At 35.9% G+C, this 72,089-nt stretch overlaps 3 protein-coding genes across 5 annotated transcripts in view; 2 read left to right on the plus strand and 1 right to left on the minus strand.

The window, feature by feature from the left end:
- The first annotated feature begins 26,343 nt into the window (after positions 1-26,343).
- LOC107822412 (187-kDa microtubule-associated protein AIR9) lies at positions 26,344-54,990 on the plus strand. Of its 3 annotated transcripts, none has more exons than XR_012708003.1 (39): positions 26,344-26,670; positions 27,260-28,193; positions 29,813-29,884; positions 30,652-30,717; positions 30,952-31,023; positions 31,144-31,209; positions 31,367-31,429; positions 31,508-31,573; positions 32,359-32,458; positions 32,662-32,763; positions 34,231-34,463; positions 34,550-34,664; positions 36,291-36,411; positions 36,532-36,707; positions 37,139-37,274; positions 38,741-38,841; positions 38,914-38,961; positions 39,595-39,779; positions 39,899-40,016; positions 40,107-40,234; positions 41,157-41,325; positions 42,041-42,159; positions 42,367-42,535; positions 42,788-42,872; positions 42,962-43,035; positions 43,107-43,226; positions 43,551-43,746; positions 43,863-43,984; positions 45,271-45,478; positions 45,741-45,814; positions 48,052-48,190; positions 48,648-48,829; positions 49,969-50,124; positions 50,504-50,620; positions 51,047-51,178; positions 52,107-52,165; positions 53,526-53,558; positions 53,650-53,781; positions 54,516-54,990. XR_012708003.1 is itself a non-coding variant. In XM_016648951.2 (39 exons), exons 3-39 carry the CDS (start codon positions 27,288-27,290, stop codon positions 54,690-54,692), a joined length of 5,220 nt encoding a protein of 1,739 aa, XP_016504437.1. In that variant the 5' UTR covers positions 26,357-26,670; positions 26,879-26,993; positions 27,260-27,287; the 3' UTR covers positions 54,693-54,990. The 3 variants fall into 3 exon arrangements, 2 of the variants coding, with proteins under 2 accessions (XP_016504436.1, XP_016504437.1); XM_016648951.2 differs by lacking the exon at positions 50,504-50,620 and adding an exon at positions 26,879-26,993 and having other exon boundaries at positions 26,357-26,670; XM_016648950.2 differs by lacking the exon at positions 50,504-50,620.
- Positions 54,991-55,830: 840 nt separating this feature from the next.
- LOC107822414 (cationic amino acid transporter 1-like) lies at positions 55,831-58,714 on the plus strand. The gene is made up of 3 exons (XM_016648952.2): positions 55,831-56,128; positions 56,557-57,463; positions 57,623-58,714. Exons 2-3 carry the CDS (start codon positions 56,563-56,565, stop codon positions 58,522-58,524), a joined length of 1,803 nt encoding a protein of 600 aa, XP_016504438.2. The 5' UTR covers positions 55,831-56,128; positions 56,557-56,562; the 3' UTR covers positions 58,525-58,714.
- A 12,968-nt stretch (positions 58,715-71,682) lies between these two features.
- LOC107822411 (alcohol acyl transferase 1 allele RGa-like) overlaps positions 71,683-72,089 on the minus strand; it is a 4,924-nt gene continuing 4,517 nt past the window's right edge. Inside the window, exon 2 of the mRNA XM_016648949.2 lies at positions 71,683-72,089. This exon is cut by the window's right edge and continues 665 nt beyond it. Coding sequence (XP_016504435.2) covers positions 71,816-72,089 — 274 coding nt within the window. The 3' untranslated portion in view covers positions 71,683-71,815.

The raw sequence follows: 72,089 nt of genomic DNA on the forward strand, positions 1-72,089 counted from the left end.
TTACGTATTGACAAGAGTATACATATTTGAGTGCTAAAGATAAATTTTCATGGAAAGTATTTCTTTTGAAAATTGGTATGCAGAATAGCTCTTGTGGTGTCTTTTAAAGATTGATGTTAAATTGCTAAAGGCTTTAACATGTAAAAGGTTGTTTATTTAATTTTTGTTCAAATGATTTAGATTTTCTATAAATGCTATGATTTGATAAAAATAGATCCTTTGAAGCTACTATGCTACGAATCTATTTTTGAAGTATCAAATGTTTTTGGAGTTACTTGTGTTCACTAAGATTGAATTCGGATATATTGTGTTCGTTGTCATGAAACTACACGTGCCAGTGTAGGCGTAGATGGTCACTTTGTGGTATAAACTACGGCAGAGTGCTTTCCCTCAAGAGAGTACTATTTTGTGCTATTATTAGCATGGCTTAGTCGATTCATACGACACAACGATGAGACGACCTAAGCAAGTAGGGTACATGATACTTGCCGCTAGGTACATAATCTAGTTGACTTTCTTATGTCGGTGATGGTATAGTACTCCTAGTGAAAGGTAAGTATGATTTTTATGTTTAGGCCTAAGGAGCCGAAAGCGATTTCGATGACTTAAAGCATATGTAATAATTTTGTACGATTTATCCAAAATTTTGGATTGATGTAAATGTTTTAAAAGTTTACATTGTGGGTTATATTTTATTGCTTGTTATTTAAAATAACAAGGGTCATGAGTTGATAAAATTTCTTATCGTTTTATATTAAATACTGGTGCATTACTTTTTTTATAAAGTTTGTCCCAAGAACTTAAGTTAGCGAGAGTCGATGACACTTATTGAGTACCGCTATGGTGTACTCAGCCCTTAGGGGCCCTGCTTACTTTACATATTTCAGGATGATGTATGATACGTGGCATGCGGTCAGGCCAGTATGACTCTCTTTCTGAGGTCTTATGAAGCACCACCTTTATTTCGTGGTAGCTATCATATTCTTCCTTATTTTATTTTGTTAGAATTACTCCAACCGTTGGTTCTATTCTTTGGTATAGAGGCTCCATAGATAGTTGTGAAAGGCTGTAGTAACTGGGTTGTACATGACATTCATGAAAGTATATTTATTTTACTTAGTCTCATTGTTATTATCATGAAATGGCGTCATGTGTGATTTTGAATTGGAAAATATTTTATCATTTAACTTGAAAATGTATAAGATTTTCAAGGAGCTTCCGTAGTTAAATTAGTTTTCATGCATATGATTTGGGTGCATCACATGGTTTGGTTCGCTCGGATCGGGTAGTGTGCCAAGTGTCGGTCACGTGGTTTTGGGTCGTGACAGTCTTCTCTATCGATCATGAGCACTTTGCCTGTCGTAACTCTCTCCCGAGTAATTAAAACAATATACTAGACATATTCTCCCGAATTATGCTAGCTAGCTTTAATTACAGCTCGCTTAGATCGCACCCAAAATTTTGTTATCCCTAATCCCACCTTTAAACTCTTCGTATTGATCCCTCATATATGTTAGGAGTGATGATGTTCAACAACTACCTAAATATACACTTTCTCCCGAGTAATCCACACTAAATAGGAACGGCTAATTAATGGCCCTTCAATCAACAACAATAAGCATATAGTCGAACAAATAGAGATAATACTTTGGCAAATCTATATTAACATAACTGGAAAATCATCCTTCAACAGGTTTCATCAAAACCATAGATTAGGTATTTAGCTACTCATGCTCATAGTAACAATTTTCCAAATAATTTGCATAATTAAATTACAAAGTAAAGATGAAGGAATGAAGAGTTCGATGATAATCTCCTCCAGAAATGGCTCCAAACGTTTTCTCCCTTCCGAAATAGTCTCCCTAGGTCTCCGGTGTGTCAAAAGTCCTCAAAATAGCATTTTTACATGTATTTATACCAAGTAGGATCGGGCCCAGACGAAACACCCTTTCCTGCACGAAATAGGACTTGGCTCTGTAAAATTTGTACAGGCTGCGACGCACTGTGCGGCGTGGCAGTGGGGAAGTTGAGAGAGCTGTTTTTTTGCAGACTGTTGTAAACTTGTAAGATGCGGCACACGCTGCGGCGTAGCAGTGTAATTTTCTTAGAGTGAAATTATTTATCCTCTTTTGACATCTAGACTTGGTACACGACCTCCAAACACGATCCTGGCTTAATGCATTGGGCTTTTACTCAGATTTCAAAGCTCCAAATTGATCGATTTAGCTCCAAATTAACTTTTGAATTCGGGGTCACTTCCTGCAAGGCATAAAACACATACTAAGTGTAATTCACTATCATTTGAGCTTAAGCATACGTAAAAATGCAGTAATTGAAATGTAATACTACGGTTAAAACACGAGTTTCTAGCCTCACATCAGATCGATTTGAATAATTCAATTTTTTGGGTTTTAAGCCTATATATTGAGTTGCTTCTTCTTACAAAAATGAACATCCAAACAACATATTTATATCAAATTGTCTTAACTAGTTCATCATTTCCACCACATCATCCAAAATAAAATATTCTTGCAACTAAACAAGCGGTGAAACCATCGCCAAAGGAATACAATAGAATTATTAGCAAGGCCTACTAATTAACAAGTTCAACCTAATAAAATCATGCCAAATAATATATGTTGACAGTGATAACAAAAATTTATATTTATATTTATCAATATTATATTAAAAGCACGAAGGCCCTTAGCGGAATATCGTTCGCCTTTTTTACCCCTTAAAATCAGATTTTGTATTGGATAGAATTGTCATTTAATTATTTTTCCTAATTTTTAGGACTTTGAAATACATTAGAATTTTAATTATTAAGTGTTTCCTTATTTAAACTATGTAAAAAGTTCTAAAATTTAAATTTCAATATCAAATTATATTTTACCAAATCGAGAACCAATTACTATTTGATTTCCCCTGTAATTATCGTTCGTTTTTGTGCGTGTTTATGTGACTTTCTTTTTCTAATTTTTGCCGTAGGTTTTTTCTTGCATTATATTTTTCTTGATTCCAAGAATATTATTTTGTTGTGTCAAGAGTCAAGATGACTCATTAATTCATTAGTTTATATTTTATGACTTATTTATTTTCATTTTAGTCATGTCCTTGAATTTTTTTCTTATTTTAGTAGCCTATTACTAATTTCTTTATTTAAATTTAGTCCTATAGATCGTTACTTTTAATCCAATCAATTACGATACAGACTCAATAAATCAGGCAAAAATGAAGAAGAGTATTTTTGAGTAAGCTTATAAGTTATATAAGTTAATTTTACTCAACATTCAACTAATTAGTCAATATAATAAGCAAATCTTAGTACCCGCCTTATATATATATAAAATAAAAAAATTATTTTTAATAAGAGTTGTGTATATTCTTTGTCTCACTAATAGGAATAAGATATGATTGTATTATGTAATCATTTATGTGGATGAAATACTTTAGTAAAATATCACATATAGTAAGATACGATTGAGATATCATTTATCAGAATAGTTAGTATTTGACGAGTTGCGATGCCTAATATGATTATTAAGGCATGATTAGAATAAGGATACAAGTTTTAGCACTCTCATAAATTAAGAAAACGTGAATAAAACCTTTTTAATTGTCAGACTCAGATAATTATAAATTAATATGGCATAAACGCACGTTACCTAAATAGGTCTGATATCTGAAATCAAACTATATCCTTATTTTTCAATCAAATATTACTCCTACAATATTTTTATACAATAAAGCAACTAATGGAAACGAACTGGAAAAAGAACCACAAGACTAGATCCAAACCCTTAAACATAACGGTTAGTATTTGTCAAGTTGGGATGCTTAATGTGATTACTAACACATAATTAGAATAAGGATACAAGTTTTAGCACTCTCATAGATTAAGTAAAATATGATAAAACCTTTTCAATTATTGGTAATGCATAATATGGCATAAATACATGTATGCCTAGCTTGGCCCCATATGTATAAATGAAACGACATCTTTACCATTCAATCAAACATTACTTCTATAATTAACATATGATTATTTATTATTTTCAGAAACTTGTAATTTTTCTCATCTTTATTTTATAATAGAGATACATATTTATAGTATTATTTATGTTATTTTTTAAAAAATTTATCTCTTTTGATATGTGCTACACGCGCAAAGCGCGTTCACTAAAACTAGTACTATATTAAAAGCACGAAAGCCCTTAGCGAAATGTCGTTCGTCTTTTTTACCCTTTAAAATTAGATTTCACACGAGACAAAATAGTCATTTAAATTATTTTCCTAATATTTAGGACTTTGAAATCAACTAAATTTTAATTATTTTATCTTTCCTTATTGAATTAGATCCTAGTATTTAGAAGTTTAAATTCACTTGATAATTTACCTCAAATAAGGAAAGGATCTCCTTAGTTTTAAAACATATTATTCATATATGCTACGTTAGACTATGTATACAAGAACTTTCTTTTACGTAGTTACTATAAAATCTGGAACTAAGCATAAAAATAATATGCTTTATAATATTACAACACATATTATATTTATGATATCTGTCTTTATATTTAATATTATTACTGAATCATAATTAATTAATATATTTTTACCTATTTTGTCACTTAATCGTGATAAATTAGTATAGTTTAATATTTGTATATTGACAGATGAATTTTTCTTCTTTAAAATATTTACCGTGATTGAGAACTTCTTTGTCGAACTATTTGCCCTTATTGAGTTTAATATTCTTCATTTTCAGGACTTACACTTTAATTTTATAATTCAAACATAATTTTAAATAAAATATTTATAGATTTTTTATTTTTATTTTTACTTATTTAGACAAGGTACACGCACAACGCGCGTATTGTTTTTATGATTAACAATACTAGTCAACGTACTATTTTTATGTTTTTAAATAAATTATGCCCATACATAATTTTAAATAGACAACGTACTATTAACTAGTAAATCTTTAAAGTAGTCATCATGAACATTAACAAGTCCATACATATTGGACTTAATAATTAGTACTAAATGTATGGGCTAAGGTCCAATTGGAATGGTATATTGAACTTATTTATTATATTTTCCATAAAAAATATGGTAAAAATAGCACGGTATAGTAAGATTTTGGACTGATCATTCAAAAATAGCCAGCGTTTACGAAGTCAATCAAAAATAGCCACTATTTTACTGCAACAGAGACCGGTCCAGCATAATATACTGGAGTTCGGTGCACCTATGTATAAACTCCAGCATATTATGCTGGACCGATATACTTTGCTGACTCCAGTATAATATACTGGAGACTGGAGCACCGGTGCTCCAAACTCCAGTATATTATACTGGACAATTATACTTGTTGGAACTCCAGTATAATATGCTGGAGTTCAAGCATACTTATGCTGGAACTCCAATATAATATACTGGCGTATTTTTCGGGTTTTGAACAGTGTTTTCGCTCAAATTTATCTTTACATGAAAAGTGGCTAAATTTCGATTACTTTTGAAACTTGGCTATTTTTGAACGACCAGTTGTAAATCTGACTATTTTTGAATTTCTCCCAGAAATATGCTAATGTAATGTAGCCGGGTAGGGCTAACTATAATGTATAATACTTTCGGAGTTTTGAATATTCAAAATTTCGAAGTTTCAATTTCGAAATTCCAAATTTTTGTAAGTCAAATCTGAAATCCAATATATAACTATACATTTCAAACTAAAAATTCATTTGGTGCGAATTTCAATTTTACCTAAATTATGCACACCCCTAATCAATCTTTAATTGTGGTTTTAAAATTATCTTTAGGATTTGAGCTCCATTGGAGATTAAGGATAAAAATATATTACTTCCTGAATGCAAAATTAATATGGGACTAAAAGTTTAACAAAAAGGCAAAATTAAGCAATATCAAACAATAAATGCGGCGTTTAATTACGTTAATTTAACGAGATAGGTTGAATGAAAATAAAATCAAATTATGGTCATGGGGCAAAACTTGAAATTAAACATCACAAGCAGTATTTGCCCACACAGCTAAACTTGTGACTAATTCAATAGTACTTGTAGTTCGCAAAACTCTGAACAATTAAACAAACATAAATTTTAAATTCTTTGTCCGTCCATGTGATGACCCAAAATGTCATCACTTTTGTTGCAAGTGAATTCAGTGTTTCAAGGCCTAAAAACTTCCTTTTTACTCCATTTTGATTTACATGCGTGGTCCGGACCTATATCCGGAAAGCCTTCTATGTGAAAATATGAGAAATAAAAATTTTAGAGTTAAGATTTGATTATGGTTGACTTTGGTCAACATTTTGAGCAAACGGACCCGGATCCGTGTTCCGACGATCCCGGGAGGTCCGCAGTAAAATATGGGACTTGGGTGTATGCCCGAAAATGAATTCCGAGGTCTCAAGCCTTAGAAATCAATTTTTGAAAGAAATTATTTTACTGAAATATCTAAGAAATAAAGAAAAGAATTAATGTTTGAAACCATTGTTATCGGGCCCGTATTCTGGTTCCGGAGCCCGGTACAAACTTATTATAGTATTTGAAAGATAACTGTGAAATTTGGTAAAAAACGGAGTTTATTTGACATGAGTTGGACTTCCGGTTGAAGAGTTATGAACTTTGAGAGTTCTTGATGAAAATGTTGAGTTTTGAGGTTTAATTCATGATTTTACATGTTATTTTGATGATGTGAGCGCACGAGTAGGTCGATATGATGTCTTTGAGTTAGTATGCACACTTAGTTTGGAGTTTCGAGGGCTCGGGTGAGTTTCGGGTAGTTTCCGGGATGTCTTAGGCTTAAAATATGGATGTTGCAGATTCAGAGAAGTACAAATCTCTGAACCCGCCATAGTGTTGTCCGCGGTCGGGGCTGTGCGACCGCACTCGATTTTGTGTGGTCCGCACAAGTTCACTGGTCCGACTTCGGAAGCCTATATCTTTTGATCTACAAGCAATTTTGAGATGATTCAAAAACGAAAATCGTAGCCCTTCGAATTCTTCTTTTGGTACGATTCATTTTGAGATGATTCAAATTCTTCTCCAAAATATTGGTAAGTGATTTCTAACTCGTTTTCTTCAATCATTAACATCTTTTCACATGATTTCAACTCAAAATCAATGATTTTAATGGGAGAAATTGGGTGTTTTGAGTAGAATCTAGTTTTTTAAAAAAAAAATGGGATTTGGACCTCGATTTGAGGTCCGATTTCATAACAAATTATATACTTGGGTTCGCGAAAAATGGGTAATCGGGGTTTGGTTCGAACCTCGGGTTTTGTCATGTGGGCCCGGTGGCGATTTTTGATTTTTGGGTAAAACTTTGAAAAACTCATTTTCATGCATTGGAGTTGATTCATTTAGTGTTTATTGATGTAATTAAGTAAATTGTGGCTAGATACAAGCTAGTTGGAAGTGGAACCAAGGGGTAAAGCGGTAGTTGAAGCTTGATTGTGCTCGTGGCTTTGAGGTAAGTGTTTGGTCTAACCTTAGCTTGAGGGATTAGGAGTTGAGTCTTATTTGCTACATGTTAATTGTGGAGTACGACGTATAGTCATGGTGATGAGTATCTATATGTTGGTGTCAAGCATGCCCGTGAGTCTTGTATTATAATTGTTATGACTCCGTTGTGGTTTATTGCGCTTCATATGTTATTATCACCATTGTTCCCTTGCCGGGATGTTTGTTTGATATTAATGATCTCTTGCTGGGATGTTTGTTTTGATAGTATTATTCCCTTGCCGGGATATTGTTTAAATATCATTATTCCCTTGCCGGAAAGTTGTTATATTGCTCTTGTTCCCTTGCCGGGATTCCTTGTGATTATTGTTGGCTTGTAATTGGGAGCGGGTGGTACGATGTAACACCCCGTAAATTCGACTTAGGTGTGAATGTGTTAAATGAGTGGTAAGGTTATATCTTGAACATGTGAAGTCCCATCGGGATGATTATGGGTGAAAATAGTTACTTCAAAATCAAGATGGAAAGTGAGGTGCATAAAATTTGACAAAATCGACTAAGTTTGCAGAAGGTTCATATTCCATCAGGTTTTAGTGAACATTTATAAGGAATTTGGGAAAACTCAAAGCATTAAAGTTGTAGGACATTGAAATAGCTTTCCAACGATATATTATGGAGCCCGAACGGACCTCTGTGCAAAATGTTATGCGCATTTTATATAACAGTATGCGATATGCGCACCCGGTAGCGCGCCCATAAGCGCAACCGCGCTAATTTTGAGGCAGTGTTACTGCCGTTTAGCGCGGTCAGTAGCGCGGGCAGGCCTCCATGTGCGCGAGCGCGCTAGTGGGGGTCGTTTTAAAGCTATATTCCATCCGCCACAACCCCAAAACATAAAAACTTGCTCTAGAAAGAGAAACTCTCAAAAACCTAACTTCTTAAGGGTCCTTCCACCACCCAAGGTAAGTTCTAATGGTGGATCTAAGTTGATTTCAATTTCCTAACATCTTATTAACATGGTTAAACCCTCCATATCATTAGATATTCGATTGGGACATCATTGTTGAGAGAAGAAACCCTAGAACTCGAATTCAAGAAGATTGAACGTTAAATTGTAATGTCTTCACCCTCTAATTGATTCTAGCATTGGATTAATGATTATTGACTCAAGCTCATGAGATATGCGTTGATGGGTTTGATAGAAAAGCATGAACAATTATAGGTTTGACTTGTTGATTGTTAATTATTGGTTAAGGGTGTTGTTTACCTTATGGGTGATAAAGAATAATGTTGATTATAACCATTTGAGACTTTAGAATATATCTAGGAGCAAGAGAATGAGTTATTGGGTGTAGAAACACCATTAATAAAGAATATGAAGTTTTATGCCACCAAGTGTTTGAGAAAATGCCTAAGTAACTAAAACATGAGTATTATTGCTAATTTGGAATCCCTTTGACTTGTATTGGTATAGATTAAAGTTGAAAGGGTTGGCGAATGTTGTATTACGCATAAGAGAAGGAAGTTAAGGTATGTGAGGCTAACTCTCTATGTTTGGGAATTTTCATGATTCTCCATACACTACGTTTCTTTTACGACGTTACTGATTGCCTCAGAAATATAGTTAAGCCTAGTTCCTTAAATAGTTGTAGAACTTCTATTCTCTAGCTTCATAACTCGTTCACCACTTTCATTCTGAACGTTGTGAGCTCGGTGCGTATTCAATATAGACTTGGGTTTGATGCCCCCGAGTCTTAGTATAGATTACTTAGTATGCCATATACAGTTGAAATTTTAGTATTCATAATCAGTTCAAGAATACATGTCTCAGTCTAGTCCCATTTAGTATGTTAGTATTATGTAACCCAGTATGATCCAATATTCTAGTATCATGTAACTCAATGTGATTCAGTATTTCACTATCATGTATTGCAGTATGATTCTCCGTTTTTAATTTTAAATTCTTGAATGTTGAACACCTGTATTTGGGCCTAAGGCCGTAGTTTATATGCTTTATGCATACTTGGGCCTGAGGCCGTAGTTTATGTTTTATGCATGTTTGGGCCTGAGGCCGTAGTTTATGATTTATGTATGTTTGGGCCTGAGGCCGCAGTTATGCTTTATGCATTTTGGACCTGAGGTCACAGTTATGTATACGTATACTTGGGCCTAAGGTCGTAGCTTGTGCACATATATATTGGGTCTTAGGTCGTAGCTTATTCAGATAAACAGGTTGTTCATCATTCAGAAGAGGGAGTATTCATATCCTTACTTTCTTTATTCAGTTCAGTTATCAGTTATAAGTTATCTTTTCAGTCATCAGTTCAGTTATCAGTTATCAGTTATTATTTCAGTTATCAGTTATAAGTTATCTTTTCAGTTATCAGTTATAAGTTATCTTTTCAGTTATCAGTTATTATTTCAGTTACTAGTTATCACTTCAGTTTCAGTTTCAGCATTTATAATTCTTTGTTTCAGTTGCTTTACATACCAGTGCAATTCAAATGTACTGAAGTCCCTTTTTGCCCGGGGCCTGCATCTCGCGATGCAGGTAGTGATTTACAGGTTGATGATTCAAAGCGCTAGGATTCTCGTACCAGCTATTTGGTGATCCCCAATTCTTTCGGGGAATTATCATTACTTTACGGTCTTTCAATATTTATAGGCAGTCAGTGTTTTTAGTACTTCAATAGAGGCTTCATAGACTAGAGTAACAGTTAGCCAGAGTCTCAGACTTTTCATATTAAGCCATGTTGGCTACAAATATGTTTCAGAATTGTATTAGTATTTCCGCACTTTGATTTATATCATCCAGACTTTCAGCATATCAGCATATGTTAGTTTATATTCCGCATTTAGTATGTTATGATATCACATATTGATTCAGCCAGCCAGTTGGTTCGCTCGGTCGCATGTAGTCAGGTACCGAGTGTCGTGTTACGTCCAGGCCTAGGTTCGGGGCGTGACAAAGCTTGGTATCAGAGCACTAGGTTCAAGAGTCCTAGGAAGTCTATGAAGCCGTGTCCAGTAGAGTTTCCTTTATATGTGTGTGCTGGCCACTCATATAAACGGTTAATTACCAAGACATCTAGGATTGCTCATCTCTTTATACTCTAGATCGTGTCATGAAGCTTAGAGCAATAGTTAACCTTCTCTTCCTATTATGGGTGTTTAACGGGCTAACCGGGCCAGGCCGGGCCTCCCTTTTTTGGACCCGTACGGGTTACGATCCGGGCCGGGTCCGGGTTGGTTCTTAACGGGTTTAACGGGTTCGGGTTCAACCGGGTAAAAACTAAACCGTACGAGTTACGGGTTGAGAGGGTCAGGCCGGGCCGGGTTTAGTGTAATTTTATTTTATTTTTTTGAAATTTTGTATAAATATTGTAATAATAAGTGCATTACAAAGTTCTAACATAAAGAGTACAAGGAAGATGGGAAAAAAATGCACTTATTGCAAGTGCTACTTTTATTTCTTAATTCAAAATTTCAAAGTTCAAAGTTTCAAACTTACAAATTGAAAGGTTTACATTTTTTTCAACAAGTAAAATAGTAAATTCAAAGATTTTGCATTGCCTTATTAAGTTCATCATAATCAATATGAACCGATTGACCTTCTTCTGTAGTGTTAAATTCGGATGGGTTTCCATGTGTTAATATATCTCCAAGTTCCTCGTCTTCTGGGCTATCAACATCTTCACGTCCTTGATTTCTTCGTTTCGATCTAATCCAATCTCTGAAACATACTAAAACTTTCAAAGCATTGCTTCCCAATGAGTGGCGGGTGTCTCCAAGTTGTTGTCTTGCTTGGCTAAATGCACTCTCCGATGCAACAGTAGAAATTGGTACATTCAGCACGTCCCGAGCCATAGCGAAAAGAACAAGAAATTGCTTTCCATTCTCATGCCACCATCCCAACAGTGAAAATTCCTTTGTGTAAGGTTTTTTTTGCTTCTGCAAGTAGAATTGAAGTTCATCAATATTCCTGCTACTGGTTTGAGTGTTAGAAAATGTAGAAAAAATATTAAAACTATCAAGGCCTTCTTCATCATCCACAGTAGCAGAAGTGGTACAATGCATAGTTGGATTAACATTGTCTATATTAAGAGCAGCATCAACAATTACATTTGCATAATAATTATATAATTGTTGTAAATATTCATTTAGTTTGTTCATACAAGTATATAAATTTGGGGTTTCAGTTGGTCCAATCTCCATACAAGTATATAAAGCATTCATTAATTGGTGACAATCAGAAATCTTAATAGAAGGATTTAAAACAACACCAATTAAGTAAATCGGAGGAATTGGAAAGACATATTTTTTGAATTTTGCTTGCATTTTTTCAACAACATCCCTATATTTTTCTTTCTTCTTAAATTCAAAGAGTAGAAAAGAAATTTCAGCTATATGTACTAAAGCCATAGTAACAGTAGGGTAATATGCTCCAGAAAACTCAACAGTAGCTGTATAAAATTTATGTAAAAATTTAACAACATCATTAATGACCTCCCAAGTACCACTTGTTAGCATACGGTTTGGATCAGTACAATGTGCATTAGCAACTTCAGTTATTGGAAATCTATATTTGTAGCAACATTTTAAAAATATATATGTATAATTCCATCTAGTAACAATTTCGTCTGGCATGGATCTGGTTTAAGGTTATATTGGACACACTTATTCTTAAATTCCTTTATTCTAGATTGTCTATTATTTCCTTGAATAACACCAACTGCTCTTCTAACATGAGTAATCTCAGTCGAAAATAAATCAAGGCCACTTTTAATAATTAAATTATAAACATGACATGCACACCTAACATGAAAAGTTTCCTCAAGAGGCGGTTGCAAATGCAGTTTTAATATTGAAATTGCGGCATTATTGTTAGAAGCATTATCAAAAGACATACACAATACTTTTTGCTTGAGATTATAAAATTCAACAACTTCACAAATAGTACTACTTATAAACGTAACATTATGACTCTGATCTTCATCATATCTAAAAGCGATAATACGTTTTTGCATACAAGTAGTATCATCTATCCAATGATATGTAATTGTCAAATAATCATTTCCATTAACAGCATGGCCAATATCAGAAGTTAGAGAAACTCTACAAGGAAGGTGGCTAAACAAATAACGTATGTATGTTTGATATTGTCCATGAAGTCTAAATATATCAGCTCTACAAGTACTTCTAGGGATACCTTTAAATAAAGGATTGTAAATCCTTTGAATATACATAATAAGATATGATGAAGAAGCAAAAGAAAAAGGTAGACAACCCAAAGCAATTATTTTTGCTAACTCCTCACGATCCTTCATTTTATCATATTTCACTAGACCTCCAGTAGTAGGGTTAAGAGTTGTTTGATTTCCATCACCATCAGCACCCCATTCTATGGGATGCTCAGTTCTCATATGTCTACTAAGCGTCCCAGTCCCCCCTAAATTTCCTCCAGTCAAATGTTTAAAATCACCTTTACAAAGTTTGCATTTAACTATATCAGTACCTTCTATTATTTCAAAAAAATTCCAAACTTTACTTCTTTTTCTACGATTAGTAGTCGGAGCCACAGGTGGTCTACTTCTAGTGTCATGACCACCACCCCTTGTAGCAATCCCAATACTACCAACTCCAACACTAGTAGGTGTAGCTGATATCTCATCTTCCATTCCTATTTCATTATCTTTTATTCCAAAATCTTCTTGTAATTGTTCATAATCTATATCTAAATTATCATTAGGCGATGATTCGGAAACATGTGTAAATGATAATGGATTATTACTATTACTACCAGATGCTGAAGGACTATCTCTTTTTCTATTTCCCCTACCAGTAACTCTTTTACACGCTCTTTTAGCAACATTAAACATATTGTAAAAATTAAAGTATAAGCTAAAATTAAATATGCAATTAAAATAGTAAATAAGAGAAAGAGTTGGAGGGAGTACACCGAATTCGCCAATAATTTGAGCACTTGATTAGGCAATCCCGAGGTTACCACAAACAAATATCAAGCAAGTATTTCAATTTTGAACTTCAATTGTTCAAAGTTCAAACTTCAAATTCCGAATGACAAAACACGATAAATTAAATTCAAGAAAAAAGAGCCAAATAAAATTAGATTGAAAACTTGAATTCTTGCAAATTGGAGAATGAGAGAATGAGAGAAATTGAGATTGAGAAATGAGTAATGAGTGAAGAAATGAAGAAGAGGGGGGGGAGTATTTATAGTTTTAGAGAAGGTTAGCTTTGTAAATTGAAAAAAGGTTAAAAATTAAAAAAAAGGCTATTTGTTCAATTTTTCCGTTGGCCAACAGAACAAAACATGTTCTGACCGTTGCCAACGGTCTGTAGGGCCCACAAGTCAGAAAAATTAAAAAAAAAACTAGCCGTTTGAACCGGGCCGGTCCGGTTAACCCGGTAAGAGTTATTGTTCACTCTACCGGGTTCAACCGGTTCCGGTTACCCGTTTGGGCCAGATGAACCGTGCAAACCCCCTAACCAGCCCAGCCCCCTTATTACCGATCCGGGCCGATTCCGGGTTATACCGGTTTGGGCCGGTCCGAAACCGGTCCAACCTAGCCCGTTTAACACCCTTACTTCCTATCGAATTCCAAATGTATTGGATGCCCAAGCGATGCGCAGGAGAAACCTAAGGTCCTAAAGAGGATAATTGCCCATTGGGGTATAATTATGGAGTACATGTTGGTAAATATAAGACTTGAGAGGATGTTAAAAGCGGGATGCAATGGATAGTAGTGCAGATTAGAGCATAACCTTATCAGAAAGTACAAAAGCAGTTATCATGTCTTATGGTTATCAGTTTACCTCAGTTTCCAGTTATACAGTCTTTCAGTTAGCAAATTTATGGTTATTCAGTACGCCAGTATTCAGTTATATGGTTACCAAATATCCATTTTCAGTGTATCAAAATTTTTGGTGACTTGTGAGTATACAGTGATGCATATGGGTTCTCAAAGAAAATGTAAGTAACAACGATTATAGCAAAATCTTCACATGTTTTAGGGATTAAGACCCAAGACTCACCAGATAATGCATGAAGTGATTTATCAGATGTGTGAGGTAGTGTATCTGTATGTCAGACCCTAAAATGTAGCAGGTTAAGAATTTGACCGCAAATGGCCTAGAATTGGTCATTATAGTTTTGAAAAAAAAAAGAAGACTAAGGGGAAAATACCTAGGAGTTAGAAACGTTTGTTATTACCAAAGATGTGATTTCGTACAATTCATGCAAATGACAAGAAGATATGATGTATGAAATGAGAACCAAAAGCAGCCAATATTGAATTTCAGGGAATGATTTTAAGTTGTTTAGAATTATTCGAATCAGAACTAGAAATACCATGCTAGTAAGCTACTATAAGAAGCAGCTATTGACATAAGATAAAAGATATGGCAATTCCCCCTTAAGTTATGTGACTAAGTGATTACCGCGGATGTTTATAGTATGATATGATTTTGTATTATTTAGAAAGTTTGGGGTTAGATATTCTAATTTTGTTTAAGTTAGATGAATTTCCCCAAGTGTGATCCATGTACATAGTTCAAAAAAATGATTTGTGTGTGGCAAAAGAATATGGTCAGATGATGAGGGAAGTTAGGAGTAACCTTATGCTTCATTTTAGTTATTCAAAGCAGAAGAAGAAGAAGAAGAAGAAGAAGAAGAAGAAGAAGAAGAAGAAGAAGAAAATATGATGCTAGCAGGTGGTTAGTAAAAGGATATTAAGTAAGTTTTGAGTAGATACAGTGAATTAGCAATTTCAGCTGAGCTGGTAGAGGTGAGATTTGATCCACTTAGCTAGGTTATCTCTAGTGAGTGGATGGCAGTTTGAAAATACCGAACGTGTGTGTTAGAGCCGAAAGAGTTTAAGTTAAACCTGAAGTACAGTGGCAGTGGAAAAAAATCAGCTAGCAGTGAGAGAACAAACTATAGAAGAATAGCCTTTAGGAATTATCGAAATGTGATTTCTCCAGGATTGACAGTGTGGGCAAAGTTAAATCATTACGATTATGTAGGATAGTTATGAAGACATAAGTTTTCCGTTTATGTAAATAATTTAGCTTTTCCTAGTAAGAAAAATTTCTCAGAGGTAAGTTGGGAGATGAGTCGTCATTAACGTAAGAAGTGCTTAGAATAATAATCAAGTATGGAAAGTGTAGCTCATGATTGAGACAGACAAGAGAACTATGGTGAAATAAGTTCACCGCTTAGCCAAGCAAAGAGTCTGGCTTTCGGATTCTGAAGATGGTGGAATTATTGTCCAGAATAGAATTTGTTCTTCCTTAGTAGCCGAAGTGAAGAAGAAACGGTTTGATGATCCTTACGTGTTGCAGTTGAAAGAGTAGATTCACAAGTATAAAATGATGGCTTCTGAATAAGGGGGAGATGATGGTACTTTGAGGTACCAAAACAGATTGTGTGTTCCAGACATAGATGGACTTAAAGAGGGAAACTCATGTTAGAAGCCCATAATCCCAGATACTCTTTCCATCCAGGTTCCCAAAATATGCATAATGACCAAGGAAATTTATTGGTTGAACGACATGAAAAAAAACGTCGCAAACTTTGTGGCCAATTGTCTGAATTGCTAGCAAGTGAAAGTCAAGCAGTAGAAAGTCTAGTGTTTTCATCCCAGGATACATATACTTTTGAGTGGAGATGGTAAATATGGAAATTTATAACGGGATTATCTTGCTCATTTTAAAAGCATGATTTGATTGGAAGATCGTAAATCGACTTACCAAGTTAGCATGTTTCTTGCCAGTAAAAAACTACAGATTCAGTAGAAGATTATACTGAGTTGTACCTTTAGGAAATCGTCTGATGTATGGGACTCCATTGTCCGTCATTTCGGATTGTGGTGCTTAGTTTAAAATGAACTTTTAGAAGTCCTTTCAGAAAGGATTAGGCACAAGTTTTTCATCCTCATAAAGATGGCCAGGCAGAGCGCATTATTCAAACGATTGAGGATATGTCCTTGATGTTAAAGTAATTGGGATAATCACATACCTCTCATTGACCTTGCTAATAATAACACCTACCATTCTAGTATCAAGATAGCACCATGAGAGACTTTGTATGGGCGAAGGTGTAGATCGCCAATTGGTTGGTTCAAAGTTGGTGAAGAGGAGTTGTTGGGACCAAATTTAGTCTATCAAGCAATGGAGAAAGTTAAGTTGATTCAAGAGCGTTTGAAGAAAAATCAGAGCGCCAAAAGTCCTATCCGAGCGTGTGACATAGAGACCTAGAGTTTCAAGTTGATGATTGGGTGTTTCTGAAAGTTTCATTTATGAAAAGCGTTATGAGATTTGGGAAGAAGGGGAAGTATAGTCTCTGCTATATTGGGCCATATATATTCTTGCGAAGGATCGGTCAATCAGCTTATGAGTTGGAGTTGCCACCATAATTAGTGGTCGTACAGCCAGTATTTCACATGTCATGTTATAGCATTCAAGTTTCCAGTACTCAGATACTTATGTCAGTTCAGTACTCAAATATTCATGTCAGTTCAGTACTCGGATACTCATGTCAACTCAATCCTCAGCTACTCATGTTAGTCCAATACTTAGACATTCATGCCAGCTTAGTACTCAAATTACTAAAATATTCGTGCCAGTTCAATATTCATATATCCATGTTAGTTCAGTATTCACGTATCCATGGCAGACCAATATTCAGTCAATGCAGTAGTCATTCAGTTCAGTATTGCAACAGTTCAATAATCAGGTATTCATTCAGTTTAGTATACAAGTGTTAATGAAAGTTCATGTTTCCACCAGACCCGTTTAAGGTCCGGAGTTAGCAGAAGTTATAGTCAGGACAATCATTCGAGGACGAATGATTTCAAGGGGGAGATAATATAACACCCCGTAAATTCAGCTTAGGTGTGAATGTGTTAAATGAGTGATAAGGTTATATCTTGAACATGTGAAGTCCCATAGGGATGATTATGGGTGAAAATAGTTACTTCAATATCAAGATGGAAAGTGAGGTGCATAAGATTTGACAAAATCAACTAAGTTTGCAGAAGGTTCGTAATTCATCAGGTTTTAGTGAAAATATGTAAGGCATTTGGGAAAAATCAAAGCATTAAAATTGTAGGACTTTGAAATAGCTTTCCAACAATATATTATGGATCCCGAACGGACCTCTATGCAAAATGTTATGCGCATTTTATATAATAGTATGCGATATGCGCGCTCGGTAGCGCGCCCATAAGCGCGACCGCGCTAATTTTGAGGCAGTGTTACTACCGTTTAGCGCGGGCAGGCCTCCATGTGCACGAGCACGCTAGTGGGGGTCGTTTTAAAGCTATATTCCATCCCCCACAACCCCAAAATATAAAAACTTGCTCTAGAAAGAAAAACTCTCAAAAACCTAACTCCTTAAGGGTCCTTCCACCACCCAAGGTAAGTTCTAATGGTGGATCTAAGTTGATTTCAATTTTCTAACATCTTATTAACATGGTTAAACCCTCCATATCATTAGATATTCGATTGGGACATCATCGTTGAGAGAAGAAACCCTAGAACTCGAATTCAAAAAGATTGAACGTCAAAAAGGTAATGTCTTCACCCTCTAATTGATTCTAGCATTGGATTAACGATTATTTACTCAAGCTCATGAGATATGAGTTGATGGGTTTGATAAAAAAAGCATGAACAATTATAGGTTTGGCTTGTTGATTGTTGATTATTGGTTAAGGGTGTTGTTTACCTTATGGGTGATAAAGAATAATGTTGATTATAACCATTTGAGACTTTAGAATATATCTAGGAGCAAGAGAATGGGTTATTGGGTGTAGAGACACCATTAATAAGGAATATGAAGCTTTATGCCACCAAGTGTTTGAGAAAATGCCTAAGCAACCAAAACATGAGTATTATTGCTAATTTGGAATCCCTTTGACTTGTATTGCTATAGATTAAAGTTAAAAGGATTGGTGAATGTTGTATTACGCTCAAGAGAAGGAAGTTAAGATATGTGAGGCTAACTCTCTATGTTTGGGAATTTTCAGGATTCTCCATACACTACGTTTCTTTTACGACGTTACCGATTGCCTCAGAAATATAGTTAAGCCTAGTTCCTTAAATAGTTGTAGAACTTCTATTCTCTAACTTCATAACTCGTTAACCACTTTCATTTTGAACGTTGTGAGCTCAGTGCGTATTCAATATAGGCTTGGGTTTGATGCCCCTGAGTCTTAGTATAGATTACTCAGTATGCCATATACAGTTGAAATTTCAGTATTCATAATCAGTTCAAGAATACATGTCTCAGTCTAGTCCCATTCAGTATGTCAGTATTATGTAACCCAGAATGATCCAGTATTCCAGTATCATGTAACTCAATGTGATTCAGTATTTCACTATCATGTATTGCAGTATAATTCTCCATTTCTAATTTTAAATTCCTGAATGTTGAACACCTGTATTTGGGCCCGAGGCCGTAGTTTATATGCTTTATGCATACTTGGGCTTGAGGCCGTAGTTTATGATTTATGCAGGTTTGGGCTTGAGGCCGTAGTTTATGCTTTATGTATGTTTGGGCCTGAGGCCGCAATTATGCTTTATGCATTTTGGACCTGAGGTCGCAGTTATGTATACGTATACTTGGGCCTGAGGCCGTAGCTTGTGCACATATATATTGGGCCCGAGGCCGTAGCTTATTCAGATAAACAGGTTGTTCATCATTCAGAAGAGGGAGTATTCATATCCTTACTCCCTTTATTTAATTCAGTTATAAGTTATTTTTTCCGTTATCAGTTCAGTTGTCAGTTATCGGTTATTATTTCAGTTATCAGTTATAAGTTATCAGTTCAGTTATCAATTATCAGTTATTATTTCAGTTATCAGTTATCACTTCAGTTTCAGTTTCAATAGTTATCATTTCAGTTATCAATTATCAATTCTCAGTTATCAGCTTAGTTTCAGTTTCAACATTTATAATTCTTTCTTTCAGTCGCTTTACATACCAGTGCAATTCAAATGTACTAACGTCCTTTTTTGCCCGGGGCCTGTATCTCACGATGCAGGTAGTGATTTACAGGTTGATGATTCAGAGTGCTAGGATTCTCGTACCAGCTATTTGGTGATCCCCAGTTCTTTCGGGGAATTATCATTACTTTACGGTCTTTCAATATTTATAGGCAGTCTTTCAGTACTTCAATAGAGGCTTCATAGACTAGAGTAACAGTTAGACAGAGTCTTAGACTTTTCATATTAAGCTATGTTGGCTACAAATATGTTTCAGAATTGTATTAGTATTTCCGCACTTTGATTTATATCATCCAGACTTTCAGTATATCAGCATATGTTAGTTTATCTTCCGTATTTAGTATGTTATGATATCACATGTTGATTCAGCCAGCCAGTTGGTTCGCTCGGTCACATGTAGTCAGGCACCGAGTGCCGTGTTACGTCCAGGCCTAGGTTCGGGGTGTGACATACGCTACCACAAGATATAATGAAACGGGAGCGGGTGGTATGCCTACCACAAGATATAATAAAATGGGATCGGGTTGCACGCCTGCAACAAGACGTGAAGAGAAAGTGAAATCTGCCTTTGTTTCCCTTATTCTTGTTAGTGGTTGGATTTTGATTCCTTTGTAATTCTCTTGATATTCTGTTTTTACTTGTTATTCTCCCAAAGCATGCTTCCCCCTCCCATCTTTATTTGTTTATTCCTGCTTTACTTTCCGCTGTATATTATATAACTGCACATGTTTATTTGGTAGTCTGGTCCTAGCCGGCACTACTTCGCCGAGGTTAGGCTAGACACTTACCAGCACATGGGGTCGGTTGTGCTGATGCTACACTCTACACTATGTGCAGATCTCGGAGCAACTCTTGGACCGTAGCTTGGAGGCTTCCTTCAGTCCACCCGGAGATCCAATGCAAACCTGCAGGTGTCCGCGGGCCCTGGCGTCTCTCTCTATCCCTATTTCCTGTTTCATTTTTCCTTTTATTCAGAAATAGTATACTGTTATTTCTTCAGACTCTGTATGTAGCAATCTTAGACCGTCTGTGATATTGTGACACCAGGTTTTGGGTGGTTAAGGCTTAAGTATTTGTAATAGATTCAGATCTCATATAAGTTATTGTTGTCTTCCGTTTAAATTTGGATTTTCCGCTGTTATCACGTGATCGCCTTATATTTGTTAAAAAGAAATAATTGGATAATGAAGTAAGTAGTTAAAGGATTGACTTGCCTAGCTCACGTTAGTAGGCACCATCACAACCCCCGAGGGTGGGAAATCCAGGTCGTGACAGTCCATTAGTTCGATGATACTACACCTACTACTGCAACTGCAAGAACAACTACCGGAAACAACGTCAGGCTATTTTACAAAACTTTCTTAAAAGAGGACAAAACATAAAGAGTAGTCTCAAATCATCCTATTTTGTGCACATCTCCCTTAAATTAATTACTTATACTTCTTATAGTGTAGCAATTCCTCCAAAGGAACAATGGGGTCCAAGTAGGCATTGGGACATAAAATACTTGAGACATGGAATAAAAAACAATTAAATTAAGTTAATAAAAATTTAAAAGTTAAAATTGTATTTGAACATGTATTTTAATTACAAAATATTACAGTTTTGTGAGAGAAAAATATTATTTACTTGAAAAATATGGCATAGCCACATTTTCAAATTAAAATCCATCTTCAAATTTTCTTGAAACTCATCTTTAAGAATTCAGTCAAATGTATAATGGTCCTAAATGGCTTAATGAAATACATAATGTGTTAAGTTGTCCGCGACATCACCAGTCCTACTTCTACAGCAACATAGACCAATTCCCTAATTTTATTAGTTTAGATAGATTTTCTAATTGAGGCAAATCATAAGGAAATCTTGAATTTGGTGCCGAAGTGATTTGAACTTGTCATTTCATACGTCAAATTTATTCTCAATTATTACAAGAAACGAATAAAAAAATGCAATAGAATCCAATAATCGTGGGGAAATACTAACCTACAATGATTTGGATATTGCCAACAATATGACACAGTGTATACAAATTCCTCTAATAATAAATTATCATGTGAACGTTACCAAGAATTAATTCATTTTATATTGGCCAATAACGAATAAAAATTTGGTGAGAATAGCATAGTTATATTATGGATATGGTACACGAAGCTCATATGCAAAAGCCGAATAAACCCAAAAAAATACTTATAATTACTTTTCATAATGAGATGTGTATTAATTTAACAGATTGGACAATTCCCTAGCAAAAAGGACAAAAATGCTATGTGTGTAATGTACCAGCCCAATAATCCCTTTCTTTTAGACAAATAATATTTTTTTTAAACTAATATTGTACCACTTAATATAACTTAAGTTTGTCTATTTGAATCCCGGTATGAGTAATACTATTATTTATCGTCATTCATGAATGGCAACCAACGAAAAACTCAAATTAATCATTGCTTCCTAATATCTTTTTATTTTATAAATAGAATTTTATTTATGGTGAATGTCTATATTTAGAGAGATTTCGGAGTTGATTACTTGGTGACTAAGTCACTCTTTCCCTATAAATAAAGGTTCTATTCCATTGTAATTCATCCCAAAATCAATAAGAATTTCTCTACTTTTCTCTCTAATACCCCTCTTCTTCTTCTTTTATTACTCCATAACACGTTATCAACATGAGACTCTAATCAATTGAGTAGAAGCTTTGGGATTGAGCATAATGATTGTCAATTGTTCCATGAACTTCCTTCATGATTAAATTCTGGATTTAAGGTAAGTATTTTACCGTATTTTTCTCTTTTATTCTATAATTTGATTTTAAATACAAGGAAAGACAATAAACTTTGATTATAACTCTTATTAGAGTTTGAAAGAAATTATAACCACCCAAAGTGTAAAATTTCTATGCCTTGCCATGATCAAATTCATGTATGATCGTGGGCAAAGAATTAAAAAACTCGTCCCATTGAATTTGCTTCATTCTTATTCCCTTAAGAGAATGTGATAGCAGTATGTGATAAGTCTGAAAGAAAACAAAATTATTACTATGAATGTATCAATGGATATGGACGTGACAATATACGAAATTATAATCGTCATTACTGTAGTAATGAGAACAATAAAGATTCTCAAAATAATCCTTCACTTTGTGAAAGTAATATTTGTCATCAATTTGACATGAGATTTTATAAAGCACATATAGTTGATTATGGTCCATTCATGATGTGAATGTGACAACATCTGATTTATAAATACATATTCATTTTTCGAAGAATATGAACGTGCTAGTGGTATTGAATATACCACATTCACCTCTAAAATGAGGTTTGAGATGATATAAGAAAATAATATCATTATTATGGCATGAATGGTCATTGGTCACGTACCTATTGCACGCCAAAATATTTTGGTAATGTGATTATTAAAGAATAACATTAATGCAAGAAATATATCTTGCATATAATTTTGACCATAACCATAATGGTATAACTTTCTCTTTAAAAGAGATATTTACGATATGGATGTTGATGAATATGTGGTACTACAAATTAATTGAGAACTCTGGAAGAGCCAATTATTACTATTTTAGAGGAATACAATTGATTATCATGTCAATTTACTGTGTTGTAGTAAGTCTCAAAGAAACTTATTCAGTTTCTAAAGTATACGCAAAAGCGGTTGATTATATTGAGACTATAAATAAAGAAAAAATTTAATATCCTCTATTACTACAACTTGTAGCGGGATAATATGTATGTGAAAAAGACACATGCTTTTGTACTATACAAATAAAAGAATACCACAATAAAGTAGATGTTTATTGATATAAAACCCCATATCATAATAAACTTGGAGTTTATTGATAATTGCACATGTCATGGTGTAAATCTGAACTTTATCAATATTGATAATTTATTCAGTCGGCATAATTGGTTTAGCCATGTTAATTTAAGTATGATGTGCAAAAATAAAAGAGAATTCACATGGGTAAATATTAAAAGACTAGAAAGTTCTTTACGAATTCTCTTATATTGCTTGTTCTCGTTAATTAATTGACCAACTTATAAAATTGGGATTGAATCCCATGAATTTTAGATACATCAAAGGTGAATATAAGCTCATTCACCTGCCATGTATACCACATAAGATGCATATATATGAGATGGTTACATGTGCAATTATTATTAACCCGCAACATGGTGTTTTGCGAGGTAACTTGCTCAATAATTTAATTTAGAGCATAAGTTTCAGATTTTCTATTTAAGATAGTTTATCTTGATAAGTTGGTTTACACCACAACTGGTTTAGCAAAATAATTTATTGAGTGTGTCCACTTAATAGCTAAACTATTGCGTATGATAGCAAAGTTATCTTTATCAGTTTGATATAGGTTATATACGAAAGTATGTTACATTCTCACCTCATAAGTGGTTCAGGGTCAGGAACCAAATAATTCCATTTTTATTATTGATGTGCGGTGTACATTTTGATTAACACCATAACGCACAAAGGTGAATTCTCAAAGTTGAGGAAACATGTTAGTTTTTCTAACATGAGGGGGAGACATGATAAACAGTTGAGAAAAAATTACTTGGAATGAATTATCATTTGTATATCTAGATCCTCGAATACGATAATATGAACTTGAAGTTCATTAAAAAATAATTCATGTGCAATATATTGCAAAGCATGCCGGACGCATTTGCTGACCCAAAGAAAGTAGTTGTATTCTCACTGAAAATGCTCCTACAAGAATATATCCTAGAAGGACAAAGTCTGTGGTACGCTTAAGGCGTATAGACAAATCAGTTTCAAATAAACTTCTTGATAAAGAAGATGAGCAAATGATCAAAATGATCATAACAAAGGAGGCAAGTGATCTAGAAGTTCACATGACATAATACTTCATAAAATCTCAATAGAGTTTCAGGTACCTGAATATATGAATGAAGAGATCTCTATATTATGTCTTTATGAAAAAATATTGGAATCGATATAAAATGTTCGTCGACGACATCTATGATAGCGCTAAATATAGATGAGGATCTTATGTCTCTAGCCTACAGACACAAAAATATTGGCTGGAAGAGACACAATTAGAATAGAATTGGTTTCATATAAAGTCAATGATATATGCAATCAGTTTTCGATATTATTTGTCTAGCATGACATGAAAACTTGATATGCATCTAATTAAAGTCTATTATGTGACTTAACTTATATGACAATCCTTGAAAGATTTAAATCGCTTGAAGCATATACAATTCTTGGTCTTGAAGTACCATATCCTAAGTGCTATTTGCGCACATGCTATAACTATAAGCATGATAATGTGATAGCGAGAATTTTCAAGGTGCAACATATTCATTGGAGTTAATATGGTTGATTTATTCACCAAATCTCTGCCGACATCAACCTTCAAGAAGCTAGTGCACAAGATTGGAATGCGAAAGCTCAAGGATGTGAATTGATGCTCTCATCAGGGGGTGTTAATACGCGTTGTACTCTTTTTTTCTTACAAGGTTTTGTCCCACTGAGTTTTCCTTGCAAGGTTTTTAACGAGGCAACCAAAAGGCGTATTGTTAGATATGTGTACTCTTTTTCCTTCACTAGAATTTTTTCCCACTGGGTTTTATTTTAGTTAAGTTTTTAACGAGACACGTTATCTGTTGAATAGACATTCAAGGGGGAGTGTTATAAATAGAATTTTATTTATGGTGAATGTCTATATTTAGAGATTTCAGGGTTTATTACTTGGTGACTAAGTCACTCTTTCCCTATAAATAGAGGGTTCTATTCCATTATAATTCATCCCAAAATCAATAAGAATTCTCTCTCTCTACTTTTCTCTCCAATACTCCTCTTCTTCTTTTATTATTTCATAACAATATATATGTTGTGTTCAATCAAAATTTTAAGTATTATCAAACTTTCTTTCTTCCGATGCATATTCATAATTATAAGGGTAGAATAATGTTTGTACACATTTCTAGCGTTTTATATATTAGTATTATTTTAGTTTACATAACAGTATTATAACGATATTGCGTTTAATGTCTTTGTTACCACACTTTAATTGTCCTTTTTATATGCTAAATAATAATCAAATTGAGATGCTAAATAATAATCAAATTGAGGGTTGCTTTATTTATAATTTACGGGCTGCCAAAAGAGAATTTACTTCTATTTATATTATCCGTTAAAAATAGGTTGGATAATGAATTTTTTTAAATGGGTCAAATAGGGGTAAAAATCATATTATATTTCTAAAAAAAATGAATAACCAATGAGTTTAACTTTTATATTTGCAAATAGAAAAATTGGGGATCATATTCAACAAGCCATGGATAGTGGCAGAGGCAGAATTTCCTTGCAAGGGGTTTAAAAAAAGGAAAAAGTTAAAATGGATTTTAGCTAGAGCCTAGATGGGATTGAACTAATGACGTTATAAATGTTTTACACCCCCTGACCACTAAACTATGCTTTTGAGTTCTGTCAAGGGAATTCAAACATAATATATAAAGATAAAAAAACACATTTTACCTCATATATATATAATGTAATTTTTCGGCGAATGAACCCTTCCACCCCTGGCCATGGATAACATGGATATTTTCGCCGGTTAATTCTTTTTTTTTATTCACATGGGTGGATCGAATATTTTATTTATTTTTATATTATCCGTTTTAATCTCGTCATTATCTGCCCGCCCGTTTGCCATGCTTAAATAGTAAATACTACGTAGAATTTACTCCAATATTTTAATTACATAAACCTATTCATTCTAGAAAACGGATACTGAAAATTTGAATATAAATGTTCCCCGGTTACAATATAGTCACCTGCGTGCAGACAACGGTTGCGCATTTCAGGAAGAAAACAATAGAGTAATGTAATGTTATTGTCCCGTGTTTTTCTCACTCTCACCTTTCCTATTGGCTTCACCAAATATCTCTCTTTCCTCGTAATCAGCTTCAGTTACATTCACTCACTCTCTCTCCCACTTTTTTTCCCACGCTTCTAAAACTCCCATATGGATTCTCTACTTTACTAGTCTCTACTATACTGCTTTTCTTTTCTTTTCTTGCTCCAAAACCCTAAAGAAAAAGGAGCGGAAATGCTCTAGGTGTTTGTTGAACTACCTTTTTCACCAGATCTAGACTCTATCTAGGTACGTACCAAAACGCAACTACTTTCTTGTTTTTTTTCCCTTTCTTGATCTTGACTGTGGTGGTGTTCCAATGTAGGAAAAGACTTCCTGATTTTTAGCTCTAAAGAAGCTGCTTTCTTGGTTTTCTTGTTCACTGTAAAAGGTGCTATAGTTTTGGCTAAATTAAGTTGCGTTCTTGCTTTCCTCTTTTGGAATGTGATGTTACTAGGGTTGTTTGGAATTTTTAGCTACAAGGAAGCTGCTATTTTGCTACGTTGTTCATTTTGCGTGGTGGGGTTTTACTGGAATTCGGAAAAGAAGTGCTTGAATTTTAGCCAGAAAAGGTGCATTCTTGCCTTTTCTTTGTTTATATTTGGAGTGGTGATTATAGTAGGGTTCTGAGGGAATGTGACAAAAGTGCCTGAATTTCAGCTAAAGAAGTTGCACTTTTGTGTTAGATCTGAGACTGACTTTTTGGTATAATTTTCAATGTGTTTACATTGAATGTCTGTGATGCACTCTGTAGTTCTCTTCTGTGTCAGTACTTTTTTTCTCCTACAAAGAAGATGTTTTGTGCTAATTTAGCTGCTCTGTTTGTTTGTTTGGACAGGTGATTGTTCTTGAAAAACTTGTTGCGAATGGGCGACCCAGTTTTAGTATCCACTGAAGACTCAGTGGAAGAGAGCCAAAGTCTGGAGATAATAGAGAAGCCACAGGATTTTGTCGAACAGCCACAAAGTTCAGAGTTACTGAAGCAATCATCAGCAGGGAGTGTGAAAACATCATCTAGGAAAGTGAGACCGAGTTTAACAACTCAAAACGGGGCAACGAATGTTGGGACAGTGAAGAGGAAAACTGGAATAACAGATGGTACTGATTCTAGTTCCAAATCTGTTAAATCAACTCTGACGAAATCAACCGTTAGTAGCACTTCACGAATTTCAGGAACACCTCCAGGCCCAAGAAGAAATAGCACTGGTGGTTTGCCTGAAAAACAGCCAACAACAGTAACTAAACGACCTAGTGGTACTAGTGTTGGTTCAGGTACAGCTAAAAAGAGTAGCTCTTTGGCCGCAGATCCTATGAGGCGATCTCTTCCTGAAATTCGAAAGAGCACATTGCCTTCCAGCAATGCTAGAACTACAACTCGATCAAGTACATCAGAGACTAGAAGATCAGTTCCCGTTTCGCCCCTTACTAAGACTCCAAGAGCATCGGTTAGTTCGGATGCAAGCAACCAAGAATCTGTTAAGAAAACCTCAGCTAAATTATCATCACCATCACTTTCCTCTGCAAGGAGGAGTGCCTCTTCGTCGTTGGACAGCACTGCTAGTAGTGTCTCAACTAGGAAATTCACTACGAAATTGTCTTCTTCAGCTGCACGGTCACCTTCTGTTTCTACTGGCTCCAAGGCTGGTTCATTGTCAACATCTCTGGACAGAAGTGCTAGTTCATCCAGTAGGAAGAAAGGGGGGACTCTTGAAAGTCGTGATTCACGCCTTATTATGCTTCCTAAAGTGGAGACCAAAGCTGGCGATGATGTGGTAATAACTTGCCCCTCTATCCTTCTTTTTGCAAATATTAATTCTAGTTAACGCTAAATGAAAGATGAATGAAAACTTTTATTTCATTAGGCCTCTTCCTAAGGTGGATAAAATTACCTTTTCATATCAGCTGCTCCACTAGTACCCTTTTTTCTTCTAAGGGTGCTCTTTAAGAATAATGCTCATAGGTTCAAGAAATTAATTAAGGGTTATGACATGGACAAAGCAATATAATTTAAAAGGCTTAAAATGGGAGCTACTCGGTTCTCAAACATCAAACTGTTGGTTTTAGTGCTGATGGTGAGACATATGTCGTATTCCTGTTTTTAGATCCTTGTGCAGCGGCTTTCCATACCTTTACCTAATCCTCACATTGCATGCTATATCTAAAGAATACCATAAAACCCTGTTAATAGACAGAATCCGTGTCTATATTATAGATGTCACATTTGAAGTTGGGTAGTGATGTAGAATCACTGTTACAACTTATAGAAGCATTTGTATAGACAGTCAGGGAATTTCTATTTTTTTTGTTGTTGTCTTCTCTGGATGTAAAGACATCACTCTCTTTGTGCTGATTTTTTGACATCTCTAATACTTACCTCTTAAAAAAGAAAGAATTCCATAAAATCCATTTAGTTTTCCCTTTTTTAATGTTAAACCTCCATATAATTTTAGCTATCGCAGATACTTTGTCTTACAAATTTCCACTTTTCTATAGTGATTGATTCTTCTACCTATCAGAAAAAAAAACATGATTTTTCAGGCTAATTATGCTTTTGAATTATACCTTTTAACTTAAAATCTTTTGAAGTACACACTAATTTCAACTGTTTCTTTAATGGAGTTATACATTAAATTTCTTTTGCTTTGAACTATACCACTTTACCTAAAATCTTCTAAAACATACATTAGATTCATCTGATACCATCTTTTTAGAGGACAGAAGTTTTTCTTTGATTGTATTCTGTGGACTATTATGATTGTGGGGCTCTGTTCTTATGACAAGCAGTGCGTGATCAGCTCCGTTAATCATCTCTAAATATGGATTGTATTTTAAGTTAGGTTTTCTAATTGTAGTTAGATGGTCTCACTGTCTCAAATGGATGTATTTCATCTTGTGGATGGAAAAATGCTGCTTAGGTTATCTATTTGCTGTATTTCCCTTCCTATCAAAATACCTCCCAATACAAAGTCAAAAATACTGTCACAGTATAGGATAAGTAAACATTATATTCATGCAAGAATATAGACTGTATTGGAAAACAATATATTGGTAAGAGCATTTAGTACGTGCAAAGAGTGATAGTTTGGGTCTTTGGTTGGTAAATTATTTTTGTGTCTTTAAGGTTTTAGGTTGGTAAGTCTTCTTAATAATACAAGAGCATATTTTGCAGATTTATTAACTTCAAAGTTCAATGCTAAGTTTTTACAGCTGTTTTGTTCTGTGTGATTTCCTTAAAGGTTCTCCAGTTTGTTTATGAAATATCTTTTCTCCATTTTGCTTCAGTTGAAACTCTTTTAGTAAGGTCATATGATGTATTCCCTCTGTTCATTAGGAAAAAAAGGGTTCTTTAGTAATGTTACTAACTATTGAAGCTTCTTCATTTTTCTTCAAGCGCTTGGATCTGAGGGGCCATAGAATACGCAGTCTCAACAGTGGTGGGCTGAACTTGTTGCCAAGTTTAGAGGTAACTAACAATGATTCCATCTTATTTTACTTTTCAGAGGTTTCCCTGTTTACAACATGTTTCTTTGCTGATGAGAGAGGAGTGAACAACCATAAAGGACTCTGTTGGACATGTTACCGTTTAGTTCAGCAGATAACATTCTCTGAAAGCATTCTTTACATTCGTCTTGCCAATGCCCTGTAAAGAAGTTGCCGCTGAAAGTCTGATTCATATTTGCCACATGTAACCAGATTTAACTACAAATCCCATCTGGGCTCCAATAATGCTATTTCATACAGTATTTTGTGTGTATAAAAATGCCATGCTGCCTCGAATCCATTTTATTTGAAAATTTAGTTTGTTAAGTTGAGTTTTAAAGTACGGATTTCGACTTAGCATGATATTTACACTTCTGAAAACATACATAGTTTTCAAGTAGGAGATCACAGGCACGGACAGAAAGCTCTCTGTAAAAACATGGTGACCTAGAGAGACTAAAGCTTTACTCATTAATGTTCTACTCATTGTATGGTTTTTTGTTCCTTTTCCCAATTTGAACATATTCCTATGAACGTGCACTCTTGCTCTTCGGGGGAAGGTGCAATCTTTATAGGTTTCTTTATATACAAGCCTGGAGCTGTTCTTTTATGTTTAATTGTAACTCTAGTATGGTAATTAAAGAAGTTTGAAGTGGTTGGTGTGTATCTTTTCTGATATAGGAAGCCGCAGTTATTATTTCCAGTACTCCGAACAAAGGCATTGTTTTACCAATTTATTTCATTTTGCAGTTTGTTTACCTCAGGGACAATCTGTTATCAGTATTGGATGGTATTGAAATACTGACTAGGGTGAAGGTCAGTTTTCTTTGTATGTTTATGACAGTTAAAAATTATATTTCTTCAAATTTTGCGCTTTGACACTCCTGTGGAAGGGGTAAGGTCTGCGTACACTCTACCCTCCCCAAACCCCACTTGTGGGACTACACTGGGTTTGTTGTTGTTGTTGCTGTACACCCCTATGGAAGATGATGTAATTCTCTTGTTATTTTCACTCATAGAAATCTGATATATTAATATTTTACTCTTAAGGTTCTCGATTTGAGCTTCAATGATTTCAAAGGTCCTGGATTTGAGCCACTTGAGAATTGCAAAGCTCTTCAGGTTAGCCCTTCTCTTAATGTCTTCTCTATTTCAAAGACTTACATGACTGATGACGGTTACTCTTTCAGTGGAAAGGCTCTGAAATAATTTGTCATTCTTGTTCAAATTTTGACATTTTAGCAACTCTATCTTGCTGGGAATCAAATTACATCACTCATAAGTCTTCCAGAGCTTCCCAATTTAGAAGTAAGTCTTTGAACATCTGCACCACTGCTTGTTCATAGTCACAGCAGTCTTCACTAAGCATATTCAATGCCTACTCTATCTTATGTTGTTTTCTTAACTATCAAAGACAGACTTAAACAGTAGCTTATTATTTTTTTCTTTGGCTGTTAAATTTCAGTTCCTATCTGTTGCTCAGAATAAGTTAAAATCTCTTTCAATGGCCAGTCAGCCTCGGTTACAGGTTGATCTCTGATTTTCATCTTTTGTTACTTCTTGCTGCTTGTATGGTTAGAACCTGCATCACATATTTATTTTGCAGGTCTTAGCTGCCAGCAAGAATAAAATATCTACATTGAAAGGATTCCCGTATTTACCTGCTCTTGAGGTTAGTAATGAACATCTAATCAACTTCTGATTACCGTTAGATGTCTTATGTGCTTATAAATGATGAATATCATGTTGCTTTTTGGGAAAAGGAGTGATAGTTATTGTTGTTTGTTGCGGTAGATAAAAGATAGAATGAGAGTGCCAACTAGGGTGAACTATTGACATATGAATTAGTGTATCCCTCTCCATTCTTAATTAATTTACTTTAGTGGTCTGAGTCTCTCAGATGCTTCAAAATATTTCTGAAACCAAGCTATGCAGTGTTGATGGGCACTGGATGCAATGACAGTACAAGTACACATAATGTTTGCTTAATTCATTCGTGTTAGACTGGTCAGATGACAAAATAAAGAGAGATCCTGATAGCTATAGTACGCACCATTTCTAGGTGTTCTCATTGGAAGTACTTATCAAAAAGGTGTTCTCATTAGAAGTGTTAAACTAAGCTGACAGTAACATTAACCTGAAAAGAGCTTACAGTAACATTACTTTTTTTTTTACATGGAATAGACGAATAGGAAATTTTCTCTTGTCATTTTCTTATTAAAAAACACTTCTTCTGGATCTTGACTTGATTCAGTAAATATCTGATAACTCTTAAAATGATAGAGGACACTGAAATCTGTCTCTGTTTGAGGGCACATTTGAATTAGAAGATGTTCTATATTATGTGCATGTACTTTTCCATAATTAGCTTTTTTGCTGAATGCCGTGCAATTTACTATGCTTAAGGATGTTTTTTGAGTTGCCTGAGTTATTCTTTCTTTCCATGGTGAGCTGCAGCATTTACGTGTGGAGGAGAATCCTATCCTTAAGATGCGTCACCTAGAGGCAGCTTCCATTTTGCTTGTGGGCCCTACATTAAAAAAGTTCAACGATAGAGGTACAGTACTTTGGTTAATTCTTGCTTTTCTTATGTTAGTTTGCATCCTTTGAGTTTTGTTGACGATGATTTCTCATTTCATAGTATTGCTTGTTGTTTCCTTCTAAAGGAATTATGTAGGGATTTAGTTACTATTTTACAATCTGATTTTGCAAATTCCTCTGATGTAACTTGTAAGTTTCTGATGCAAAATTTGCTTTTAGATCTCTCGCGTGAGGAGGTAGCACTAGCTAAACGTTATCCCTCTCACACTCCCGTGTGCATCAGAGGCGGTTGGGAATTTTGTCGTCCAGAACAAGCTGTCGGTGAGTTCCCAAGGATCTGCTATCATTAAATTGGCTGATTCAGTGATAATCTCTCTTTGCATAATTTTACGCACAAGAAGTCTCCTTATATCCTTAAGTGGCGTCAGTTGAAACCCAGATGTGTAAGATTTGGTTGTTGAACTGGGAGATATGATGTATCCTGTGTACCAACGTAGCCTTGGTATCCATGCTTGAGTTAAACTTTGACTAGTCTATTGAGATTGGATTAGCATCCGTTGCCGTTAGGAGCTAGTCTTCCTGTGGGGTCCAATGACTTATTCATGCGACGACACACATAGATGTTTAATTAAGTGGCAGAATGGAATTGCTTTCTGTTTTCTACTACAGATTTTGTTTACATCATTTTATCAAAATTCTTCTGGTAAGAGGCAAGACAAAGGTTTAGAACAGTCTCAAGATCTATAAACAAAAGTTAGAGGCTATAGGAGAGAGAATCCAACTTCTCTCTTTAACAATAACTCAGAGCGATCTCTGGCGACATTGGAATATTTTACCGTAATGCTGTAAGAAATTCCAACATATGCCAGGGAATTTAGCTGTAAGAGCTTTTTAATCGTTGAATTAGCTGTAGGACATAGTGCTATGCTGTAAAAGGATTCACATGACTGTCTCGGGCCTCCATCGAGCTGGTTGGGCTATTTAGATTGTTTATGCTCCTATTATTTGGGGCATTCCCACAATTATATATCCGCTCTTTGATGTTTGCTGTGCTCCCTACTCTGTGCCAGAATGGTATTTCCTACCAATCTACATTCTCCAGAAAAAAGTTGCTTTTTTGTGTTTACTTGTTTTATGACTTTTATCTATGTAGATAGCTTCTTGGAGCTTGAAGCAAATATATGTTGGTGCTTCTGCACTTAGCTTGATGGATATTAGTTCAGTGACACAATTACAGTATTTGATTTTTGAAAAGCAGGCGAATGTGCAGTAATAAGACAAACAAAATTAGAGCTAGAGGGGTTATCTCACATGCTCCGTTCTAGATAATTTTTTTCATAAAACATAATAGAAAAGCACTTGAAGGAATTTGATGACACATAGCAAACACAATATTAATTTTGCGTATACTCTTGGAGCATAACGCCAATCACTTGTCGCATAAATGAATGGATGGGATTCCTGACATGTAATTTTTTAGTTAGTGCTCATGCCATCTACTTCTTGTATACCGGGGATTTTCCACTTATTGTTTATCTGTAAAATTTAAATACAAATAAAAAAGCGAAGCGTTATTGATGTTTGTTGGTTTCAAACATACTTTCTTAGTTGCATTTCATCTGTTTACAATTGAGAGTGCGTTATACCTTATTTGGTTATCATCTTATTATTTCTTATTATGGAGCTTAAAGTGATGTCTGCTCTCAGATATAACAATTTTGCACGCCAGCTGATTTTCTTTCCTTTAGTTTTAATTTTTCATCTCTCTATTACTTCTCTCTTCCACAGATTCAACTTTTCGCTTTCTGCTTGAGCAATGGAAGGAACAACTTCCTCAAGGATACTTGCTCAAAGAAGCCTTTATAGACCAGCCATTTGAGGAAGATGCTTGCTACTGCCACTTCAATTTTGTTAAGGATGAAGCTGAGAATACTGATTCAGACATAAACTTGAAATACCAATGGTTTATAGGAGAGAGAACTCCATCAAACTTTATAGAAATACATGGTGCAACGAGGGAGGTAATACTTTTCAGCTGCTCCATTTGACGTTCTGTGTTGCTATATCCATGAGACATCATCATATAATTACAGCTTCTTATGATCAGTCCTATTGGCCAAAGCATGAAGACATTGGTAGAATCTTGAAAGTGGAGTGTACCCCGAAGCTGGGAGAGATGGAATATCCCACTATTTTTGCAATATCTTCTCCAGTTTCGCCTGGTATGTTATTTTTTTGTCTATTGGAAATAACAGTATAATGATGAAGTGACTTATCAGAAAAAGGTTAATGTTGAAATGACTTGCTTTCCCTCTTCTCTGAGATATTTGAAATTTACTCCTCGAAAGATTGAAAACTAGTTTGTGTTTGAGACTCTAATTATTTGGGAAATCAAAAAAGTGTTTTATCTTTGGGTAGAACATTTTCTTTTTTATATTCTAAACTAGTGATTTTATAATACTGTTATGTAGTTCCGCAGATAAATATATAGAAGTGTAATCTAATTAAAAAAAAGAAATTGATGTCGATATCAAATTCACATAGAAAATTAGATAATTTAACTCTTCCTCAGATCTGAGCTCTGTTATTCTTTTTGAGACATGGGAATAATCGAAATGCAAATATATGTTCGAGGAATTTTATTTCAATTTCTAAATTTATTCGCTTGCTAATTTCTGCAATGTCCAATCTCACCTTGGAAGATTGTTTAGTGCTTGGGCAGTGTTAACGAGAATCAAACATGGATTATTGTGAATCCTACTAGACCTATTATTGTGAATCCTGCTGGACATTATGCTTTTTATCTACTCTGTTGCAACTAACACAACTAGGGGCTGCTAAGGTGCTATATTTACATGTGTCTCTGTAGTAGACCTCAGAACGAGAAAAAAGAGAGGAAGAAAACAAGAGAAACATCCCATTTGACAGATTTTAAAACATTTGTTAACTTCTAGTACTTGTCAAAAGAAAATGTGCTTATTCATATCTTAAGAACCAAGACGAGTCTCATCCTTGTAAGACGAACAAGGTTTTTTTATAACTATAAATATGGTTGCCAACACAACCTTGGTGCTGATGAGTACCCATGTTACCTTTCTAAAAAATAAAAGAACCTAGTCAAGTCCTTTAATGCAAAGGGATAAAGTTCTGAGTTTTTTTTTTTTTTTTGATAAGTATAACTAAAAATTCATTAGGAAAAAAGCTGAAATTCCAAATTAACTAGAGAAGGTATACCCAGTTTTGTGCTGATGTACTAACAGCTTGTTTGGATGGTTGTTACGTATCGTTTCATAATATATCGTATCGTACTGTATTATATTGTACTGTATCGTTTGATAAATACAATGTCTGGATAGATTGTGTCGTTTGCCATCGTTTTATGATATCACGCACCAGCAATATGAAGAATAAACTTGCAATATTATAAAGAAAAATTATGATACAGGGTAAAATTATTATATAAAAAAGTAGGGGGAATGATAAAATAAAATTATTTAATAGTAATGAAGGGTGAGATTGAGAGAAAAAGACAAGGTAACGACGCGACCACACCAAATCGGTCACTTACATGACGACGGATTTAACGATACGATATAATAAAATTTAAGTAACAATCAAAACAAACATCGTATTTAAAGTAACAATACGATACAATACAATGGGTAACAACCATCCAAACAAGCTGTAAGAGAGGCATTATTATTTGTTGTCTCTATCAACTTCAATGGCTGGTGTTTCTGCTGAAGTCTTTTTATTTGCGTGTCTTATTGTTAGTTAACTGTCTCTTGCTTTTCTATGGGCTATCAGTTATATCATCTTTCATTTTTTTTCATTTTCTTTTGGTAAAGGAACTGGCCACCCGAAAGTATTGAAGATTGAAGTGTGTGGGGATCTATTAGAAGGAAACATAATTCGAGGCCATGCAGAAATTGCATGGTGCGGTGGAACCCCAGGAAAAAGCATTTCTAGGTGAGATGATTATCTTAAATTGCAGCTATAACACTCGTCAGATTTTATAGATTGTAATTTTGCACAAAACTTGTCCCCCATTAGTATGAAGAAGTAACTTTCTGGCTTAACCTTTTTCAGTTGGTTAAGGAAAAGATGGAACAGCAGCCCAGTGGTCATTGTTGGTGCTGAAGAAGAAGAATATCAGTTGACCCTTGATGATGTTGATTCGTGTTTGGTGTTTATGTATACCCCTATGACAGAGGAAGGTGCCAAAGGAGAACCTCAATATGCTATAACAGATTATGTGAAAGCAGGTATGGAGTTGGATTCATTTGTTATCGGGTCGTTAGACCTCAAGAAGGTTGCAATATGACTGCCAATGATTTAATATGGAAGAAGATGCCCATTCCTAAAAATGCAGAATTTGCTTTGCTTTTATGTCATTTATATTTGAGCTTCTCAATTACATTCTATATAGGGGTTTATGCATGTCAAGATGGTAGCTTGATGGGCGAACTAACCTCCTCTTAATATGGAGATATTCATAATAGCGCAGCTTCTTAGTTACAAAAAAAAGAGGCAGCGGCTTTAGGGATTGACATCACCTATTTTCTTGAGCTCACTTTGGTCAATCATTCAAAGCAGTCTTTCTTTATTATACCTTCTTCAATTTTTTTCTGAAATAGTTTCATTGATAACTGCCTGATGGTAGGATGGTCACTAAGTTAGAATTTTCTGCTGACAGCTCCCCCATCAGTGAGTGATGTACAAATTTCTGGAGATGTTGTCGAAGGCAATACCATAAGAGGAGTTGGGAAATATTTTGGAGGAAGAGAAGGACCCAGCAAGTTCGAGTGGTTGCGTGAAGATAGTGATAAAGGGTAAGCTTTCTTGTTCTCTTCTCAGATCGCCGAGCGTATCAATTGGTTAAAAATCAATTTTAGCAGTTTTTAGTTCTTCAGGAATATTTACTATTATTTGGAATATTTTGGATTGTTAATGCCTTGTGTATTGAAATAGGTGCAAACAACTATCTTGCTTTCTTTCTTGTGGGGTATGAACACCCTAAGATGATTGATTTTATATAAGTCACACATGCTTGTGCAAGGATTTCCAATTTTTAATGGGTTTCACACATTGGGTTTATAAGGGTTTCGAAAGAGTTAGAAGGTTTTGGACACCCATTATCTTAAGGTTTTGGGTTGGATGTTCAGATTCTTTCACATGGATGTTCAAGTTTTTGTTGTTGTTGTTATTGTTGTGGTGGTGGTGGTGGTGGTGGTGTCAAGCCAAACTTTATTTATCCTATTCCCCCAAGTAAGTTCTCATTAGGTAAACCACAACCAGGTTTCACGTGCAAGGTGGTTGGGTTATATGTCCAACATACGTTTTATAGGAGCTTCCGAAGGGGTTTATAGAGGTCTTGTGCTACTCCAACCATTTCCTTATGGTTTTGAGTCAGATACTCAAAATATTTCAAAATATTATCACTCCCTCCGTTTAAATTTATATGAGGTAGTTTGACTCGGCACATAGTTTAAGAAAATAAGAAGACTTTTGAAACTTGTGGTCTTAAAAGCTTAAGGGATAAAATCTTTGTGGGGCCATGGCATTTGTTTGGATATAAAAGCTTCTCATTAAGGGTAAAATGGGTAAAATGAAAAGTTTAAAGTTGCATGGACCAATCTTTTAATTTGCTCTAGCTTACTGAATTGTGACTACATAATGAAGTGATTGCAACTTCTTAAGTTACTCACCTTGAAAAAGCAATTGCAACAATTCATTCTTTTAAAGTCAAGTAGGCATTACCCTAAGGTTGTTTGTATAGTTTCGGATGCGGCTACAATGAACAGTTCACTAATTTTGAGTCAGCCTATCAAAACTTTCTTATTTGTTTTTTGATGTAATATACTTTTTGTATTATGGACTATTTTTGTCAGAATCCCACATAATTAAGTGTGTGTACTACAGTCTCCATATTTCCTCTTGGAGATGTTACCAACTGAGCTAGCGTTTGGGTAAGTTCGGCTTATTGTCCATTTTCTTATCATGATGTCAAAGCAAGTGGAGGTTCAAGGTTCAAGTCTCGCTGCCACCCTTGATTTATTTTTTCTTGTGTTTGATCCATGAACAAGAATCAAGCCTGTACGTGAGGGAGTGTGTTGAAGACATCAATTAGGAAATAAAAGTATGTTCTATCTAGTAATTTTAGCTTTTAGATGAGGTAATCATACACTTTCAAAACTATTGCTATTCCATGTAGGTTGATGTACGCTTCTTTACCTGGTTGATCTTGTTTGATAAGTCTTTTTTATAATCATTTCTTTGGCTTGGGGAGTGGATACAGGGAATTCGTGCTGGTATCATCTGGTACAAATGAATATACTTTGACAAAAGAGGATGTTGGCTGGTGCTTGGCTTTTGTTTATATACCCGTGAATTTTGAAGGTCAGATTTTTTGTAATTTAATTCCATCTGTTTTACAGTCCATGACCGTTGTAACATGACTGTGCTTTGCAGGACAGCAAGGGAAATCTCTATCGATTGTTTCACAGAAAGTTAAGCAAGGTTTGCTATTCTAATCTTTCATAAGTTAGCATCCTGATAATGTTTCATGAAGTCAATCTTTCGTTAGGGAAGGACTTCACATTGAGATAGGATACTTTGGCGTATTGGTCAATCTTGGATGGATGTTTAGTTATATTGATCATATTTTCTTATAAGGTAAATAATTTTATTAATAATGGAAAAATCTCCTGTATACAAGAAGTGTACCAAAATTAAGAGAATATACAACATAATATGGATAAATTTTATATTATACCTCTGACAACTGACATAAGCTGTGTAAGATGCTCTTATTTTTTTGACAAGTTGCCCGTTGTGGGTCCACCTCACACGAAAACTGACTCTCTTTCTACTCTCCACGTCCGCTGGCCCGTGCTCCCTCCATTCTTCTTGTTCAGGTCTTTCCAGCTCCCATCACCTCCCAACAGCACTGCATGCTGCATAGGTTTGCTGAAGCCAAATTATACAAGCCTACTTAATAGACCAAATTTCACATGTTATGGCCTGCATCTTTATGTAACTTCTTCAAAATTTGATATGATTTTAGCTATAAGTTATCAGTATTCTACAGAGTGAAACAATGTAGGTTTGTGGGTCTTACTGTTTTTTTTATTATCTAAATCTCCGTTCCAGCTCCTCCTAAAGTGACAAATGTAAAGATAATTGGTGAACTAAAGGAGGGCAGTAAAATAACGGTAACTGGTATTGTTACCGGAGGAACCGAAGGAGCCAGCAGAGTTCAGTGGTTTAAAACAAGTTCATCAACATTCGAGGGTGAGAGCTGTCTCGATGCATTAAGTACATCCAAAATTGCGAAGGTACTAGATGTTTAAGTTAAGCTTTTGAATTTCAGCTCCTACATGTGATGCATGAATCAATAACCATTACTTAATCATCAAAAATGATGCGTCAAATCAGTCAATGTCTGTTTCTATAGGCATTCCGCATACCTTTAGGAGCTGTTGGCTACTATATTGTTGCAAAATTTACTCCAATGACTCCAGATGGTGAAGCTGGTGAACCAGTCTATGTTATTTCCGAAAGAGCTGCAGAGAGTAAGTATAATGCATTAAAATTTCATCTGATACTTTTGCGCATTTGTTCTTAACTTCGAATAATCAAACAACATGGATGTTTTCTTGCAGCTCTTCCACCCAGCCTTAACTTTTTATCTCTGACTGGTGATTATGTCGAAGGTGGAATAATGACCGCATCTTATGGTTATATTGGGGGTCATGAGGGAAAAAGTATTTACAATTGGTATCTTCACGAGGTAGAGCGCTGATTTCTTGCCTCAGCTTGACTGTAGGCTGTATTCTCTACATTCTTTTTCAGAGTCCTAGCCAGACTGCAGACAGAAAAAGAACAAATCATGTTTATACTACTCTGTCGGACTGGTATGTTATTAGGCACCAAAAAATGGATGGTGCTGAACAGAGAATAAGTGAGAATATTCTCTGAAGGAGAGTATCCTGTACTCAGTTCAAATGAACTTCGACTATAGAAACTTCAGGACTTCATCAAATTCAAGTAACAAATGAGAAAGTAAATTGGATGATTGTTTATTATGAGAGTTAGCGATTTACTTTGTCTAAACATACTACAATTCTCAACTTCCATAAGGAAACAGAGCGAAAGGGAAAAAAAACAAAGAAACAATGAAACATTAACACTGACTTACCATGTGAGGGATGCAGAATGCTGAGATATAAAGTAAAAACAAAATGGATTCTAGTGTTCCTCCATATAAACTGAGATTAAAGTCTATTTGAGTCGTATTATAGGAAACCATATCATAATTTATGTTGCTGTAATGAATATATACCTCTTAATGTTTAAACGAAGTGACTGTTATGAAGAAAAGACCATTTTTGTTCTCTATCTTTTTGAAGAACTCTTATACTTAATTTCCTTGCGTGGGTTATCATCAAGTCTTAATTACTGAGGTCGTATGTGTGTCATGGACTAGTTCGTTGATTTTATTCAAATTAGAAGTTAGAGCAAAGAGATTGTCTTTGTGAATATCATGATCTCATCCATGCTTATCATAGTTTCTCTAGTTTTAAGGTAGTTATGGGGATAGCATTATAACTGGCTAGCTAGCAGTTCCTATATTGCTATAAAAATTTGTTCTAACTTAATATGATATTTTATTATTGTTTTTAGCTATCAATGACCGGTTCCTCTTACTGCAGGTTGAAAATGACTCAGGTGCTATAATTCCTGAGTTTTTGGGTCTTCTTCAATATCGTATTACCAAAGATGCAATTGGAAAATTCATATCTTTCAAATGTACCCCAGTTCGTGATGATGGGACAGTGGGTGAGCCAAGAACTTGTATGGGACAGGAGCGTGTTCGCCCAGGTAATGCTGCATTTCGACGTATTGGGATCAATTGTAAGAATTGTTTATGATTTTTAGACTTCTGTAGATATTCTAGCACCATAGAATATTTTAGTGCTTACATATGGTATCAGAGCTTGCTGCAGTCCAGGATTTTAATATATTTTCTTGTTCATAAAACTCCACGGGTAAAGCATGAGCCTATCTATGATCCCTATATTTTTTTAATTGTTCAGAACTAATGCACTTCACTTATCAGAAAATTTAATTTGCTGGGTTTCTCGCAAAAAACATACTAATATTATAGGTTTTATGTAAAACAATCTCAGATTGTGATGGAGGTTACTTCTAACCTTCTTGGAAACGAGGAACCAGAGTTTCTCTTGAAACATGCTATGAACATGACCATCTATTCTGCTCTTGGGGTTTATTGATCATTTGTTACTTAACCGGTATCTGATGAAATTCATGTTCCCCTGTTATCACCTGGCTTTTAGGAAGAGAGCTAGAAAGCTTCTGTCACTAATATCCTCAGCAAAGTCTGTGTCCTCTTTTCAAAGCGTTATTGCATTTTTTCTTTTCCAACAAGCACGGCACACATTTAATTACTCTGTCAGTGTTCAAGGTTCAGAAAGATTTATATGGTTGCAGAAATCTTGTGCTGCTTTTTCATGGATTTTGATCATTTATTAGTTTGCCATCTAATGTTTTCTTATTGTGTTCTTGCATGGTGTAGGAACCCCAAGATTGCTTTCTCTACGACTAGCCGGAACTGCAGTTGAAGGCACCACACTAAACGTTGAGAAGAAATACTGGGGTGGTGAAGAGGGAGATTCAGTTTACCGCTGGTTCCGGGTACTTGAATGTGCCTTAAATGCTTAAATCTCTTTACAAGCAAATAAGTTGAGATCTCTATGCTTCCTCTAAGGCCCAAAAGTGGCCCAAGTACTTTTGTTGTCTTATAAAGTGATGGATTGAGATTTTGAATTTTTCTTTACCTAGGGGAAGAAGTGTAGATTTATAATGGTGACACAAGAACTAAGCATGCATGTTACTGTGCAGACTAGTTCAAGTGGCACAAACATAGAAGTCAATGATGCTAGGACTTCCTCATACAAGCTCTCTATTGATGATATTGGATTTTCTATATATGTGTCCTGTGAACCTGTTCGAAATGATTGGGCTCGTGGTCCTATTGTTATCTCGGAACAAGTTGGACCCATTGTTCCAGGTATTACTATTACCAAATGAATCTCTGCATATGAATAGGTTGACATGAACTATTATTAATTTCTCAACTTCTAAATTGGTTGATGAAAGTTAACAAGATTACTTTTTTATTTTTATTTTTATTTTTTACGTAACAAGATTACTTTCAGTTTGCTAGTTATTTAAAACAGACATGCAACCATGCTGATTACCCTTTTTTTTAAGTTCAAAATTATATTTAGAGATGAGGTATATCTAAAAAACTTCACTGCAGGGCCACCGACTTGCCATTCACTTGAATTTCAAGGATCTTTGGTTGAAGGAGAACGTGTGAGCTTCCTTGCATCTTATAGTGGAGGGTATGGTTATATATTAAAATCATCCATCTAGAGCTTGAGTTTCTAAATTCATTTTAGTTTGGTCCGAAGTTGAAAGTGTTCATATGCAGGGAGAAGGGAGAGTGCCTACATGAATGGTTTAGAGTGAACCCTGATGGTGTCAAAGACAAAATTAGCTGTGGTGGTAGGGATATATATTATTATATTTTATTTTAAGAGTGCAAAAATGTGGCGAGTAACTCAGTTTATTGGCAGAGTTTCTGGATTTGACTCTTGAGGATGTCGATAAATGCATTGAGCTTATTTATACGCCGATCCGCAAAGATGCATTAAAAGGAAGCTGTAGGAGCATATTATCTTGCCAAGTAGCTCCTGGTATGTTGTTTGCTCCTACATAATCTTTTATTAGAAAAGGCACTGCATGCCAATCTTTCTAACCAAATAACATATCTTTGGTAAGTCATGATACCGGGTTGACACTAGCAGATTAGCTAGAATATGAAATTATCTCAAATGTTTTAACTTTTAACAGCTTTTTATCTTCACGAACTTTTAACAGCTTAACCCTGCATTATTTTGTTGTGTTGCTCCGTTCAGTTAACCTCCATAATTACATTGTTTAACTATGCACTTTTTCTTCTGCTATTGATTTCATTATATGAAGTATTTCTACCTGAAATTGACCTTGCATTGGGATAGGAGACCCAATTGGTGTTGAACTGTCAATTCCTGAATGCTGCGAGGGGGAGACAATAGTTCCCAAGCGGAGATACTTTGGAGGACAAGAAGGTGGTGGTGAATATGTTTGGTATAGAAGTAAGAATAAGCTTCATGAATCTGCTCTGCTGGACTCGCCTAGCGTTACAGAGGATGCACATGTTTGTGCAAGGACTTTGTAAGTCTTCGTACGAGTAATAATAATAACTTTGCCTACTTGTTGAGAGAAACTGAAAAAACTTCAAAAAGTTTCTCTATGGTGCTAGTAATCCTTTTTGAATATGTATTTTCCAGAACATATAAGCCATTGCTTGAAGATGTGGGAGCATACTTGGCATTATATTGGCTGCCAATTCGTATCGATGGAAAATCTGGGAACCCATTAGCATCAGTTTGCGAGTTTCCAGTCTCTCCAGGTAGACCTTGATTCGTACTCCTGAGTAGATATTTCTCTCCCTTCCCCATTACTGATATCACCGTATGTTTTTTTGTTGATAAGGTAAATAATTTTATTAACAATTGGGGACTAACCCCGTATGTATACAAGCCGTATACCAAAAAGAGAGAACCTATACCAAAATATGGTTCTCAACATAAGAGATCCAATCCTCTATACAAATAGGGACCTCATGAGTACACCAAGAAGAAATTAGGAACAAAAGACTACTTTGCAATTTTACAAAATCTTGTTCCACCCCTTCAAGTGTCCTCCTATTTCTCTCTCTCCATATAACCCACATGGTTGCTAAGGGAGCAACACTCCATGCCCTTGGACTTCTCTTTCTGCTCATCTGAGCCCAACATGCAATGCCTCCTTCACTGTACCCGGCATCACCCATTGCACTCCAAACAAATTAAGGATCGACCTCCACAAACGATTAGCCACTTGACAATGCAATAGGAGACAATCTACATCGACCTCCACAAACGATTAGCCACTTGACAATGCAATAGGAGACAATCTACATCTTTGCCCGAGCTTTTGCACATGAAGCACCAACTAACATAGGTGATCCTTCTCTTTCTCAGATTTACCGCTGTCAAAATCACTCCCCTCGCCGCCAACCACGCAAAGAAACACACCTTTCTTGGTGCTCTGGGAATCCAAATAGAGTAATGAGGGAAAATGCGTTCCTCTCTCACTAATAACCTCTTATAATAAGATTTAACTCCGTATGATCTTGCAGTGAAATTGTTAACTCTATAATATGAGATAGTATATTCTATGGAGCTTCCTATTAAAGGTTTAGGATTTCTTGTTTCTTTAACTGTATACTCGAGGTTTATATGAAATTTATATTATAGCTCCTGACAAGATGTGCTGAGTTCTGAATTAATAGCATGTTCCCTTTCAAGAAGGATTATGCTTGCTATTGGTTATATGATGCTTGAAACTCCCTCCTCTTCATTTTATATGGCGATGGTTTAGTGGTCTCGAATTTTCAGAAATAATGACTTTTGGCACATACCAAAATTACTTGTAGAACTTGTCGTCCTAAATTTGCCATTACATTTCTTTGGCTATAAGAGCATGTCAATAAGGGTAAAATAAGAAGTTCAAAGTTAAATAGTTTCCAAATAAATAAAGGTGCCTTCCTTTTCTGGACAGACTAAAAAGGAAAGAATGCATATAAAAGGAAACGTAGGGAGTATTTGCTTATTTTAAAGTTGTACTGAACATGTATTGTGAATTGTGTGGCAGCTTTTCCAGTAGTTTCTAATGTTCGCGTGAAGGAGCTCTCATCAAGTATTTTCCTTGGGGAAGGAGTGTATTTCGGTGGTCATGAAGGATCAAGCTTGTTTAGCTGGTATAGAGAAACTGATGAGGGAACAATCACTCTCATCAATGGAGCATGTTCTAAAACTTATGAAGTTGTAGATGAAGATTACAATTGTCGTTTGCTTTTTGGGTAACATCTTCTCTAATATTTTGGCTGGCTTTTGAAGTGTTATGTTGTGAGATACGAGCGCATAGTAGTTGATGCTTATAGATGCAGATTAATTCCTTGTCCTCTGCCTGAATGTTTCTTCTGTTATTGCTTGAATAATCTTGTTAAATAAAAATAAAAATAAAAATAAACAAATGACAAATGGAAAACTAAAAACTTTAAAGAAGTGATGTGCATGTGTAGTTTTTTTTTCTTTCTAAAACATGTTACCCAAAATTTGCAGATATACACCAGTTCGTTCAGATTCAGTCATTGGAGAACTCAGGTTATCCGAGCCAACTCATGTGATTCTCCCAGGTATTTGCCTGATCATAGAATCTGAAATGAAAAAGAAGTCTATTGTATGCCATCATTCCTAGGTCCTTATGAATGAGTTCCATTTTGTACTAGTTTGAGATAGACACTGCCACTCTTCACCTTCACATGATTGAAATTTTGTGGTGCCACTGTGGGACATTACACCGGAGTTTAGAAGTAATTGAGAAATAAAGATAAGAGAACAATGTACTGGTGAGTTGATAAATGCACGGCGGACGTTTTTATAGGTGGTGAATATAAAGAGCATGTGTTGAGGTTCACACATGTCTAGATTCATTGAATTTGAGTAAGAAAAATATTATAGTAGTCGATGGGATATGTTAGGATGTTCTCTATTTAGTTATAATATATTTACTATCTTGTTAGGCAATAGAGAAGTCTTACCTATCATGTTGTACGTAGCATAAAACTCCTCTAGAAGGAGCCCTCTTGTACATTGTTGGTTAATCAAATCTCTTCTCAGCGGTGAACCGACATGGTCACCGGCCAGTGCTCAAGCACTCACAATCTCCAACTTAAACTTTAGATCTTTATATATGTATTTAGTAAGAAATGGATATATAAATAAGCGAGCACCCATGATCTTCGATAGACAAATGTTACAACGGTTAACAGACAGAAATATGAGGTGCAACTACCTCTGGGTTCAGGGTTCAATTCCTGTTTGAATAAACTTTTTTCATGGTTAGATCTTCTTTTTGTCCTTTTCTTCATTCATGGCTGATTCTTCTTTTCTGTCCTTTTTTTTTTGCTTTTCCTTCTTTCCCATTTTTTTGCTTTTCCTTCTTTCCCGTTTTTCCCTTCATTTTCCCTTTTTGTCCCTCTTTCGCCACAAAGTGATGAAACCCGACTCTTCTTTTTCTTTGCCCCTTTTACAAACACAAAGACACTAGCCACCAAGCAAGGATGTCTAATGGCTAGAGCAGTATAACCGCAAACCCATTTACTTGCACAAGCTAGTGATATTTATTGTTTTAGGAAATATAAAATCCTCTTCGAAGACAACTATGAATCGAATGATCTTCTTTTGTATTGATAAACATTAATTGTAGTTTGCTTGTATAATTTTTATCCCTGCATTTATACTATATGGTTGATAGCAACTTTATGTTACAAACAATGGAGCATCTATAACTTTAAAGTTCATGGTCTGCTACTGTCTCTTCTACTTCCACAGCTGACGATGGAGTTAACACAAGGAATGAAATCTTTATTACTTATCAAAAAAATCTTTGATGAAAAAATTCTTTGATTACTTATCCATTTTTTTTAAACACAAGGAAATGAAAAACTAGAAGGCGATAGAAATTAGAGATAGAATTTAGAAAGAAAGGACAGATTCTAGTAAAGGAAGCAACTAGTCAACCACAAGTATAGACTTGTAACATACTAATTAGCATTCAATCACAAGAATAAAACCAAGGGGGAAGAGAAATTGAATTCATACATGAATACTTGCTAGAAGAATTCAAGAGAGGTTCAATTGAAGAGGAATAGGACAATCTCACAAAGGGATCTCAAGAGAGTTCTTCATCAACAATCCATCATAAACTAATAGACTCTCTATTTACAGTGATGCTAAGCTCAATGGGATAAGGCCAATTCCAAAAGACATCAAAACAAGGAAAAGCTTAAAATAAATAAAAATAGCTCATGTGTCAATGGCTTTCTATTTACGGTGATGCTAAGCTCAACGGGCTAAAGCCCAAGTCCAAAATACTTCAAAACAAGGAAAAGCCTAAACTAAATAAAAGTGGGTCTTTATTGTGGTCTACAATGTGAGCAAGTTCATACATCTAGAGTTTCCAAGCACAATGCACTTCAGGTATTTGTCGTGGAGGCTAGCAAACCAATAGGAATGTGTCTGGCTCTGATAACATGTTAAGAAAGATGGACCTTCAAGTCTAACTCAACTCCAAAAGCTAGCTCATGGGGTGATATTTGCCAAGACCGTATAAGAAGACAACAACTAACTCCCTCAACCAATGTGATAATCTAAAAAAAGAAGAGTTTCTCAATCTTCTACAACTCCAATAGTCCAACTATTTATAATCAGTCAAATGATCAGATCAGCAAATGTTCCTAAGTGGTTCTGCTTGTCTGTAGAGCATGCTTCATCTAGAATGTTTCCGTGCACTATCTAGAATACTGTCCTTTCAATGCTTGTGAAACATATACCCATATAATCTCCTGACAGTAACACACTACGTCCACAGATATTCCAAGAATTGAGACACTGGCTCTAACTGGGAAAGCTGTTGAAGGGGACATACTAACTGCTATTGAAGTCATTCCAAAGAGTGAAAGTCAAGAGCGTGTATGGTTAAAGTATAAGAAGGACATCAAATATACATGGTACTTCTCTGTTCTCATCATCTGGATATGCTGGCAATCAACCGTTTTTCGTTAATGGCTGATTATTCTTTACCGACATTATTTTATGTGAAGTTAGAACAACAGCTATAATATAGAGATGATTTTTGTTACCACACTTGCTACTTTTCTTATACTCGAAAAAAAGGAACCAAAAGCTGCTCCTCTTATTTTGTGACGGATATCGGTTCAATATCTGGATCTCAGGAAATAATGTTGGGTAAGCTGGTTAAATATCTAGCTTCAAAACTGAGATATGCGAAAGCTCAGATAGTTGGTGTTATCCTGATATGATTTACTTCTACACCCTATGAAAAATTTATTGCATCCAAGAATGCAAACTGCTATTAAGTTGTCTAGCATAATCCAAAGATTGCATTGCTTCTGAAGGTTCTATGAGTACATTGAGAAGCTTCTGATATTTTATTGGCTGCTGCAGGTTCATTTCGACTGAAACAGGAAATAATAAGTCCTTTGAGCCATTACCATCACAGCATTCTTGCTCCTACAGGTTACGATTTGAGGACATAGGTCGCTCTCTGAGATGTGAATGCATTGTGTCTGATGTTTTTGGAAGGTCAAGTGATCCTGTGTATGCCGAAACTCCTTCAGTTTCACCAGGTATTCTAGCTTCAAATTTAGTTTCCACTTATAGATACTTTAAGACATTAAATGCTGGATGGTAAAATGTACTTCATTATTGCCGTATGTGGAATGGTCCTCTACTGACCTACCTCACTTGGCATGAATTTGTTGCAGATTGTATTTTGATGCTCTATGTTTGGAATTCCTTCCTTCCTTTTAATTTTAAATTTGGTTGTGGCTGGTGTTTGTATGAGATGTATGCTCAAAGAAGTGCAATCACTCACTATCACCATGAATTGTCTTTGGTTAGTTCGAGAAGAGGAAAGTGGGCAAGTAAAAGTGGAAGGTCCGCTTTTCCAGCCCCCAGTGATTTAGACAGAAAGAACAAAGTGTATCTTTTTTTTAACTTTCCATTCCGAATAAAAACAATCAATGATTTATACTTTATCCAAAGGATGTACGGAAATCAATGAGTTGCTCTATTGTTTACCCTTCACTCTTTTTCGTGGAAGTGGAGTTATGTTGGTTACCTTATTCCAGCATTCCATTTGCTACAAGAGCTGAGTGCTTCTCACTGTTAATTCAGTATGCTTGGGAAGATCCTCCTAGAAAATCAGCAGCTTATGACTGATCTTTTCTTTGTTTCACTATGTTAGTGTAAATTTATTACTTCGTATAGCAGAGCCTAAAATTGACCTGCTTTTTAGTAATTTTTTCTGCAGATTTCTTGTATGTCATTATAAATACTATCATTAATGCTGACCTCTGCTGGAGTTTAATTAATTATTTCCAGACAGATACTTAAACGTAGTTTTAGCACATTGAATTTCTTTAATTCCCTTTACTCATATATTTCTAAATTCTGGATAAGTAAAATTTAGCCTATAACCAGGCCAATATAAAGTTGCTATTGTCCTTTGCTTGATGCCCTTTTTTGCCCTCCCTTTATGACGGGTTGTTTCATAATTGACTTGAGGCCCATCCTTGTATGTTTTGCACCTCTTCATGTGAAGGAATCACCCCCATGTTCTTCCTTGTTATTGACATCTTAGCTTTAATGTATCATGAAATTATTCTTGTTCCCTAGCATCGCTACATTGTGTTCATTGGGTAATTTTAAGAGTTTCATATAATTCAATTTTTAGTAGTTGATTAATGAATCTGCTTCATCTCAGGCATCCCTAGGATGGATAAGCTGGAAATTGAAGGTAGAGGTTTTCACACCAATCTGTATGCTGTTCGTGGTGTTTATAGTGGCGGAAAGGAGGGAAAAAGTAGAATTCAGTGGCTTAGATCTATGGTTGGAAGTCCTGACCTCATTTCAATTCCTGGTATGCTACATTGTTCCATCTGATTTTGGTTTCTTAACTCTGTTTATTCATTTAAGAGTTGCTCAATTAACATATCCAAAATGATTAGATTGGCTGAACCGTCCGGTTCTAATTAGTTTTTACTATCTTTTCTCCTCACCTACTATTTGATAAATTTTCCTCTCAAAAGTGACTTCCTCTTGTATCATTGTCTTCCATTTTCTCATTTTGCGGTAACTATACTCTCATGATAGATAGTACGGACAAGTAGTTTTTCCATGGTTCAGAATCTTTTACAACATATCTTCCTACCACCCGGTTGTGTCCAAACATAAATTACTGTCTTAAGAGTAAAGCAAGAAGCAAGTTGTTCTGATGCAAATTTCTAACTGTTTGACAGCAAGGTTCCTCTGATCTTAATATGTTTGAGGAGTTAAGGGAACTAAAGGTCTTGACCTTTCCAATGTTATATGTGTTGTACGAGCTGTGTAAATTTGAGGTTTTAATAACTCTCAAGGTATTCTTTGGTGATTCATCTTTTGCATCTATTTGTTTTTAAGTATAAATTCCCATTAATCACCCAATAAGAACAAGAAAAGCATAAAGAGGGGGGGGGGGAAAACCGGGTAAATCAAATTTAGTGTTTTGCTGATCATATATGAGGTTTCACTGCATTTGTTTTACTTGCATCAGAGTTTTGAGACAAGCATAGTGGCTCATATCTGTTAGACAAGTCAAACTATCAATCTATTAGACTATTACCTTGTCTCTTTTTAAGCGATTAACCTTTGGTGTAGGAACAAGTTTGTGCCAATACCAAATAATGGGGGAATCCGTGTTTAAAATTTTTAATTTTTGGTCCTTCACATTTGGAAATCTCATTTATGCATAGCACCGTGAGAAGTTGATACGAACTTTCTGAAAGAAAATGGTTTTGTTGCAGGGGAGACAGGAAGAATGTATGAAGCTAATGTTGATGACGTCGGCTATAGGCTGGTTGTGATATATACACCAGTAAGAGAAGATGGAGTTGAGGGGCATCCTGTTTCTGCTTCTACAGATCCAATTTCAATTGGTAAACCATTGTGACAAACCTCCATACAGTAATTTTATAATGAATTCCTTTTTCTTTTGTTAATTTTATGAAGAATCTTTTTATTAGTTGAGTTCCTTTTCGTTTCCTTTTAGGAGTGTAGTTATTATTTCCTGTATCTCTCCGTCTATCTCTAGTTGTTGAATATAATTCTAATTAGTGTAAGTTGTTGATGATGGGTGATAGCTGTAGATACTTGATGTTTTCAATCACATAAGCAACATTTTTCTTGCTGAACCTGTGCATTCTTGTTAATCAAATACTTTCTCCATTGAGATCTGGCAGATTCTCTTTGTTCTGTCGGCCCATTCAATTTAGTATACTGAACATGTTCTTTAGGTGTAAAAAACATTATTGGTGAAACAGGTAGGATTACAATGTTAAGCAAGCAACTTTGACTCTTTAAGGACCCACTTAGTTCTCCAAGAAGGGGAAAAAGAGTCATCCAAATGTCTATTTGTTATTGGAAGGACACTTTGGAGTATTAGCATGTAAACAAGGTCACGGACTTTTCCTTTCGCCTTTTGCTCCATAAATGTCATCTTGATATTAAGCAGTCTATCATTTGTAATTTAAGTATCTGATTAGGCAGTACTCCAACATAACCTTGGTCATTCTCATGAAGTTTGACTCCAGTGTCTGGGTGGACATTTGGTAAATTCACAACCTACAGAACAATGGAAGAAAATATGTCAATGGTAAATGCATTTATGTGTTTGCTCTTTTCTTTATTATCTTTATGATTTGGGCTAACTCAATATGCATATGTAAGGTAGTTCGCTAGTGGCTGGTTATTATCTGAGCAAAGTTTGATGCAAAGAATTTTTTTCCTCCAGAGCAGTGTGGCTTTGTTTCTTCTTATTCAACTGTTCATGCTTGACTTTTTCTCTTTTTCTTTTCCTCATTGCAGAGCCTGATGTTCTTAAAGAAGTAAAGCAGAAGCTTGAGATTGGATCCGTGAAGTTTGAGGTGATTTTATCTCTTAAAATTATTTCCCAGACCTTGTTGTGTGATGGCTCTTTTTCATCTTTTGAACTTCCCTATGACACCCTGTTTTAATGCAAGTCCATAAGAATGTTTGGAAGTTTGGGATTTTGTCGAATTAAAGTTGCTTGTGGTCCACTAGCTATTACGCCATACTTAAAGTCTTGAATAGGTGTTAAACATTCTATAAAAGTAAATAAATGTCTCCTTGGAAATAGCTTAAGCCTTAAGATAGGGTGAATTTAAATATTGCGTCAAGCTTATTTTATATATTGGTATAGTAAAATATATATATATCTGCTCCCTAACTTCTTAAACTTACTTAAGATTGAGCTGCATAAATAAAAAACTGCAAGGGAAAATGATAAAAGAAGGCGGGGGCTGTGATAAAGCCTGTATAATGCCTCTTTTTTGTACATTGGCTGTAATTGTGATTATATTCTGGGAATGAATGTTTGCTTTATGAAACCTATTTCACTCACTCAATACCGTCTTACAACTGTCCGTCTTTGCATCGATGGAACATTCGACCAGCTAGTGTATGCTGTGCCTATCTCTGCACGTCTTAAAATCATTTGTACTCTTTATGAATATTTTGGAGTATCAAAAGATAAGTATCTTATAAACATATTAGAGTATCAAGAGAAGTTTTCCAGGCATTCCACGGCTTAATTTGAGTTAATATATGTTTTCATCTATTATCTACAAAATAACGAAGAATAAAATATGACATTTAATTTGGTTAAAGGATGTTTAAGTTTCTTAAGATGAATGTAATCGTCCGACGTTTGCTTGCATGCAAAGCGCTTCAAGTTCCCTAATCAAATATGCTGTAGATTGGCCAAAGCAGTGATATGTTCTGATTTAAATTTGTAATTGGTTGTTTATATCTAGTTTTTCAGTAAGGCGTGGAAGTGGAGAGTCTCCGGAGAAATGCAACCTGTCTGTCTGTCTGTCTGTCTGTCTGTTTAGCACTTATTGAAGTCAAATAAGCTTGGTGCATAACTTGCATCAAGCTGCGTCTTTGAAGTTTAAATTAGTTTGGTGTCACATTTCATGATCAGTTGTTTATGCTTGCTGCAATATATAATTTTTTGCAGCAATATATTAATCAGTTTACGTTTTCTGGGTTCTTGCAGCTATAATAGGATCCCTGGCCAGTTATTCTGGTTTTTGTATCTCCACCGTACTATCTTAGTACTGTGCTTCATTAATAAAACTACCTTATCAATAAAAGAATATTAATCATCCTGTTTACATCTTCTCCCAGCCCTAGCATGATATTATTTCCCTGTGCTCTTATTTTCAGCGTGTTAACATAAATTACTTGATGTTATTATTGCAGGCCTTGTGTGACAAGGATCAATCTACGAAGAAAGTTAGTTCTTTTTCATTCATTATTTTGTTTCAGTTTCCAATCATATAGTAAGATAGATAAAGGATAAACTTCTTATGGTTTAACTATGCAGGTTCCAGGAATGGGGAATCTTGAAAGAAGAATTCTGGAAGTCAACAGAAAGAGGGTAAAGGTAGTGAAACCTGGTTCTAAGACTTCTTTTCCCACAACTGAGGTTCGGGGAACATATGCGCCTCCATTCCATGTAAGTATATCTATCTTTGAGACTCTCGGTTTCTGTTCTAAATATTGGTATTGGGCATATACCTTTGCAATCCTTTTCATTCTTCCACTTTATCATGGGCGTAAACTTGTTCTAGCTCCACGTACGCCACCCAAGCCGACTGTCCTCTTGTTAGACCCTAGGTTCAGCTGTATCCCGAAATGTGGCTTGATCATTACCACACTATGATTATGTGAAGAAGGAAATGAAGCTAGTAGAGAAGACTTGGGAGCTCGGAAAACAATTTTGTGTTGATATATGTTTCCACACAACGTTGGACTTACAAGGCAAACTACAAACTAACTAGACCACACTAGGATACTCTCTTGGACAGTAAACCTTCACTGTTGCTCATTCAGACTTGTGGTTACTTGGGTCACGGGCATGGGGTGGTACCCTATTTATTGGGTCCTAAAGATCCACTCTGGAGCGCCAAGTTCAGTTGGCCTGTAAGTCAGGGGGCAGTGAAATTTCCCAAATTTGGGCAGATCTTAGAGACTAGGGTTCGAATTTCAGTAGAGACAAAAACTAATAGGTCGTTTCTTCTTATCTGCCTAAACCATATTGGACAGAGTTACCCGGTACCTACTAGTTTAATACATTACCGTATAGGTTTGTTTTCAATCTAGAATGTGTGCTATTAGGATGCTGTGGGAAATGTATGACAGTAAAGGTCCATATACTACGGTTAAGTTTGTTTCCATGCCAATGTACAGGTGGAACTATTCCGAAATGATCAACACCGGCTGAGGATTGTGGTGGACAGTGATAATGAAGTGGATCTGTTGGTACAAACGCGGCACCTCCGTGACATTGTAGTCCTTGTCATCCGAGGTCTTGCACAGAGATTTAACAGTACATCACTCAATTCCCTTCTCAAGATAGAGACCTAGCATCCATCATAGTATTGTGTTTTTTGTACATCAATTGGTCTTTTGTGTTGTCTAGCCCCATTATTTTGGTGTTGGTTTTAAATATTTGTTTCATTTTTTTTTTGGTGAGGTTTTTTCTTCTGCTCTGTCTCTGCTTATTTCATTTGTTTATCATTATTATATAGTTAGTTAATTATAGTCTGGTGTTGTCTAGTAAATACCCCTTGTGCATGAAAATATGAAGAAACCTCGATTTGTGTATGTATGATATTTACAATTTATTTTAGTGTTATTTATTTGTATGTCGCATTCCACTTCAGCAGTGCAGCAAAATCTGTGGTGTGCCATTTCGTTCGTTATGCAACGTACAATAGGGGGCACAACTCAGCCCCAAAATTCTAATTCTGCTCTCGTGGGTAAACTTTTTCAGATGCTCTCATCAATAATAAAAATATTAAATGTTAATATTTCCTTTTGACATGATGAATGAATTAAAAATCCAGGCAAACTGACCCTTGAAAAAGCATCATTTTGGGAGAAGAACAATAAATTTGGTCGACAACCATACTTTTCGTACTAGCAGTCATACTATTTTCACATAAATACCAGATTCTTACAAGTATGTTTTTTTAAAGACGCATTCTAGTCATCATCTTTATAAATTGAATGACAATAGATTTGTTCCCTTTAACCTACTAAGCTAACTTTTGATTGAGGTTTTACACTTGCTAGTTTTGTAGGTTTATTCTTCGTGCTATAAAGAAGTAGAAGGTAAATGCCAGTAAGATTTTAGGAAATAGAAGTGCAGGAAATTTTATTAGCGACATTTTGATTTAAATTGTAGTACAAGCGTAGTTAGATCAAGTATAATATGCAATCTTGACTATTATTTCTATTTGATTGACTCAAAAGGCGATTCAAAATACTAAGAAACATACATAATGTTTAAATGAGACTTTTTCCTAACGACAGGATAATATTAGTTAGAGATAATCTAAATAGGTTAAAAATGCTTAATTTTTTTTAATGATACAGGGACGCATTTGCCCCTTTTCCCATAAAAGAAAGGATTAGGAATTCACTAATATGTGAGGGCAGTTAAAGTGAAACCAAAACTACCTTCACCGTGATGACACGGAACAAAGTTAAATTCAACAAATTGTAATTTTTTTGACTTTTATTTTAGTGAATCTTAGCGCATCAACTGGATTGAATCCCTAACTAATTAACTCTGATTTGGATAAGCATGCACGTTTGAAAGATAAATCCTGTTGGGTATTTTCTATTTTTCTGACTCTCCCTATATTTTCTTTAACAGAAAAGCTTTAAACACTAAATATTTTCATGAAAACTAAAAGGTGAAGAAGAATGTAGTGCAAGCATTTGAGTGACAAGCAGAAGGTGGCGGAAGATTAGAGGAACACAACATTTCACTATCTTTTCAAATATTAAACCAGGTTTTGTTGAGTGTGATCTCTTCTCTATAAATTTCGTTTGACTTAATGTATTAATCGGTGAATTTTGAAATATATTGTTAAATAGGTCTTAATTATAGTTAACATTGATAACTCATTAACAACAACAAAAAATCCAGTTGAATCACGCAGGTGGGGTCTGGAGAGACCGTTTCCATTAAACCTTCGCTAAAGAGAAGAATTGATAACCCATTAAGCACATGATTAATTTTTATAGTACATACTACTTTTTAAGTGGAGAAATGATTGTTTATCAATAATACATCCATATGATCACTTATAAGTTTCTGTGAAAATGTAACTATATCTTTCAACAGAGATTAGAGTTAAATTAAGTTTGATATAAAATTCAAGGGAAATATTGGTACTTAAAATATTATGACTAGCACTTTATTATTCATAATTTGCAGGACAAAATGGTTAATAACATTAGTGAAAATGTTGATCAAAGGCATAATACACTGAAGAAGAGGGGCTGTGGATGCAGCAAAGATGATTTTTTGCCAGAGGAATCGTTCACGAGCTGGGGAAGTTATGCACAAGCATTACGTGAAACAAAAACACGGCTTAAAGACCGCATATTGTCTCGATCTTCGGACCAATTAGAGCTCCATGAAGTGCGTGATCGTAGCCAGCATCAGATGAAGAAATCATTGAATTGGTTTGATTTGATTTGGTTTGGTATTGGTGCAGTAATGGGTGCTGGAGTTTTTGTACTTACTGGTGAAGCTACTAAAAACATTGCTGGCCCTGCTGTTTTACTGTCCTATGTTATATCAGGCATCTCTGCTCTGCTTTCTGTGTTGTGCTATACTGAATTCTCAGTTGAACTCCCTGTTGCTGGTGGTTCATTTGCATATCTGAGAGTGGAACTTGGCGATTTCATCGCTTTCATTGCTGCAGGGAACATTCTGTTTGAGTACATTGTGAGTGGTGCTAGTGTTGCGCGATCTTGGACTTCCTATTTTGCGACTTTATGCAATCACAAGCCTGATGATTTCCGTATCAATGTCTCGAGTCTTGCTGAGGGTTACAACCACTTAGATCCTATAGCAATTGTTGTCTCAATGGTCATTTGTGTAGGTGCATCCTTGAGCATGAAAGGGTCCTCGCGTTTTAATTCATTTGTGACCATAGTACATATAATTGTCATGGTTTTTATACTTGTTGCTGGCCTATCTAAGGCGAATGTGGCTAATTATTCAAGCTTTGCACCTTATGGTGCTCGTGGCGTCCTGAAAGCAGCAGCTATGCTCTTCTTTGCTTATGTTGGATTTGATGGTGTCGCAACTCTTGGGGAAGAGATTAAGAATCCAGGTAGGCAAGGGCGTAGTTACTTTTTGTGAAGGGAGTTCAATTGAATACCTGTAGCTGAAAAATTACTATGTGTAATCCCCTTAACATTCATATTCTAAGTGTGATACTTTTATAGGTTTTTGAATCTCTTTACTTAAATTTCTGGCTACGCCACTGCAGGTAGGGATATCCCTCTGGGTCTAATAGGTTCGATGGTGGTTATTATCACAATATATTGCCTCCTAGCCGCGACGTTGTGCCTAATGCAACCTTTTAATCAAGTAGATGTTGATGCCCCATTTACCATTGCCTTCCAAGCAGTAGGGATGAATTGGGCAAAGTACATAGTTGCATTTGGGGCTTTGAAGGGGATGACAACAGTTTTGCTGGCCAACATAATTAGTCAAGCTAGGTATTTTACACACATTGCAAGAACCCATATGGCCCCTCCATTTCTTGCTGCAATTAGTGAAAAGACCGGGACACCTGTTACTGCTACAGTTATAATGACCGCGGCGAATTGCATTATGGCCTTCTTCACAAGTCTTGACATATTGGCAAACCTTGTTTCAATCGCCACATTGTTTGTGTTCTCACTAGTTCCCCTAGCACTTCTAGTGAGACGTTACTACGTGTCAGGGGAAACATCAGATGCTGATAGGAAAAAACTCATTCTGTTCTTGGTTGTGATCACACTGTCCTCAATTGGATCAGGTGTTTGTTGGGCAATCAGCGAAAATGCTTGGCTCGGGTGCATAATTACTGTTGGAGTTTGGTTTTTCGCCACTTTGGGGCTAAATTTAATGCTAAAGGCGCGAAAGCCTAAGGTATGGGGATTACCATTGATGCCATGGATTCCATCTGCTAGTGTAGCTATTAATGTGTTCATCATGAGCTCCATTGATGGTGCATCATTTGTGAGATTTTCAGTTTGGACCGCTATTTTGCTTGTTTACTACTTGCTTGTAGGATTGCATGCTACCTATGATGCAGCCAAGGAGATTGGTAGTAATGCTTCTCATATAACTGATGTTGAAGCCAATGCAGCAAGGACCAGTGAAACTGGAGTAGCTAATAACTAGGCATTTAAATGAGATTCAATGGTTTATATCTAGACATACACTTTGGATATAATAGTGTTTTTTTTTTCAGTAGACATCTTGATCTCATTAGTTTCCTCTTCTTTTCTTCTTCATTAGATCTATTTCAAGAGATGTGATTTTATCTTCATGAAATAATAAATGTACATCAGTGATTAATTGATGAAATACTATTGTGGGCAGTCTATATATAGTAATGTGTGGTAGGAATTATTCTTGGATTGCTTCTATATATGTTTGGAACCAAATTAAGTACATAGTTGGATTTTTTGGACCAGAGTTTCCTTGTCCATGATTATAGAGTATTGCCAATTTTTGTTGTCTGTTATTTTGTACTTGTGCTAGTCTCTCTTCCACATGGTTGAGTAGATAGCTGTAGAAGCCCGGAAATTCAATAAGGCTGCTCAAAATTTGAACACCCTTAACCAGTGGACTACGCAAGGATCCGAAGTCTATTTATTAAATTAAGAATAAATAATATTTTACCTTATATGTAGTATAATTTTTCGGCAAAGAGTGTTCAGTTGACCACCCTTGGCCATACATAGTTTCGCTGCTGGATAGATGGGATAATGACCTTTTTCCTAACCCCATCACTTTTGCTCAATATATCTTTACATCAGAGTTACAAGAAATACATGTTAAAATATAATCTTAATAATATCCTAGTATAAAGCAAGACATATTTAACTCCATAATTCTGATTTAATTACTCCAAAAAATTAGGTGGAAAGGGAGAAAATCTTAATTCTTTATGCTATTGTGACGATCCAGCCGGTCGTCTTGTTTATTGTAGCCTTGATCCCTTGTTTATTGTTCATCCTATGTTCACTTGTGCTAATGTGACTTGCCAGGGTGGTTGGTTTGGTTCCGGGGATGTTTCAGAGTGAATTGGGACACTTAGTCCCAAGGTTGTAAGCTTAAGTTGAAGGAATTTGACTTTTGTGTAGACGACTCCGGAATGGAGTTTTGATTGTTCTGATAGCTTCGTATGGTGATTTTGGACTTAGAAATATGTACAGATATTGATTTGGAGGTCCGTAAGTCATTTTGGCTTGAATTGGCGAAAGTTGGAAAGTTGAAGGTTTGGAAGATTGTGAAGTTTGACTGAGAGTTGACTTTGTTGATATGGGGCTCGGATTTTGGTTCCGGAAGTCGGAGTAGGTCCGGTGTATCATTTATGACTTGCGTGCAAAATTTGAGATCAATCGAAGTTGGTTTGATAAGTTTTCGCATCGATTTTAGAAGTTAGAAATTCAATAGTTCATTAGGCTTGAACTGTGGTGTGATTCATGATTTCAATATTGTTTGATGTGATTTGAGGCTTCGACTAAGTTCATCTCGTGTTTTAGGATATGTTGGTATATTCGAACGAGGTCCTAAGAGCCTCGGGGTTAATTCGGACAAAGTTCGGCTTCAATTCGGTCTTATAGAACCGTTGATCTGGTTTCTGGTGCAGTCTTCATCGCGTTCGCGACATGGAGATCGCATTCGCAAAGAGTAGTTCAGGGGCATGAGGTTTTGTTCTTCGCGTTTGCGAAGAAGGCCATGAATTCGCGAAAGTCTAGTGGGTCTATGCATCGTGATCGCAAGAGGGTATTCACATTCGCGTAGAAGGATGAGGCCGGCTTGGGCACTAGGCATTTAGCCTTCGCGTTTGTGTAGGCATTAAGCACCTGGGCAGAAAGTTCTAAAATCCCAAATCGTGGGTTAGAGTATTATTTCACATTTTGAGTTGTAGAGCTCGATTTTGGGCGATTTTGGAGGAGATTTTCACGTTTTGGAGCGGGGTAAGTATTTTTTACTCGGTTTTTTTTGTTATATCATGATTCCATCGTTGTTTTAACATTAGTTAGTGGATTAAAGTGAACAAATGGGGGATTTTGTGAAAACTTTGCAAAAAAAAGAATAAAAAATGGAGCTATGAAAGTTGATTTGAGGTCGGAATTGAATGGTTTTATTATGGTTGGACTCGTTATTGAATGGGTATTCACAATTTGTAAATTTTATAGGGTTCCGAGGCGTAGGCCCGGGATTGACTTTTTGGGTTGACTTCTAAATTTTGGTTAAAGATCTTAGCTTTATCATTTAGAATCAATTCCTATAGCTTTTTATTGATAGTATTACGTTATTTTGGCTAGATTCGAGCCTTCTGGAGGTTAATACGTGCGGGAAGTGCTTGTTAAGGGAGTAATTTGGCTTGCTTGAGGTAAATATCTTATCTAAACTTGGTTGAGGCACTAGTTGCCGAATTACTTGTGATAGCTACGTGCTATGGGTGCGCACATGCGTGGGTTTTGAGCCCATGTGCTAACACCATCGGTAGTTATCTATGCTCGGGTTGTGCTTAGGCTATGATAAGCCTAAAATTGATTGTTAAGCTTTAAGTTACGATGCCTCGCATATTTGTAATATTATTATGAACTATTTGAGCCATGTTTGAGACTACAAAGAGGTTAAATCTCTGAATGAACTTGATAAATGCTATTTTCTGATGAAATTGCCGATTTGAGTTATGATAGCACACTTTGCACATGCCTACACTTTAGCATAGGAGTCGGGCACTCAGTCTCATAATCATGCAAAGAGTATAGTTTATAAGATATAAGATATGACCTCTTTTCCTTGAAATCAATGATAAAATGTACATAATTTTACTTATAAATATACCATTATAACCGTCCTGTCTAACATGACAAGCAATGGCCAGTGCCACTGGTGATTCGGTGAAGGAGTGGTAATTTGCATACCAGATTCGGTAAATAAACACCTCAAATACATACGTAGCATACAAAATTAGAATAACACACGTCCATGGGAGGTTATTCTGATTCACATGCAAGCATCATTTTATATGATAAAATTAAGGAAGCTAAGACAAAACTATATACTGGGAATGAGATATAAAATTTTTTGCACCATTGTTCTGTTTGGTAACTTCAGATTCATACTGCTTCACAGAAATGGTTGAGAATTTGGAGAAAGTTGCAAAACTCAGGGTATGTTTGGTATGAAGAAAAATATTTTTCTGAAAATATTTTTCAATTTTCTCATGTTTGGTTGGCTTAAATATTTTGGAAAACAAATATTCTCCTTATCAAGTTAAGGGAAATATTTTCCAAAACTCCTTCTCAACCTTCTTCACCCTCACCAACTCACCCCACCCCCTCTCCAAAAAAAGTTTTTTTTTTCAAATTTCAGTTTTTCCATTACCACCCACCCTACTATCCCTCCACCCCCCTCCCCTTTTTTTTTTTTTTTTTGCAATTTCAAATTTCTAATTTTAAGTTTTTCTGCACCACCCACCACCCACCCCACTTGCCCCCCACCCGCACAATTTTTTTTACTTTTTTTTAACTTAAATTTCTGATTTTTTTCTTTTTATTGCCCTCCCAGCCCCGCACCCCCCTCCCCCCCGAAAAAAAATATTTTTTAAATATATTTTCGGTTTTAATTTTATTATTTATCGGTTTAAAGGCTCAAAATTTTACAAGTTCCAAAATTATGAGTTCGGAGATTTATGTGTTTGGAATTTTACGAGTTTAGAAATTATAAAGTTTACGAGTTCGAAATTTTGCGGTTTTGAAAGTTTAGCGGTTCAAATGTTTATGAAATTTGTGGGTTCGGAAGGTTGTTGGTTTGAAAGTTTATGGCTTCATGTTTATTATATTTAAATTATTTATGAATACTCTTGAGAAATCATTTTCCTTAATTTGCGTATCAAACACGGGAAAATAAATAAGATTACTACTTGTTTTCTAAGAAAATCTTCGTTATACCAAACACACCCTCAATGCTTTCTGTTAGTTACAAGAATGTTATTGGCGCTTAAAGGGTTTCTTGGCGTACTATATCTTCCATTGAGCATAAAGAAGAGTCAAATGGAAACAAGAACAATGTGAAGTTGATTAAGGGATATATGCGGAAGGTAAAAGAGGAGCTGTCCAAAATTTGCCGTGATATTCTAGAAATCATGGACAAACATCTCATTCCATAACGAAAAGCTACTGTCTTTTATTACAAAAATTAAGACTAATGTTTAACAATCCATTCTAATTGTTCGGTATTTCGGTATATCGAAATATCGAAACCTCAATACCGAGGACCGTACCGAAATGCCGAATAACCAAAAAATCGATACCGAAATACCGAATAATTCGGTCCGGTTCGGAATTCAATTTTTCGGATGTTATGCCCACTAGCATATCATCTATACTAGTCCAGGAGCATGAGATTTGTTGTTCATTCATCACATACATCTATTCTTGTTTATTTGCTCATATGTGATATGATTGGGCTGGGTGCCTGTGGCCATGCTGGGCAAATTATGTTGTTATGCCTGTGACCACGCCGGGAAGATTGTACTGCTATGCCTGTGATCACGCCGAGCGATTTACGATATTGAGTCTGAGACCACGCTAGGTTGGTAGCACGTTGAATTGGTCGTGCTTGCTGTAGATATGGATCTATCTCCCTAGGGTCGCCCTCTCATGTTTCTCTCTTAATGGTATACACGCGGTTATTAGGGAAAACTGATCAGTGGTTTAGTATGTGATGATAGGCTAGAAATACGAGTTTTTGGCTACTTTGCACCTATTATTTCCTACATTTTAACTGTGTTTAAGGTAAAGTATCGATAATTTATACTTATTACGTGTTTCCTGTTGTGTAGGTTGAGAATCCAAGATAAGATGTATTTTTGGAGCTTAATTAGATAGATAAATTTTTGAAGTTTGAGTAGAAGTTCGATAGTTAAGTCGTGATTGAATTCGAGCGTCGAAGATCGAGTATATATATATGAAATAGTGAGAAAAATATGTTCAAAGCCAAGATTTGCACTAACATGACCGTGTTTAAGGGTGTGTGGTATTTCAGTGAAGGCAATTTTTTCACTTCAGATTAATTTTTTTTTACCTTTAGACCCGATAAGTTTGAAGTTGATCATAAAATGGGTAGACTTGCAATTTTTGTTGCAAAGTAGGTACAGATTCAATTGTGACCCCAAAAGCGGGTATAGATGCAAAGCCCCGATTTTAGTGGTTAAATGGGCTGGGCTGGTTTTTCCTCCCCTTTTTTTAGAGGTTGACCTTACAAAGAGAGGATTTGTGTTTTGGGTTGTGGAAAATAATTATCAGATCCTCGGACTATGCCAAGAGACAAGGATCTAGTCAAGGTTGTTCTTTCTAAAGATACTGTAAATTTTAACCTATATAATTCTTTTACCCGTCTTAGTCATATTATCAATTAATATTTACAGAGAAATTTGCCTATATTACCTAACAAATGATTTGATTGGGTAAATATTTTTTATATTATCAGTACATAGAAGTTAAACTCTTCCTAAGTTAATTCAAAGCAGCTGTGCCTGAGAAGTAGAATGATAGTGTTAGGTCCGACACAGCAACCTTCACTACTTTGTTGTTAGAAACAGTCTCTACACGGACTAACATCATCTGCATGAATCATGACAACTAGAATAAGAGCACTAGGAATATAATGCTTTAACATTTAGACACAATTCAGTTACTAGAAGCAACAGGAGGAGCACTATAAACATCTTTTAACCCGGATTGTATTGTTATGCCTGTGATCACGCCAGACGGTTTATGGTAACGAGCCTGTGACCACACCGGGCTAGCAGCATGTTGAATTGGCCGTGCTTGCGTGTGGATATGGATCCATCTCCCAAAAGCCGCCCTCTCATGTTTCTCTCTTGATGATATACACGCGGGTATGAAAAAAAATTATCAGTGATTTAGTACGTGATGATAGGCTAGAAATACAAGTTTTTGGCTACTTTGCACCTATTATTTGCTACACTTCAACTGTGTTAGAGCTAAAATATCGATTATTTATTGTATACGGTCAAAATCAGGTATGCCTAATTTCGTAGGCTCGAACAGTCGCTTTGAGCCTAAGTTCAAAATGGACCGGGCTCGAGCCCGATTACAGATTACAAGACTTGGAGTCGAAGTGCTCGATAAACATCGAGGCCGGATATGCTCAATATCGAGTAAATACCGTTATGGTTTTATAACAGAAAGAGCGAGATTTCCGCAACGACCCTAAGATAATGGCGTAAATTCTAGAACGGGTTTGTACTAGGCGGTTAGACAACTGTCCAATAAGATTCCCTACTAAAAATGAAAATGTTTATTTAGGACTCCCCTATTATATAAAGGGGAACTCATTTATTTGTAAAAAAAGATCATTGTCAAAGAGAATATACATACATCACTTTCTTGCTTACTTTTCATCTGAATTGCCTTATTATCTTATTGTTCTGACTAACCTACCTCGAGGCTGCCATAGCTTGAGGTCGAGACTTGCTTGCACACTGGTTTGACTTACTTTACTCTTTAATTTATACATTTGATTCCTTGTTTATCAATTAGTATTGGATTAAATCACATATCTTTAAAACCAAAATACAAGTTTAATTGTTACTCTGATTTTAGGGTAAACATTTATACTCATTACGTGTTTTCTGTTGTCTAGGTTTATTTACCCTAAAATCCGAGTAACAATTAAACCTTTTTTGTGGTTTTAAAGATATGTGATTTATTCCAATACTAATTAATAAATAAGGAATCTAATGTGTAAATTTAAGAGTAAGGCAAGCCAAACCAATCATGTAAGCAGACTTCAACCTCGAGCAAGGGCAACCTCGAGGTAAATGAATAACAAGAACAATGAAACAATAATAAGATGATTCAGATGAACTTTAGGCAAGAAAATGAAATGTATAAATTAAAGAAGTAAGTTGAATCAATCCAGTGCTTAAGCAAGTCTTGACTTCGAGCTATGATGGCCTCGAGGTAGGTCAACAAGAACTGTAAAGTAAAGACAATAAAGTTAAGAGACAATTCTGATGAGTAATGAGCAAGAAAGTAAGAGAGTATATTCTTTTGCCAATGATTGATGATCGTTACAAATGATTGGGGTCCCCTTTAAATAGTAGGGGAATCCTAAATAAGGTACAATCCTAATTGTAGTAGGGAATCTTATTATACAGCTGTCAACCGCCTAGTACAAATCTGTTCCGGAATTTACGCCGTGATCTTAGGGCCGCCGCGAGGATATCGCTCTTTCTGTAATAAAAACATAATGATATTATCTCGAGGTTGGTCATACTCGGCCCCGATGTTTATGGAGCACTCCGATCTTCGAGTATAGTATTCTACCATTGGGCTAGAGCCCGATCCATATTGAACTTGTTTCTCGATGCGACATCTCGAGCCTACAAAATCGGAGATACATGATTTTACCGTATACAGATAGTCTCCGCATTTCTTAGAATGCAATGACAAGAAACAAATTGAGACTAGTATCTTTACTTGTTCTTCCCAAAATACCAAATATTCCAATCTTTAGTTTTCCTCAAGATGGCCAAAACATCCAAAACTGTTCCACAAAAGGAAACTACTCAGGTTCGGGTAAAGGGGGTAGCCGAGTGTCGATCTCGGAGGGAGGCCTTTGAAAAAATCCATGCTCGGGGCGTTATTCTTTCGACCGAGGTCGATAGACCCCGAATGACCATTTGAACCAAAGTTTGAGTAGCTCTTAGGATTAACAGTCGAGTGAGGATTTGCTCGAGCTAGAAATAAAATTAGCCCTTAGGCTTTATAGATAGTCCCCGAGTGAGAGTTTGCTAGAAACTCGGGTTAAGATAGCCCTCAGGCTTTTATGATCAAGTGAGAACTTGCTCTAACTTGAAGTAAAGTTAGCCCTTAGGCTTTATAGATAGTCCCCGAGTGAGAGTTTGCTCGAACTCGAGTTAAGTTAACCCTTAGGCTTTATAGATAGTCCCCGAGTGAGAGTTTGCTCGAACTCGGGTTAAGATAGCCCTTGGGCTTTTATGATCAAGTGAGAACTTGCTCGAACTTAAAGTAAAGTTAGCCCTTAGGCTTTATAGATAGTCCTTGAGTGAGAGTTTGCTCGAACTCGGGTTAAGTTATCCCTTAGGCTTTATAGATAGTCCCCGAGTGAGAGTTTGCTTGAACTCGGGTTAAGATAGCCCTTGGGCTTTTATGATCAAGTGAGAACTTGCTCGAACTTGAAGTAAAGTTAGCCCTTAGGCTTTATAGATAGTCCCCGAGTGAGAGTTTGCTCGAACTCGAGTTAAGATAGCCCTTGGGCTTTTATGATCAAGTGAGAACTTGCTCGAACTTGAAGCAAAGTTAGCCCTTAGGCTTTATTGATAGTCCCCGAGTGAGAGTTTGCTCGAACTTGGGTTAAGATAGCCCTTGGGCTTTTATGATCAAGTGAGAACTTGCTCGAACTTGAAGTAAAGTTAGCCCTTAGGCTTTATAGATAGTCCTAGATTGAGAGTTTGCTCGAACTCGAGTTAAGATAGCCCTTGGGCTTTTATGATCAAGTGAGAACTTGCTCGAGCTTGAAGTACAGTTAGCCCTTAGGCTTTATAGATAGTCCCCGAGTGAGAGTTTGCTCGAACTCGGGTTAAGTTAGCACTTAGGCTTCATAGATAGTTCCCGAGTGAGAGTTTGCTCAAACTCGGGTTAAGATAGCCCTTGGGCTTTTATGATCAAGTGAGAACTTGCTCGAACTTGAAGTAAAATTAGCCCTTAGGCTTTATAGATAGTCCCCGAATGAAAGTTTGCTTGAACTCGGCTAAAGATAGCCCTTGGGATTTTATGATCAAGTGAGAACTTGTTCGAACTTGAACTAAAGTTAGCCTTTAGGCTTTATAAATAGTCCTCGAGTGAGAGTTTGCTCGAACTCGGGTTAAGACAGCCCTTGGGCTTTTATGATCAAGTGAGAACTTGCTCGAACTTGAAGTGAAGTTAGCCCTTAGGCTTTATAGATAGTCCCAGAGTGAGAGTTTGCTCAAACTCGGGTTAAGATAGCCCCTGGGTTTTTATGATCAAGTGAAAATTTGCTCGAACTTGAAGTAGAGTAGCCCTTAGGCCTTTGTATTTGTTACACATTTTGGACGTCTCTGATCCGCGTTAATTTGGCCTTAGCCTCTTGAGTTCGGAACTTGCCTCTTGGGATTACTTTTGGTTTCACTTCGAGCTTGGCCGAAGTGTCAGTTCCCGAGTGGGGTGGCTGTGGCCTGTAAAATTGAGGGTCGCCTTTAAGGTCTTATGGTCTCGACATGTTAGTAGTTCGATTTCGTTTGTTTTTTGGATGGGAGTCCTCAAGCATGGGGTTAGTTGTTCAAACTTCTGTCATGAGCGGCCATTAAGCCTGTTTGCACAATAGATCAAGAGTATGAAATAGAATTTTTTTCTAAAAGCATGAGATACCAGCAAGGAAAAATACTTCTCTCAATAGATGATTATACATGCGCGCATGCTTGATATTAGGGCTCGAGTAACCTATATGGGCACATTCCATCTGACCGTTTGACCCTTAAAACATTTTCCTATCGAGGCCCCATTGTCATGAAGTAATTTCCTTGAAACAAAGTAGACATTCGAGGGTAATGCCCCTAGTACTCGAGGCTTATTGTAGGGAACCTCGAATACTGTTGAATTGCTCTAAGTTAGCATGAACAATGGTTGCCTCGTTAAAAACCTTGCCGAAAAAACCCATTTGGGACAAAACCGGTCTAAGGGAGAAAGAATGCAGCACATGCTTTAAGATCCAAAGCTTCGTGCCGATCTTTGTCGATAGCCTGCAAATGTTAGTCGAAAAAATAGAGAGAATCGGAATAGAGTCGTACCTTTATTCGGATTTTGGATATTTAACGTGATCTTCCTCAGCATTAGGCCCTCGTGAATTTTGACCTCAATCATTTCTCCTCTCATTTCGTGCGAAGCTTCGCCCAGACTCGCTGCCTCTACGGTATCCGTTGTACGGTTGATATCGATCTCTATTCGACCTCGACCCTCGCTCGATGTCCCTTTTGATCCTATCCATGGGCGTGCTAGGATAAACGGACCCCGAAGGAGTCCCTAGTTGATCATCCTCAACCCTGATCTTCGACAGATATCGATTATGTACGTCGGCCCAAGTGACAGCTAGATACTCAATTAAACTTTGCTTTAACTGCTGTTAAGCTATGGAACTCCGAGTGTTGAGACCTTGAGTGAAAGCTTGAACAACCTAGTCATCAGTGACCGGAAGCAAATCCATCCTTTCCGTTTGGAACCGAGATACGAATTCCCTGAGCATCTCGTTATTTTTCTGTCTTACCTTGAAAAGGTACGACTTCTTCGTTGCAATTTTAATGGCTCTTTTACAAAAGAATCTGCAAGCATAACAAACGAATCAAGAGAATTAGGGGGTAAGTTATGATACCATATTAAGGCCCCCTTTGATAGAGTCCCCCCGAATTTCTTTAGTAGTACATATTCAATTTCATAATCTTCCAAATCATTCCCTTTGATGGTGCACGTATACGAGGTGACATGTTCTTTCAGATTGGTCGTCCCATTATACTTGGGAATCTCGGCATACGAAACTTCTTGGGGATTGATTTTGGAGCCGCACCAGGGGGAAGGGTCTTTGCACGAGCTTTTTAGAATCCAGTCCTTCCAATATCGGTGGTGCCCCTGGTATTTGATTAACCCGCGAGTTGTACGTTTCTACTTTTTTATTATTAGTCTCAATTTTCTTTTCTCCTGACTCGATCCTTTTGGTGAGCTCCTCGAGCATTTTCATTGTTGCAGGATCGGTCCCTAGTCCGTTACCATTCGACCTTTCTAGCACTGGCTCGGTACGACGAGTGATTTCTGGATCAACCCTACTAAGAGTCTTATGTTGATTTTGTAACTGAGCAATAGCGGCTTGTTGAGCCTGTAGCATCTCGAATATTACTTGGAGGCTAACTCCCCCATCTTCTATACCCCGTGTTCCTTGGCCACCAAATCGGACTTCCCTGCATACACTTCCTCCAGGGTCTGCGCCTAAGTCCGCATTCAAAGCAATGTGTGAACTAACGTCGACTGGTTCTACAATCGACACTTCCCTTGGGTTAATCGGTGGTACACTTGCTCTCGGAGCAACTACATTATTGTTTTCCCCGTGAAATCCAAAACCATCATCGCCATGTACGGGTGCATTTTGCGAGTTTGACATGTTTTAACCTGAAAACAAAAATTCTTGACAAGAACAAGTGTAAAAATAACGTTTGTTATCGGAATCAGTACTGAAGTAATCACTATTATCTTTAGCTCCACGGTGGGCTCCAAACTGTTTACCCTAAAATCCGAGTAACAATTAAGCTTATTTTGTAGTTTTAAAGAAATGTGATTTATTCCAATACGAATTGATCAACAATGCATCTAATCTGTAAATTTAAGAGTAAGGCAAGCCAAACCAATCATGTAAGCAGACTTCAACCTCGAGCAAGGGCAACCTCGAGGTAAATGAACAAGAACAATGAAATAATAATAAGACAATTCAGATGAACAATAGGCAAGAAAACGAAATGTATAAATTAAAGAAGTATGTTGAATCAAACCAGTGCTTAAGCAAGTCTTGACCTCGAGCTAATGGCCTCGAGGTACGTCAACAAGAACAGTAAAGTAAAGACAATAAAGTTAAGAGACAATTCTGATGAGTAATGAGCAAGAAAGTAAGAGAGTATATTCTTTTCCCAATGATTGATGATCGTTACAAATGATTGGGGTCTCCTTTATATAGTAGGGGAATCCTAAATAAGGTACAATCCTAATTGTAGTAGGGAATCTTATTATAACGCTGTCTAACTGCCTAGTACAAACCAGTTCCGAAATTACGCCGTGATCTTAGGGCGGCCGCGGGAATCTCGCTCTTTCTGTTATAAAACCATAATGGTATTATCTCGAGGTTGGTCGTACTCGGCCCCGGTGTTCATGGAGCTCTCCGATCTTCGAGTATAGTATTCTGCCATCGGGCTCGAACCCGGTCCATATTGAACTTGTTTCTCGATGCGACCCCTCGAGCCTACAAAATCGGAGACACATGATTTTACCGTATACAAGGTTGAGAATCCAAGCCAAGATGTATTTTTGGAGCTTAATTAGATAAATAGAACTTTGAAGTTTGATAGTTAAGTCGGGATTGAATTCGAGGGTCGAAGATCGAGTATATATATGAAAAAGTGAGAAAAAATGTTCATAGCCAAGATTTGCACTAACACGACCGTGTTCAAGGGTGTGTGGTATTTTAGTGACTTGGCAAATTGCATCAGGAAGCAAAAGGGGCAGTCTTCTAAATTTGTCCACTTACACGTGATGTTGGACTTTCTGTACCCCAAGGTTGCTGCCTATTTAATTGTTAGGCACAATTGTGCACTTCTCTGAAAAGCGCCACTAATGCGGCGTGCCGTGCGTCGCGCTGGGCGACGTACCAGTGCAATGTTTTTCGAGTCATCCCAGTTCGGTTCAGAGGGAGTATTTCAGTCCAAGACCGTCCATACTCGGTATAAATCGTAAACAAAATTTTTGAAGGAGATTCGACCTAGGAGAGTTTTGGGAGAGCTACCACGGCTTGAAGATACAAGATTTCATCAATTTTCTTGCAAACAATCGATACAAAAACGAGAGTTAGTATTGTAAAGTTGTCTTTGATTTTTTTTATGTTTTTAAATTTATTTGTGATGACTTTCGCCATACCTATAGAGTAGTTTATCCCCGGGGTTTTAATGGATATGATATTTTTATTGATATTTGTGAATTTAACTCTAGTTTAATTGTGTGATTACGTTTATGTAGCTTTGAATTGTTTGCAACTTTATTAACCGGTTTATTTAATCAAAAGAGGAATATTTTGGTGAGTTTGGTTTAATTTAGTGATACTAATCGAGAGAGCTTTTTGAATTATTGATTGAACCAAGTTAGGAGAATATTTGAGAGACGTTTTCCTAAAGACTACTCCATTAAACATATTCTTGCATATCTTCGCAGTGCTTCTTATTAGTTTATTTTATAGAGTTCAGGTTTAATCGAGAGAGAAATCTTAACCTTACGTTTAAGCTAATCATCGAATGAATTCGTGAAAATCATTAGAACATTAGAGTGAATTTAAATATAGTTAGATTGAATTTGACAATCAATAGTGTTCAAAATAATTTTCTGTACTAATTCAGGACTTATTTTTTTTTCTTTTTTTATTTCTTTTATTTTATTTTTTAGTTAACTTGTTTTCAAGATTTCTTTTGTAGTACCTGACAAGTGCTAGGGATAAAGCTTGAAGAAATAATCTTGATATTGAACTCTAATTACTGTTGAAGATAAAGTACAACCAGCTTAAGAAAATAGTTGCAGAGTTAGCAGCTGAACATTATAACAAGGTTGCTATATGTTGTTCTAGTTCACTATTGTTATGTTTTGGCTCTCCTAGCTGGCATGTCAGGCGCTATCACGGCAGGCTCGAATTTTGGATCGTGACAAGTATCTTGTACAATCTCTTGAAATTTTTTCATGGCCAGTGGAGGCAAACTTATAGCTATCAAAATACCCTTTTCTCCCATGTTATTTTTAAGAGGAAGACAAAAGCTGATCACAGATATAGCTTTTGGAACCCCTCCAAAAATGGGGACTCCCCATCCAAAATCTACTTCATCAAATCCAGCAGATCTATTATCTGAGATAATA

This window comes from Nicotiana tabacum, chromosome 3 (genome assembly GCF_000715075.1).
Source record: "Nicotiana tabacum cultivar K326 chromosome 3, ASM71507v2, whole genome shotgun sequence".
Classification (NCBI taxonomy): domain Eukaryota; kingdom Viridiplantae; phylum Streptophyta; class Magnoliopsida; order Solanales; family Solanaceae; genus Nicotiana; species Nicotiana tabacum.

Bases quoted from the DNA above. Each gene is read 5' to 3' on its own strand.
- LOC107822412 (XM_016648950.2), top strand. From the start codon at position 27,288: ATGGGCGACCCAGTTTTAGTATCCACTGAAGACTCAGTGGAAGAGAGC. The intron at 42,536-42,787 runs GTATTACTATTA...ACTTCACTGCAG, and splicing joins AGTTGGACCCATTGTTCCAG to GGCCACCGACTTGCCATTCA. The intron at 53,559-53,649 runs GTTAGTTCTTTT...TTAACTATGCAG, and splicing joins AGGATCAATCTACGAAGAAA to GTTCCAGGAATGGGGAATCT.
- LOC107822414 (XM_016648952.2), top strand. From the start codon at position 56,563: ATGGTTAATAACATTAGTGAAAATGTTGATCAAAGGCATAATACACTG. The intron at 57,464-57,622 runs GTAGGCAAGGGC...ACGCCACTGCAG, and splicing joins GGAAGAGATTAAGAATCCAG to GTAGGGATATCCCTCTGGGT.